Here is a 72,089-nt window from a genome sequence, read left to right as displayed (position 1 = left end):
AAAGTGCCAGCATTTATCGGCAATGATGGTTGAGTCACCACTTTCCGGCTCACATACCCCACTCTCCACCTCTAAGGTGTGATACTTCGTGAGTGGGGAGAACCATGTGGCCAAGTTTGTCCAGGACAGTTCTGATTTACATCTGAGGCCCTGGTATAAGTATCAACAGCACCTTCTTTCACTTCCAAAAGGGTCTCCTTTTGGATAATAAACTATATTTTTATACTACTTATGGAAGAATAGAGGTAGGCACTTAGGCAGGTGTTATGGATTGAATTCTGTTACATCCCCCTTCCACCAAATGACAGGTTAACGCTCTAATCTCCAATGCTGCAGAATGTAACCATATTTGGAAATAAGATATTTACAGAAGTTATCAAATTAAGATGCAGTCATTAGGGTGGGGTCCTTATAAAAAGGGGGAATTTGGACATAGAGACAGACCACACACAGGGAGAATAAAGCCATGGAAAGATGAAAACAAAGATGGGGTAGTGCATCTACAAGTCAAGCAACACCAGAAATGGCTAGCAAATCCCCCAGAAACTGGGGGAGGGGCCTGGCACAGAGTATCTCTCACAGCCCTCAGAAGGAACTCGCCTGTCAACACTTCTGGACTCCAGGCTGTGAAACTTTACGTTGCTTCACAGCCATGCAGTCTGTGGTCCTTGGTTATAGCTGTTCTAGGAAGCAAATACAACAGGAAATAGAAGTAGCCAATCTTGCCCTATGTCCCTTCTCAAAGGTCCAGTCTGCAGCTGGTGCAAACTGAAATAATTTTTTTTTTCAGTTTCTTAAGACTTGACATACTGGATCATGTGCAGTGACTTAAAGGGACAGCAGGATGTTTTTTGTTACATAAGAGTAACAGGATCAGGGGAACACCAGGCACATAGAACAACGGCATACCAAGGCCGACACTGGGTACTGCAGTAAAGGGGTGCATTGTTTCTAAAGAAGGTAAACACAGTAGTAAACAATAGTTTATCTGCTTTTTATTATCCCTGTGCTGGCAAAATTGAACAATGTTAGTGATAAAGCACTCCTTCTTCTGGGAGCTGGAGGACCACTCCCACCTCCCCGATATGCAGTTGCCTTGGGGTGGATTTAAAGGACAAGATAGCGAGAAATAGGGAAAATAAAACAATTTTTGAATTGTTGAATCCAGTGGTTTTCACCTGGAGGGAATTTTGCCCCCCAGGATATCTGGTATCCTGGATATCTCCTGGATATCCCAGAGGAGATAATTTTAGTTGTCACAACTAAATAATTTTAGTTGTGCACTACTGGCCCCTAGAGGATGGAGGCCAGGGATGACCCAAGATCCTACAGAGCTCAGGATGGCTGCGGCAAACAGAATTTGTGGGTCCCAAATGCCAGCAGTCCTAGAGGCTGAGAAACCCTGGTCTTAACACAGCGGCCACAAGCTGTCTGTGAGAACAGCCCAACAAGGACTCCCAGGGCATATTGTTACATAACATGAATTCTTGGAAGGAGGGGATTATGTCAGTCATTTTCTGGGTAGCATGTCTGGAACAGGAACACGCAGGAGGGAATTTCCACATGAGGCACTGGAATCTTGAACGTGAGAAGCAAGAATAGTGGCACCCAACCCCCGGAAAAAGGAGCAAGCTATTGTGAACTGTTACACCAATATTCTTAAGATTGGCAAATTTATGAATAGTCTTTATCATTTCTAGAAGCATATGTTTCTTTCTTTTTTAAAGATTTGTTTGAGAGAGAGAGACAGTGCATTGGGGAGGGAAAGAAGGAGAGAGAAACTCAAAACAACTCCGAGCTGAGCACAGAGCCCCACATGGAGCTCCATCTTTCAACCCTGGGATCAGAACCTAAGACAAAATGAAGAGTCAGACACTTAACTCAACTGTGCCACCCAGACGCCCCTGGAAGCATATGCTTCTTCATCGTACAGTTTTTTTTTTGTTTTGTTTTTTGTTTTTTTAAAGATTTTATTTATTTATTTGACAGACAGAGATCACAAGTAGGCAGAGAGACAGGCAGAGAGAGAGGAAGGGAAGCAGGCTCCCTGCCGAGCAGAGAGCCCGATGCGGGGCTCGATCCCAGGACCCCGGGATCATGACCCGAGCTGAAGGCAGAGGCTTCAACCCACTGAGCCACCCAGCGCCCCCCCCCTTTTTTTTTTTAAGATTTTATTTATTTATTTGACAGACAGAGATCACAAGTAGGCAGAGAGGCAAGCAGAGAGAGAGAGAGGAAGGGAAGCAGGCTCCCTGCTGAGCAGAGAGCCCAACATGGGGCTCGATCCCAGGACCCTGAGACCGTGACCTGAGCCGAAGGCAGAGGCTTAACCCACTGAGCCACCCAGGCGCCCCTTCATCGTACAGTCTTAACACATGGCCTGAGACACATTCACTAATAGAGTCAAATTTATCTTTAGTGTTTGTGTAATAAAAGTAGGTACATCTATGTTTAGTAATTCGTGTTTGATTTGGAAATGATCTAGATATTCAATGAATGTACGTCATTCAACTTAACTTAGCAAAGCTCAAAGGTTTCAAGTTACCAGAATGTAGAGGAGGCCACTTTTAGGCAATAGGCTTGAGCACTGAAAACTAGAGTAAGGAAGGTAAAAGGACCCGCGGTGGACACTGAGCTGAACGCAGGGTCAGTAAGTGACCTACTCAAAATAGCCATAGGCCCTCACTGACCAATTACAACTAGGCACCTTAGGTGGCTCTGAGATTCCTAAGATTACTGAAAAAGGGACAATTCCGTAGGTTCCTGAACAGGCTTACTGCCCTGTGACTGCGGCCCCTCACCACCACCTGGCAGCAGTCTCTCCTTTGCTGCCTGTAAGGGCCTATTTAGCCAGAGTGGCACCACCTCAGTTGAACAGCTTTGGTGTTTATGCAGTAAAACTTAAACTGACGCTGCCTACCCCCACCAGGGAAACTTACTTAAAAGCAAGTCCGGGAAACCAGTCCCAGGTAACAAAGCCCAAATACAAGGGTGGGTCAGGCCAGGTGGAGCTAACAGCCGGAATGCAGGGATGAGTCGGGTCAGGTGGAGACCTCCAATCAGTAAAGCGCGCATACTGTCTCCCTAGCTACCAAGGAGTGTGGGCCCCACCTTTTGGGTGCCAATTCTGACCAAGGTGATAGGCTAGTTCAAATGTCTACTATGGGGTTAATTGTAATTCATTTGGCCATCCGTGTGTGACCTAGCATGACTTCGCAGCTTTCTCTGTGTGTTGCAATCTCATTGGCCACCTGTGTGTGGCCAGGCTCAACCACATGGCCTTTGCTCTATAAAAGTTAGTCTGTGAGGAAGGGAGGGGTCATCCTCGCTGTAAGGGGTGGCCCTGACTGGTCTGTTTGACAGTCAGTTCGATTCTTGATGCTTGGCGCGAAATAAAGTTTTGCTTGACCTTCACCTTGTATCAGTCTCGCTCCTTTGACCATGGACCCATTATTGGGGGACCCAACACTGCCCACCTTGCTCCCTTGTGGTGTAATCAACAAACTTAAGTCTCCTTTGTTCTGCCTTGAATGAACTCTTTCACTGCCCATGCCATTGGCGTCTATTTTTAAGGTTAACAGACTTTTAGTAAGCCTACATAGAATAAAAGTACTCCATTTAATGCTAACTCTAAAAACATGCCTGTTTTGGGGTGCCTGGCTGGCTCAGTTGAAAAAGGTATGACTCTTGACCTCAGGATTGTGAGTTTGAGCCTCACATTAGGTATAGTGATTATTTAAATAAATATTTTTTATTTTTTATTTTCCTTTTTTCTAAAGAAGATTCTATTTATTTATTTATTTATGAGAGAGAGAGAGCACAAGCAGGGGGAGTGGCAAGGAGAGGGAGAAGCAGGCTCCCCACTGAGCAAGGAGCACAATGCAGGTGGACCTCAGGGCCCTAGAATCATGACCTGAGCCAAAGGCAGGTCAACTGAGCCACCTAAGTGTTCCTAAATAAATAAATATATTTTTTAAAAAGACATACCTGTTTTAATTAAACCAATAAAACAGAACTAGCTTTAATTTTGAATATTTTCCCAGATCACGTGAATCTGAAATTCATTAGGGTTAGTTTCTATCATATTTTTGACAATTCGATTTATATAAGCACTTAATTTTCTTTAAGCCAACTAAATGCAGCTCTTTTACAAATTAATTTTGACAATACCATCTGGAGGTAGAAAATACCATATATCTACAACACATTTATACGTAGATACCTACAAACAGATGTAAACAGAGGCCTTTTAGTTTCCATTGCAAAATTACTGCCTTGAATTAATTAATAATCCAAAACTCACTAGTTAAAAAAGAAGTTGTATCTAAGTTGTTTTTCTGGTAGATAGACTAGATTAAGTTTATCTGCTCAGATGATTAAAGCTTTTTGTATTAATACTTGCGGAGAAGACACTTTACATTTGTCCTCAACAAGTTCAGTTCCGAATGACCTTTCTCCCTTTTGTTTTTTTCTTTTAGTAAGAATAACTTCCAAGAAGTTTGGGTATCAGAGAGATGGTCTAGATAAGAGTTTTGCATAAGCTCCCAGGGAAACATTTACATCACAAAAGCACAGAAAAAAAAAAAGTTCCTACACAACTTTTGAGATAAGTAGGGGAGTTTAGGGGGTTGGTAAAAAAGGACTGATAAATTTTGAATTGTTTCTAGAGCTGCTATCTATGATCCTGTAAAGACTAGATTTGTAAAAACAAAAAACAAACAAACAAAAGACACCGGTATTTAATTCCTCAAAGAATTGTGTTGGCACAGGGCGCCTGGGTGGCTCTTTGGGTTTGGGCCTCTGCCTTTGGCTCAGGTCATGATCCCGGAGTCCTGGGGTTGAGCCCCACGTTGGGCTCTCTGCTCGGTGGGGAGCTGTTCCCCCAGCCCCCGCCTGCCTCTCTGCCTACTTGTGATCTCTGTCAAATAAATAAATAAAATCCTAAAAAAGAAAAAAAAAAAGAATTGTGTTGGCACCGAAGGGATATCAAGGACTAACATACCCACTTACCAATGTTAGAATGCTTTCCTTGCCTGCTGGATGCACTTAGGGGAGAAGGCCTTAAAAAATTCCTATCAGGTTCCGTTATTAGCTTCCAATTTGGCCACATTTGTGATCAAACAGTTATTAAATCCCTCCAAATATCATCTCAGTTTTCAGCCACCACAGTCAATATTTCTGGCAGCATTGCACAGCCATTAATTTTAGTTTTTTTCCCCTTGGCTGTTTAAGGAAATAAGGTATCAGACCAGAAAAATCCCTCAGAGTCCCATCAACTTTGGGATGCACCCTCCTTCCAGCATAGACATGTGGGTATTGAAGTGGATGTTCAAGAATTTGCATAGGACCTTTGAGATAATCTCTGTTCCAGTGCCCCAGCTGATTACAACTGAGATATTGATCCTTGAACCAGCATTTTGATGGACCCCTAGGAGGGTGCAATGAGGGAGGACCAGGTTTATTCTAAGTGCCTTGTGATGTTGGAAGCAACTGGAAGAAGAAAAGTTATTAAAGTTCCCTACTATCTACAGTCCATTGACAAGCCTTTGAAACAGGCAGAGTGACATTTTTCTAGGGACCCAACTGCCTCGATGTTAAACTTTGCTAAGAGCAAAAGGCAATCCTTACCCAACCCCTGTGATCCTGTGTAAGTCTACTTTAACATATAAAAGGTCTTTGGGAATCTTCTTTATCTCTACCCCACGAGACACAAGTTGGCAAGCATCCTCCCAAGCACGTGACCCACTGATATACATCTGAAGGGTCTCATGACTCTGGCTTTATGAGGCAGTAATAAATGACCTTTTCCCAACAGTAGCTAGCCCCCTCCAGGTCCTGGAAACCTTGCTTTCAAAATTCCTTAGAGACTTACGCTGTCCCTAACCCCCTCCCAACTTCAAAGTATATAAATGTCACTCCTCATGACCCTAGTGCGGTACTTTCTGCCCAAGGGTCCTGTACCTGTGCTTTAATAAAATGACTTTCTTTTTTTTTTTTTTTTTTTTTTTGCACCAAAGACATCTCAGGAATTCTTGCTTGGCCCTCGGCTTCGAACCCTAACGTCTTCACTATGTCAACTTGGAGGTGGCGTGGCTCTGAAGCAAATAGCTAGCAGACCTTTGTTTACATTGTTGTTCCAAAGTCCTCTCAAAGTATTCCACTGTGGCCATGAGTTGAGTCAGGCTGGTAGCCTCCCAACTCATTTTCTGCCCATTTACCGAACCACTAATCTCAGGAGATAATCCATTTACAAGTCGGGCAGCCAGAGCAGGTTGGGTGACCTCTTTGCTGTACGGAACCCAGAAGATTCATCTTTCTTTTGTCTGCAGGTGTAAATATTGGACCAATCAATGTAGTCAGGGAAGACCCTCTGAATGGCTTCTAAAAGATCAGTTGCTCTTTTGCCAGCTTTTGCAGGTCCATGAAGGAAACCTATTAAAGATCAAGGATCTCAAATATCATCCTGGAGGGTTTGCCATTCTTGCTTCCTCCACCCATTTTTGGGCTTCACCAGGTCCTATCAACATGTACAAGTGCTGATAAAGATCCGGCAGCCTGGAAGCATCCGCCATCTGTCCTGAAAATGACTCAAAATTTCTTCCAAAAACTTCTGGGATCCTCCCTGGGTTTAGAAAATGTTTTGTCTATAGCCCTAAGTTTCACCTTTGACCAAGGAGTGAAAGGTGCTAAGGAGGACCTCCTGCAACCTCGGGTGGTTTTATTTTAGAGGGTAACTTTAATAGCCTCTTGAGTGTGGAAAGGCAATTAAGAGGGAGGAGTAGGGGACTGGGAGCACTCTGGTAAAGGATAGAGGGTGTAGGAGGGGTCTCATGAGTCTCAGTCTTCTGTCTTAGGGATCTCATGTCTTTAATTTTTCATTAGCCTTTGTAATGACTCTTTCAACAAAGCAATTTTGAAATCTGGAAGCCTGTTAGATGTTAAAAACAGGTATTCCATTCGGTTTAAATCAGGAACTCTTCCTTTCAAGTGCACTTCTCAATCTTGTCCAATTGGCATGTTCCCCCATAATGGCCATTGTAATTCTAGGCTTTTAAAAAGATTTTGCCACTTTTTAAGGTATCTATAGCTTTCTGGGACTGTCATTTTTTGACATAAAATGAACAGGTATGCTGGAAGTAGTGTGCTTAACTATTTTATCTATCTATCTACCTATCTATCATCTGAAAGAGCACATATGTGAGCAGGCAGAGGAGCAGAGGGAAAGAGAGAGAGAGAGAAGCAGATTCCCCACCGAGCAGGGGAGCCTGATGCAGAGCTTGATACCAGGACTCTAGGATCATGACCTGAGCTGAAGGCTGACACTGAACTACCTGAACCACCCAGGTGTCCTGTGCTTAACTCTTTAGATTTAAAAAATCCCATTTCTTTTAGCTAAAACTTTCTGTGTCTCTTGAAGCCAGATTAATGCTTAAAATGTATGTGCCTTTGGGTCAGGGATTGTGTGGTGTTTCTTTCTTTTCTTTTTTTTCTTTTTTTTTTTAAGATTTTATTTATTTATTCGACAGACAGAGATCACAAGTAGGCAGAGGAGGCAGGCGGGGGGGGCAGGCTCCCTGCTGAGCAGAGAGCCCGATGTGGGGCTCGATCCCAGAACCCTGGAACCATGACCTGAGCCGAAGGCAGAGGCTTTAACCCACTGAGCCACCCAGGCACCCCTGTGTGGTGTTTCAGTGTACCTTACTGCACAGAAATTTTCTGGAGGTTGGCGGGTAACCTAGTATCAATCTAACCCATTCTATGACCAACTTATCATAACACAGGACTGTTTGGGTTAGGTAGCCAGCACTCATGACCACCATTTTGTGGCTATTTTGGCTTCTGAGATTCCCATTAGCAGTAGCCTATACTCACTGGACCCAGCACAAGTCAGACTCAGTCTGATCCCAAACCCAGTCTGGCTCTGGTACCCATGTTGGACTTAGTCCATCTTCAGCTACTAACCACCAAATTCTCCATGTGGAATCTGGGGGCTGGGAAAAGAACTTAACCAGCAGACTCCAAAGAATGAAGACTGTAGTCTGACTTAAACAACAACAACAACAACAGAAACAAATGCGGAACCACAGAGGCCACCAGCAGTATCTGATGTGAAATCTGGGAACCTGGGGACAAAAGCAAGGGCTGGAATTTCCAACCAAATAGGGAACAGTGGAAAGCCAATGAGACAGGGAGCAGAGCTGAGAACCGAGAGAACTTACCCTGAGAAACTGTGAGACAGAGAACTACGGTATTCCTCTGGGGCTATGCCTGTGTTTCTTGTTGTTTCCAAACACCATCAGAAGTCGACGTTAGGGGGCACCTGTGGTGGCTCAGTGGGTTAAATAAAGCCTCTGCCTTCTGCTCAGGTCATGATCCCAGGGTCCTGGGATCGAGCCCCGCATTGGGCTCTCTGCTCAGCGGGGAGCCTGCTTCCTCCTCTCTGCCTGCCTCTCTGCCTACTTGTGATCTCTGTCAAATAAATAAATAAAATCTAAAAAAAAAAAAAAAAAAAAAGAAGTCGACGTTAGATCCTACTGCTGCCACCAAATGTGCTAACACCAAAACCCAACTAAGTACATTTAAAGATCTATTTGGCTTTATTCAAGAACTTATGAATCTGGAAGTTTCCCCATTTAGCAAGTAGAAAGGAGCTTTGAGGAGCTATGCAAAATGGAAGACTTTTATAGGCAGAAATAGGGGCAGGACAAGGAAGTTATCAGTGAAAGCAAAGAAAAGATTGTTCCAAGTAAGGTCACCTTCCTCTGGGCCAGGCCCAAGGTCTATGTCACTAGTGCTGATCAAGAAATTCCACATTGACCAGTTAAAGGTCTCATTCCTGCAGTTAAGTCTTGGTTTGCCAAAATGGAGGCAAGGGATTTTGTTTTAGGCCTATTGTCTCCCTCACCCCCGCCTTTTAAAAACAATCTTAATTACTCTATGGACTTGATAAAGTTTCAATATTTGTTCATCAATTGTTAACTACTGTAATAAATTTTACAAATGCAATTGGTGAAGGTATGAAGGGGGAAGAGGGTGAAGGGAACTCTTCATCTATTTGCTCAATTCTCTGTAAGCCAAAAACTTTTTCCTGCCAGAAGTAAAAGTTTTTTAAAAAAAGAAAGAAAGAAAGAATTATTTCCTCTTTCATGTAGAATCCCTTCCTAAACATTTCAATTAGGCTGCTTTGAAATAGTAAGATTTTAGAGGTTAGAGGTTCTTAAGTTTTATCTTACCCCAAACCTTCACTTCATACATAAGGAAGCTGAAGCCCAGAAAGGAGAGGTGACTGGCCTGAGATCACACAGTTATTTATATTTAAAGCCAAAATAAGAAGTTTTTATTCAACATAAGCATTTTTCTTCCTAGTAGAGAGCTCTTTGCACCATCCCACAGCACATTAAGTATGTTTTTTACGTATGGAATTCTCATATAATTGGATTTTCTTAAACTGGGGTTGACTAGCTCAGTTTTAGAATAATGAAGAATGTTCCTTTTGTAAGGATGAGGGCAGACTACCCCAAGATGCACCACTATCGCATGGTGATTGTTCTGAACTGAAGACAACTGTGATCCCACAGGCTCAAGAGAAACTTTTGCCCCTCCTTTACCTACCTAGAAGAAACTAAATTGGGGGTCTTTCCCAGAATAAGGATTATTAGCAGAGATATATTTTTTTGAGTGACCCATCTGTATCACAGGGCTAATATCTAATTACCAAGCTTCTAGGACGCCTGATTGGCTCAGTAGGTGTTGGTCTTGGAGTTGTGAGTTTGAGCCCCAAGTTGGGTGTAGAGATTAGTTTAAAAAAATGAAATCTTTGAAAAAAAAATTAACAAACATCTGCTCTTCGTATCACCCTGTGAAGTGCATTCCTTTACTCTGAAGTCCCAGACCCCTGTCCCCTTCTCCTTAGTTCAGGATGACATAAACACCTCACTCTGCCTGTCTTTGGAATTTCCATGTCTGTGTGGATTCCCTGTATGTGCGCTATTAAATTTTCTTTTTCTCCTGTGAATCTGTCTCATGTCAATTTATTTCTGACTACAGCTAGAAGGACTTGTGAAAGAATCGGAATTCTTCTTCCCTGACACCCCTAAAGAGAACTCCCCGTTTCTTTCTTCCCTTTACCTGAGGTCAACAGTCTCCTTTGAAAAGGCAGAGCTGACCTTCTGCCCCTTGCAGATTCGGGGGGCTATCTATATGACCTGAGGTGATATCCACGGGTAATGAAAAATCCTGGCTCCTTGACAGACTTGGCCGACATGCAGAAATGTCCTGTGGAGGAGGCCCAGCTGCCGTCATTTTAAGATGATCTGAGTCTGATAATGAGGCCAGTGGGAACATATGGAATGTGTCACACCCATTTTATTCTTTGGCCAAAACTATTATCCTGTTAGACAAGTGTGAAGCTAATATAACAGATGCCTAAGTGACTGCCTCATTTGCTCAGAATGAATTTATTGATTTAAATAGAAATGGTTCCCTGTCCTTAAGATGATTACAGTTTAAAATTCTGTCCCTAACTGTGATATTACCTCATCTGTGCCTCAGTTTTCTGATAGCTAAAACAAGAATGGTCTTCAAGGATGCACCCCTAGTCTGTTGGCATAGAATTTTATGTTTCTTATTACAACAGCCATGAGGTAAACATATCAGTCCATCTTCCCTCTTAGCCCACACCATCCACACTCACAGGACACTGGGATTCCTGACCTTTGCACATGCCTTTTAAATGTGTCTGAACACGTGATCCTGCATTCCAATTCTTTTACTTAATTGGAGACAAAGTTCAAAGGCAAGAGTGGACCCATGGGATTTAGTACAATACTAGACTGAGTTCAGCAGAAAATGCCTCTTCAATTAAAACCACAAATAAGGGTGGTATCTTTATCCCTATTTTACAGATAAGAAAACTATCCCCTGAATTGTTAACAAAATGTCCCAAGATACCATGTCCTAGAAATAATAACTACCATTGAGTGAATGTTAATAAATAGAGGCACAGAGAGGTTAAACAGCTTTGACAGTTTACACAGATGATGGGTAGAGGAGCTGATAATCACAATCAGCCACTCTAACTACGTAGGCTATGTATAATAAGTACACCATCTTGCCTTTTACAACCTTACTTAGTTTAACTTTATATTATTTTAATCCTCACTCTAATGCTATGATTTAGGTATCATTAACAGTGTGCTGGTAAACATCTAACAACTGGTTTTGTTAGGAAAGGTGGAATCCTGATTTATCGTGTTTCCTAATTTTCATGGTGTGACTATTTCTACTATGGCTAATTTCAAGCTATCACTATAACATGAATGAACTGAGAATTGAAAAGACATGTGTTTAGTAACTTTCTACTATATGATATTTCAATTTATGGATAGAATACCTGTAAATAGCTTCAGGAAATAGATAATAGTGGGGTACCTCTGTGCCTACTTGTGATCTCTCTCTCTGTCAAATAAATAAAATCTTAAATAAATAAATAAATAAATAAAATAAAAATAAGAACCTCTTAAATCTATCTTTAAAAAAAACTGGAGGGGCATCTGGGTGGCTCAGTGGGTTAAAGCACCTGCCATTGGCTCAGGTCATGATCCCAGGGTCCTGGGATTGAGCCCCACATCAGGCTTTCTGCTCAGCGGGGAGCCTGCTTCCCCTCTCTCTGCCTGCCTCTCTGCCTACTTGTGATCTCTGTCTGTCAAATAAATAAATAAAATCTTAAAAAAAGAAGAAATAGATAATAGTAAACCATAGTAAAACACTAGGAAACATTTGTTTTGAGTATTTATTGCCTTTATTTTTAATAAAATGCACTTAACTGTAAGTGAACAGAAGAAGCTATAGAGTAACATCTACATGTTTCCATTTTTGTATATAAGAGAAAACTATCACACATATGTGTATATGTGTTTATTTGATAAAAAGGGTAAACTGTTAAAATGGGTTACTTCAAAGATGAGGGAATTGAGGATGTCAAGATAGATTAACTTTTTCTTGTCATATATCTGTGTTAGATATTTTACAACCATAATATTGTGCTTATATGACAAAAAATATTCCAGTTTTTTAAAAGGTTTTATTTATTTATTTGACAGAGATCACTAGTAGGCAGAGAGGCAGGTAGAGAGAGAGATGGGGAAGCAGGCTCCCCATTGAGCAGAGAGCCCAACACGGGGCTCGATTTCAGGACCCTGAGATCATGACCTGAGCCAAAGGCAGAGGCTTAACCCACTGAGCCACCCAGGTGCCCCTCCAGTTTTTTTTTTTTTTTTTTTAAAGATAGACTTAAGAGGTTCTTATTTTTAATTTTTATTTATTTATTTATTTTTTAAGATTTTAGTTATTTGACAGAGAGAGAGAGAGAGAGAGATCACAAGTAGGCAGAGAGGCAGGGGGAGCTGAGCAGAGAGCCCAATGCAGGACTTGATCCCAGGACCCTGAGAGGATGACCTGAGCAGAAGGCAGAAGCTTAACCCACTGAGCTACCCAGGCACCCAATTATCCAGTTTTTTTTTTTTTTAAAGGGAAACTAGAATTAGAGGGTTAGAATGACTTTTTCATTGACTAGTATTAGAGGTGAAGAGAATTACAATAATTGTAAAGGTTGAAAAATGTTCAATTTCTCATTTTAAAATTAGTGTTTATTGGTTCATTGTCCTTTCCACCAGAATGAAAGCTCTGTGATGGCCAGCACGTAAGTACCTACTACAACGTCATGGTTCCAGCCACCATCATCGCTCCCTTAAACTAATAGAAGAGCTTCCGAACCATCACACTGCTTCTATTCTTTCTCTCTGCATTAGCTTGCTAGGGCTGCCTTAAGAACGAAGCACACACTGAATGGCTAAAAATCACAGTTTGTCTCACAGTTCTGGAGGCTACAAGTCCAAGACCAAGATGTTGGCCAGGTTGGTTCTTTCCAAAGCTGTAAGAGAGACTCTGTCCTGTGCCTCTCCCCTTGTGATGTGGTTTCAGAATATAGGTGAGGTTTGGTGCGGTGAGGTCTGGAACCCACCACCAAGAAAGAAGTGAGACATCTTTGGTGCAAAATGATGGTTTTATTAAAGCACAGGACAGAATCCCTCAGCAGAAAGAAGGACTGCCCCAGGGGCCTTGAGAAGTGGCTGATTATATACTCTGGACTTGGGGGAAGTAGGGAAAAGGGAGGTTTCAAAAGTAGTTTCATAGAGGGAAATTGGAAGGGGAGGTGAACCATGAGAGACTATGGACTCTGAAAAACAATCTGAGGGGTTTGAAGGGGCAAGGGGTGGGAGGTTGGGGAAACCAGGTTGTGGGTATTAGAGAGAGCACAGATTGCATGGAGCACTGGGTGTGGTGCAAAAACAAGGAATACTGTTCTGCTGAAGAGAAATTTAAAAAAATTAAAAAAAAAGTAGTTTCATATGCTAAAGGAGCCCAACTTGCAAGATACCTACAAGATACCAGAGGTCTTGCCATTGTCAAGTTAAGGTTGTAGTCCCCTCTAGCAAGGTATATTAGCATTTAATTGGGAGGTTCCTGGAAGAATATCATACAAGTCCCACCCAGGAGTGGGCGGGCGGGGGAAGGTGTTAGCTTGTGCTTTGCCTTCTGCTCCCTCATCACTAGCTTTTGGTGCCTTGCTGGCTAGTCCTTGGTGTTCTGTGGCTTGCAGCTGCACACTTTAGTGTCTGCCTCTATCATCACATGGTCTTCTCTCCTGTGACTGTGTATCTTCTGCTATTCTTATAAGGACACCAGTTGTTTTGGCTCCAGTATGACCATCTTCACTGATTATGTCTGCAATGGCCTTATTTCCAAACAAGGTCACATTTGGAGGTATTGGGGGCTAGGATTCCAACATATCTTCTGGAGAGACACAATTCAACCCATAATGCCTTTCCATAGCTAATTTTCCATGGAACTACGAAAGTTCACTTAAAAAAAAAACTTTTTAAAAAATATTTATTTATTTGTGGGGTGCCTGGGTAGCTCAGTGGGTTAAAGCCTCTGCCTTTGGCTCAGGTTATGATCCTGGGGTCCTGGGATTGAGCCCGGCATTGGGCTCTCTGCTCAGCGGGGGGGCCCGCTTCCCTTCCTCTCTCTATGCCTGCCTCTCTGTCTACTTGTGATCTCTGTTTGTCAAATAAATAAATAAAATCTTTAAAGGGGCGCCTGGGTGGCTCAGTGGGTTAAAGCCTCTGCCTTCGGCTCAGGTCCTGATCCCAGGGTCCTGGGATAGAGCCCCGCCTTGGGCTCTCCGCTCAGCAGGGAGCCTGCTTCCCCCTCTCTCTGCCTGACTCTCTGCCTACTTGTGATCTCTCTGTCAAATAAATAAATAAAATCTTAAAAAAAAATCTTGAAAAACAAACAAACAAACAAACAAACAAACAAACAAAAAGATACCTAGAGAAGTCTTATTCCCATTCCTGTCTCTGACCATTCAGTTTCTTCTAGCTCATAAGAAACTGTTTTTATTGGTCTTCTAGGATTTCTTTTTGCAAATACAATACATACTTGTATATATGTACATAGCATTTATAGTCCTTGAAAACATTTCCAGGACATCATTTCATTCAGTTCATAGAGAATTTCCTTATTTGTTTTTATAGCTGCATAATATTCCCTTTGGGGGCCACACTGATTTTTTAAATCCGTTTCTGCTTGATAAACATTTGTGGCTCTCCTGCTTTTGCTAATCCCAAAAATGTAGGAAGGGATCTTTATTCCATGCTCAATCTCCCAGAGTATTGAAGATTTTCCGCATAGAGCCGACTGTCAATAAACAACTGTAGAAAGAACGATGAGCTAGCTAATCAACGTTAATGAGCAAGGGAAGGGTGGTAGGGAGCCCAAGGGCAGCTCCCCGGCGCGGGTGCTGCAGGGAGGCTCCAGCAGGTGGCGCTGCAGGCGGCAGACGCACCTGGCCGGATAGGCCACGTCGCTCTTGCCGTGTGTGCCGGTGGTGGCGCGCGGACAAGCGTGTGGGGTAGGGCGAGTCATATGACCTGCTCGGCTTCCTGGCTTCGGCCGACGCCGCCCGCCTGTGTCCGCCCGTGGTACGCCGCGGCCCCGAGGAGCCGTTGGGGGGTCGGGGCTGAGGCCCGCTCGTGTGGGTGCCGTCGCTGCTGCCGTCCTCCCGCCCGCCCGTTCCTTCTCCCTCCTGGCCGCCATCATGTTGGCGCTCATCTCCCGCCTGCTGGACTGGTTTCGCTCGCTCTTCTGGAAGGAGGAGATGGAGCTGACGCTGGTGGGGCTGCAGTACTCCGGCAAGACCACCTTCGTCAATGTCATCGCGGTGAGTGCCGTCAGCTCACCCGCCCGGGGCGCCGCAGCCCGCGAGTCCTGCCCGCCCGGCTCTTGCCCGAAGGCCCGGGCCGGAGCTGCCCTCAGCGCGGTGGGGCTAATGAGAGTGGGATGAGGGGAGGAGGCAAGCCGTTCCTGTCACCCCCGCGGGGGCCGAGGTTTGGAGTTGCCGCGTGTTGATGACCGAGGGGTAGCGCTGGATCGGCAGTCGAAGGGTTAATTCTATTTAGTCACCTTCTACCGAAAGCTAGGTTCTCAGCGCGGCCGGAGCTTGGGAGGGGTAAAATCGGCCTTGTCGCGTTTTTAAGGATTGAGTTTCCTTCGGATTTGGTCTCTGGGGGTACCTGCAGGGTTAACGCCTGTCAGTTCCCCGAAGGGTGGGATTTGGCAAGCTGTCCTTCGGTCCCGTGAGGACGCGTGAGACTCCAGAGCGTCCCTCAAGTAGCCACTCCGGACGGAGAGCCCCATCGTGAGGAAAGCAGGAGACCCGTGTGGGCTCCTTCCCGGATTCCGTGGGCAGTATGTTCCCTGTAATTTAGTTACTAGGTTTCAGTCGTGCCCCTGTGGGGGGCGGGGAATCAAGTTTATTGCTGCTGGTCTCGCTGGTAGAAACTGGGGAGAAACCCTTCCAGCCAGTCCAGTTCGCTGTAGCGCTCAGCATTTATTTAGCCAGGCAGTTAGGGGTTTCTGCTTTTTCAGAGCCAAGAGTCGGAAAAGATGGATCTGTAGTCACTCAGCTTGAAAAAGCAAGGACTTCCTTTTCCACTTCCTTGGAAAAGAAAGAAGGGTTGATCTTTTATGAGGGTGATTTTTCCTTGAAAGGGAGGGTGGGCAAGAGACTGGGCAGGAGCATAGTCTGTTCCAGGCCCAGGAAATGGGTTTCTAGCGGGGAAATTGCCCTGGGAACCTGTATACGATGTGGTGTTTATTCCCCAGTGATTGAGTGTGGAAGGATGATTATTAAATTTTGCTTGGGTGGTTAGCTGGGGAAGGAATAAGAGAGGAAAAGATTCTCCTCAATCTTAATTTAGAGGCAGGGAGTTGATGTGACTCACTTTTAGCTGATAGGTGCTTGTACTTGTCAGGGATAAGCTTCAGAACTATTCTAGGAGAGATGGCAGCAGTTCTTCCATCTTTGAGGTAATGGTTGGAATCCTTATTTAATAGAGGAGTTGCCCAACTGGTTTGGTTACAGGAATGATTCAAACACAGCTCCTTTGTGGGAGAAAATAGGTAACGTGTGACTCTTAGTCCTGCAGTAATGGAGCAGCAGAGTGATTAAGACTTGAAGAAAAAGATAGCAGAGATCCAGACTTCCTTTGAGGAACATTGCATATAAGTGTAAAAGAAAATTTATCTACTTGTTTGGCTCCTTTTGTGATATGTTTTTGGCTCGAGATAACTATCTTTGCAACAGGTTGAGTGGAAAGTATATGATAGCACTAAAACTAATTTAAAAGATTTTAGCTAATACCCATGCTAGAGCTTTTATTTATTTTAAATATTTATTTGAGAGCATGTGAGAGAGAGCGAGTGCAAGCAGGGGATGGAGGTAGAGGTAGGGGGAGAAGGAGAAGCAGACTCTGGATGAGCAGGGAGCCTGATGCGGGACTCAACCCCAAGACCCTTGGATCATGACCTGAGCCTAAGGCAGATGCTTAACTGTCTGAGCCACCCAGGTGCCCCTGTACTAGAGTTTTTATACCATACAGAAAAGATAAGATCTCAGTTAATTGTAGATTTTCTGGTTTTCCTTTCAGATAAGTATTGAAGTCTCCTGGGGCAACTGGGTGGCTCTGTGGGTTAAAGCCTCTGCCTTCAGCTCAGGTCATGATCCCAGGGTCCTGGGATTGAGCCCCACATCTGGCTCTCTGCTCTGCAGGGAGCCTGCTTCCCTTCCTCTCTCTGTGCCTGCCATTCTGCCTGCTTGTGCTCTCTCTCTCTGTCAAATAAATAAAAAAAATCTTAAAAAAAAAAAAAAGAATTGGAGTCTCCTTAGAACCCTATCCTTTTGACAAGACTCAATTAGTATACAGTGTACATGTAGGTGTATTACTCAATTAATTGTTGTATTTGTTGCAGAGTAGTTATGCTTGGGAAACCTGAAAAAGTTCAGTAAATCTTTGAAGAGCTTGTAAAGACATAAGCCTGAAAATCATGCTTACTGTATTTTTCATAGATGGTTTAGCTTAATGTGAACAAGAACTTTCAAGTCAAGGAACTGTGGGTTTGCATTCTGGCTCTGCCACTTAGCAGCTTTGTATCTATCCTCTTTCAGTCCTTGCTTTTCTCATCTATTAAATAGAGATGATAATAGGTTTGTTAAAGAGTTGTTTTGGGCAGTAAATGAAATGACGGATGTTAAGTGACTAGCACCATGCTCCCCATTGAAGGGGCTAGGTAAGTGGTGCTGTTATTTGTAGCAGATACACTTCTTTAATGCAGACACAGTGTTTTGAACAATATTCAGAAGGTCATTAGCTGGGGTCATTTCCTTCCTTGAAACTGATTTATCTAAATGTGGCTTCCAGTAGTGGATTTGTGGATTGTAGCAAATAATCACATCATGCACACCCCCCCAATTAAAAAATATTGTATTAGATTATTTTAACAGCAGAGCTTCTGGAAACCTTTTGACTTCAAAGTGAACTAACTGGTGGTTCCATTATTTTTTTTCAATTAAACAGTTCATTTTGAATTATGATGTGGGTAGGTTTGGCTTAGAAAAAAATCTGGACTGTAGTTGGTTGTAGCATTTAAGATGCTGAGAAAAAAGATACCTCTGTGAATTTTATACCTTTTTTTAAAAAGTATTTTATTTCTTTATTTGACAGGCAGAGATCACAAGTAGGCAGAGAGGCAGGCAGAGAGAGGAGGAAGCAGGCTTCCTGCTAAGCAGAGAGCCCCGATATGGAGCTTGATTCCAGGACACACTGGGATCGAGACCTGAGCCGAAGGCAGAGGCTTTAACCCACTGAGCCACCCAGGCGCCCCGATTTCATACCTTTAAAAAAAAAAACAAAACAAAACTTAGACTCTAACTTAAATCTGTGATTAATAAGAAAATATGGGACAAGGAAAAGGTTAGTAATTTTAACAGACTTTTAGATAAAAACAATATTTCCAAAATAGTAAATTTAGCCTTATATTTGAAAAAATTAACTGAACTATTCTTCGTATTTTGTATAAAATATTTGATTTGTAGACTCAAACACTGATGGTTTGAGTACTTTGTGTCACTTGAGAAAGTAGCTTGCCCAGTATGAAAAGCCTCATGAATGCCAGTTTTCTTTTGGTAAAAGTGGACTTTTTGCATAAAATGTGGCTTTCTTTATCTTCTGCTTTAAAAGTTAAGAAAAATTTCAGAAATGTCATTTAACTCACTTAAAAGGTTTGGGAAGCTGCATTATTTTGTACGGTTTGTTTGGCTCATTCTGAAATTAGGCATTTTATTAACAGAGAGGTTCATTCCTAAAATTCATATTCTTGTTTCAAAAATGGAATGATACTTGATTTTATCTAATATTTTTACATAGACACCCTGAACATACAGAGTGTTGTCTTTGTTTTGAACATTAAAAAACTCTAGTCTTTAATTTTGTCATTAACGTTAGGGAATGAAATATTATTGCTTATTGCTAAGTATTATGGCAGTTATTGCGTAATAAATCATGTGTCCTATATGTGTAATGTATGTTGAGTAATCTTTAGCAGAGACTCTTACATGGGTTACAGTAATTCCTAAGAAATGTTTAATAGGATTTACCAAAGTGTTATAGGCTAACTTTTATAAATATAGTGTGTTTTAGAAATGAATAGTGTAAAAGTTTACATTTTTGTGAAGTATTGATACAAAATTGGTTAATCCAAGGAAAAGTTTATTACTGCTGAGAATTAGGAAAAGGAAGTATTTGGAACAATTATAGAAATTTGAACCTAGAATCTTTTTTTTTTTTTTTAAGACTTTATTTTAGGGAGAGGGAGGGAGAGAGAGGGAGAGAGCACAGGCTCTTTAGCATGTGTGCGGGGGAGGGGCAAAAGAAGAGAATTTAAAACCGACTCCCTGCTGAGCATGAAGCTCCCCTGGGGCTGGGTCCCAGGACCCTGAGATTATGACTTTGGGCAAAACCGAGAGTCAGATGTTCAAACGATTGAGCCACCTAGGTGCCCCAGTATCAGTTTTTCAGAGTTTGTAGAAACTTTAATTAAAGTGGTCTAATTTTACTCCCTTTTAATAGGTGTAGCTGGAGAATCCCGAAAAGTAAGTGAAATTTGTAAGACAGCTAACTAGTAGCAGAGATGAAATTAGAACTTGGGCTAGTTCACTTTCTAATTTTCTGGTCTACCTCTGTGAAGTCTAGCTGAGATTAGGATCATAGAGCTGTAGATTAGGAGATTTTAATCTTTTAAAAAAACTTTTTAAAAAATATGTTTGTTCATAAATATACTCTTGTTATGAATCTAGATAACATTTTAAGAAGTGTTTTTTTTTTTAAGATTTTTATTTTTATTTATTTATTTGACAGAGAGAAATCACAAGTAGATGGAGAGGCAGGCAGAGAGAGAGAGGGAAGCAGGCTCCCTGCTGAGCAGAGAGCCCAATGCGGGACTCGATCCCAGGACCCTGAGATCATGACCTGAGCCGAAGGCAGCGGCCCAACCCACTGAGCCACCCAGGCGCCCCTAGATAACATTTTAAACACAGGCATCATAAGCATGTTGATTAACATTTGAGGACTTTGTGTCTGTGTGTTTGTGTGTATATATCTTTCTATGTATATATGAGGACATGAATTAAGGGGAAAGGATGATTATATAAAGTATAAAGTATGTGTATATAAATTATACTGTGTTTGGACATTTAAATAACTGGCTAACAGGCATTGTTGAGTTATTCAGTTATGTTTATTTTCTTTATTTTTTTATTTTATTATTTTTTAAAGATTTTATTTATTTATTTGTCAGAGACAGAGGGAGAGAAAGCGAGCAAGCACAGGCAGACAAAGAGGCAGGCAGAGGCAGAGGGAGAAGCAGGCTCCCTGCCGAGCAAGGAGCCCGATGTGGGACTCGATCCCAGGACCCTGGGATCATGACCTGAGCCGAAGGCAGCTGCTTAACCAACTGAGCCACCCAGGCGTCCCTGTTTATTTTCTTTAAAAAGCAGAAATAATTTGGGTTTGATCAGAATGTTTATTACTTAATTACTCTGGAGTAAGAATGGGGAAAATAGTTTTTAAAGAAACCGTAAAGTGGCTCAAGTCTACAGGTTAGTACATTTGTAATTTTATTGTAGAAAGTAGCCTTCCAGTGAGGTGGTCTTCAAATTCACGTTTGGAATTACAGCACATGAGGCATCTTGCCAAGGAGCTTCTCTTCCAAGTTCTTTACCCTCTTCCCTATTCCCGTTATTTTTTCCATGCAGACCTAGAATATCAAAAGTCAAATATTCTCATTAAGAAGTTGTTATAGTGTAATAATCCATTTTAAATTACTGACTTAGCTATCTCACAACTTAAAGGTCTTTTTAACCTTCTCAAAGATAAAGTGGATTATCACTGAACATGGATACAAAATGCATTGCTCCTATAAAAACTAGTTACTTAAATATTATTTTTAGACTTTTTTCCTGATTATCAAAATAAGACAGGGTCATTAGTAGAAATTTGAAAAGGATAGTATAAAGTAGAGAAAACTTTCTATTTTAAAAGATTTTATTTATTTGATAGAGAGAGACACAGTGAGAGAGGGAACACAAGCAGGGGGAGTGAGCGAGGGAGAAGCAGGCTTCCTGCCAAGCAGGGAGCTGGATGCGGGGCTCATCCCAGGATCATGGGATCATGCCCTGAGCTGAAGGTAGATGTTTAATGACTGAGCCACCCAGGCATCCCTAAAGTAGAAGAAACCTGTCTTCACCATCCAGCGTTACCTATTGTCAATATTTCAAAGTATTTCCTTTTTGTCTTTATTATTATTTAAAAAAATTCTTTATTTATATATTTATTTTGAGAGAGAGCAGGAGTGGGGGAGCGGGGAGAAGCAGAGGCCAAGGGAGAAGCATACAGGAGGCTCCAGCCCAGGATCCTGATATCATGAGCTGAGCCAAAGGCAGACACTTAACCAACTGAGCCACCCAAGGTGCTTGCCTTTTTATCTATCTATCTATCTATTTATTTATTCTTCTTCTTCTTTTTTTAATGGATATATCCAAACACCTTTTTAAAAGTTTTGACATGATACCTAGTTTGTTTTAATTATGATGTATATATTTTTCTGTGTGTAAAACCATTTTAATGCCTTTATAATTTATTGTTATGGCATATCTTGTGGCTGTACCATAATATTTTTGATCATTTCCTCATTATTGGACTTTTGAGTAATTTTGTGTTTTGCTATTGTACATCAGTGTGTTCTGTATTTCCTAAGTTCCAGAATTATATCACTAGGTCAGAAGATAGGAACATACTGCATGTCAAACAGCCAAACTGCTTTTCAGAAAGTGAAGTATGCACTCTTTTTTTTTTTTTTAAAAGATCTTATTTATTTATTTGACAGATAGAGATCACAAGTAGGCAGAGAGGCAGGCAGAGAGAGAGAGGAGGAAGCAGGCTCCCTGCCGAGCAGAGAGCCCGATGCGGGACTCGATCCCAGGACCCTGAGATCATGACCTGAGCCGAAGGCAGCGGCTTAACCCACTGAGCCACCCAGGCGCCCAGAAAGTGAAGTATGCACTCTTACTTGTAAGAGAATGTCCTCTTATTAGCACCACGCTCTAACCAACTGAGCTAACCGGCCGCCTTGAGAATGTCCTCTTAACAGATTTCATATTTAGGGTTGGACATCAGCTAAGCACTTGCCCCTTGTTATTTTTTTTTTTTTTTAAAGATTTTATTTATTTATTTGAGAGAGAGACAGTGAGAGAGAGCATGAGCGAGGAGAAGGTCAGAGGGAGAAGCAGACTCCCCATGGAGCTGGGAGCCTGATGCGGGACTCGATCCCGGGACTCGGATCATGACCTGAGCCGAAGGCAGTTGTCCAACCAACTGAGCCACCCAGGCGTCCCAACCCCTTGTTATTTTTAGGGCAAAACATACTTAGTTTTGTTGATAAGTAAACCAGCAGTATTTTAAAACTGTTCTATTAGGTAATTGCTCTGCCTCTGTTTAATGTTTAAAGACGTATCTATGTTTCAGCAACTACTAAGACTGGGACTATAGAGAACATAATGCCTTTCTCAATTGTCTTTTTTATTGGATTTTGCTGGCAAGTCATATAAATGCAGCTTATCCTCTTGAGCTATCTGGGTCTGATTTGTTTTAAACTTAATGGTGGATTGCATTAAGATTTGTATTCCAGGAATCTGGCACATTTCCATGCAGTCCTTACCTAATAGTGTGATGCTGCTTTTCTTCCAGAGGTGGGGGTGGTGTATTAGAAAATATTCTTTTCTATATCAGAATCTCAGAAAGTTTGCCAAGTAAGGATGCTTGGGTAGCTCAGTTGGTTAAATATCCGACTTTTGATTTTGACTCAGGTCATGATCTCAGGGTCATGAGATCCAGTCCTTATTGGCTCTATGCTGGGTTTGGAGCCTGTTTAAGATTTTCTCTATCTCCCCATCTCTGCCCTTCCATTCTACCAACTGTTTCTCTCTTAAAAAAAAAAAAAAAAAGAATGTTTGCCAAGTAGACCATTTTTGAGGCTATAGCATATGAATTTTTTAAATTAATAATTTGAATATCATTTATAATTATAAAAGTTGATTCTTGTCTTTTGTGCTCATATAGGAAAAAACTAAGAAAAAATTATTAACCTATTTGCTGAATGTTCAAAATTGAATGATAATTTAAGGCATTTAGTTTTTCTGGGATGTGACAAACCAAAATTGGAATCTCTAATGGGATAATTTGAGTTAATTTCTTTCTTCAAAGTCAAAACCACAAGGCTTACATTCTGTTGTGCTATTTTTTTTTTTTTAAAGGTTACACTGTTTCTTAAATTAGACATTGGGTCTTGTATTTGGATCCGATTTCAGTTTGTCTAGTTTCTTAAGTAGAATAATATTCTTATTTCATATTCCAAAAGGAAATTTCTTTTATATTTAAAAAAATCACAGCTTTAGGGTTCATTTTAAAATCATCTTTAAGAATACTGTATTTTTTAAAAAATTGTAATACTGACAAAATAATTTTAGGTTTCAGGTATCTAAGTAGTGACATTTCTACTTGAAAATTGAAGCTTTTCCATCTAAGCGGAGTTAGAAAAAGAATCATTTGTTATTAAAAAAAAAAAAACTTGGATGATGATTGGCAAAATGATCCTAAAAATGTCTTTTTACAAATATACTTGATAATAATTACTTTAGCTCTACCTAAGTAGTATTACTCTAAGAATGTATTTTGAGCTTTAATTTGTTGGCATATGAACATGGTATGAATGAGTTTATTTGGAATATGTTTAAGTGGCTACATGAGGTAAATGGCATAGAGGTTAGGAACTGAGAGCCAGACTATTGAGGTTCAAATGTGGACTCTTCTTCTTTGACTTGTCTTATTTTTGGCAAGTTTTTAAACTCCTTAGTGTCTGTTTCCTTACATGTAAAATGGGAATAATAATAGTTTCTACCTCAAAGAGTTGTTTTGAGTTAATACTGGTAAAACATTCTGAACAGTATTCAAAACAAGGCAAGTAATATGGAAGTGCTTCATAAATGGTAGCTGATAGATAGATTACTGTAGTGTGCTCTTCTTGAGGGCAAGGTTTTTTGTTGCTTTGTTCACTGATACATTCCAATACCCTGAAACAGTGCTTGACACATACTAGGTGCTCAAATATATTTTCGAATAGACTTATTTTCACAATATAACATTAAGAAAAATGTTTTTATGAACCCACATACCCGTTTTCATATTTCAGTATGCAAAGCGTACATAGTGTTAAGAATGAGAGTTAAGAATGTCACTTCACAGTAAAAGGTAGAAAGACTGATCCCTACAAGAAGAAAAGAGTGGCCCTTGGCAGCACTACCTGCCCTCTAGAATTTACATGACCTGTACACGTGTATGCTTAGATTGTAATTTTAAATTTGGATAAGACCAAACTTTTGGTGTTCATTTTCCTGTTTGTTTTAGTTTTTAAACCAAGATTTAAGATTAGAGGAGGTTTAATCACTGTTGACAGCCATAAATTTGCAAGCCCCAACAGACAGTAAGTATACTGTGTGTGTAGTAGCCCATCCTCTCTGAGATGAGACGTGTACTGTATGCAGTATTTGAGTACACTTGAGACTGTATGCAGGCTAGACCAGAAAGAGCTTTTGTCAGAGTTTCCTCTGTGAAGGTGGGTTGAGGTCTGGTTTAGATATTGATCACTAGACCTACTTTTTCTTGCCAGCACGTTTTTCTATGGAGAAAGTTTGAATACAAGTATATGGACTTCATTATTTTTAAATAGTTCTTATCAGAGGAAAAACTAGGAAATGGAAGAAACCCAATTTTTCTGCCTCCAAAATCTAGCTGTTTTCACTCCTGGCTTTGGTTTCTTTATTTTGATCTTACTATTTTCTTCATTCAGAGGCTGATTTTAAAAACTTAAAACATTTGTTTCTTAAAAAGAATAAGATAATCCATATTGTTTTAAAAAAGTATATCCCCCCTGCCTGCCTCTCTGCCTACTTGTGATCTCTGTCAAATAAAAAAAATATAGATATGCAGACAAAAATCATTTTTAATACCATTTGTATTTAATGACTATTAATATTAAGTTGTATATCCTTCCTATTTTCTCTCTGTCATTTTAAATATACAAAAATATATGCTTTTTTGTTATTGAGATAAATTAACGTATGATAATAATTTTACGTATATAACATAATGACTGCATATTTGTATATATTGCAAAATGATCCTCGCAGTCTACTTAACATCCATCACCATGCATAGTTATAATTTTTTTTAAACTCATGATGAGAACTATTAAGATTTACTTCTTAGCAACTTTGAAATATACAGTGTAGTATTATTACCTAAAGTCACCATGCTGTACATTACCTCTTATTTATTTTGTAATTGGAAGGTTGTACCTTTTGGAACCCTTTACCTATTTCTTCGGTCACCATCCTTTACATCCTGCCTCTGGCAGCTATCAGTCTGTTCTCTGAATACTACTTTTTTTTTGTTTTTTTGTTTTTTGTTTTGTTTTGTTTTTTTGTTTTTCTTTTTCCAATTTATTTATTTTCAGAAAAACAGTATTCATTATTTTTTCACCACACCCAGTGCTCCATGCAAGCCGTGCCCTCTATAATACCCACCACTTGGTAACCCAACCTCCCACCCCCCCGCCACTTCAAACCCCTCATTGTTTTTCAGAGTCCATAGTCTCTCATGGTTCACCTCCCCTTCCAATTTACTCAAAAGCACATACCCTCCCCAATGTCCATAACCCTATTTTTTTTTGTTTTTTTAAAGATTTCACATGAAAGTGTTTTTCTCTTTCTGACTTTTTTCACTTAGCATAATGAACAGTATATGCAATCGTGACAGGATCATGTTGTACCTTCTGAGTGATTTCATGTAGTCTCTTTGACTTACCTACTTTGATGGCTGAAAGGCAACTCAAGTTCAGTAAGTTCAAGGTGGAACTTTTATTTACTTTTTAAATTTTATTTATTAAGATTTTATTCATCTGAGAGAGAGAGTGAGCATGGGCTGAGAGCAGGGAGGAGCAGAGAAGCAGACTCTCTGCTGCGGATATGGGGCTTCAATCCCAGGACCCTGGGATTGTGACTCAAGCTGAAGGCAGATGCTTAACCTACCGAGCCATCCAGGAGCCCCAAGATGAAACTTTTGATCCCCTTCTTCTCAATCCAGGGACCCAACCTCTATCCTTTTCCAAAAAAAGTTAAATGAAATGGATGTTAGTAGGCTTTAATTAATCAGCCTATGTATATTTTGGTTGCAGGCATTATTTTCCATTACTGAGTGATTAAAATGTTTGTGCCCCAAACTTTGTTTTTGTAATTTTCTTCAGTGTGTCTGAATGTGGGCCAGTTTGACCAGTTTTGACCTTTACATACTTCTTTCATCTTGTCTCTTGCATGTGTCTTCCCAAGTTAGGATTGATCATATCACCTCCACTGTAATTTTCATCGTACTTGCTACCTTAAGAAATTCGCTTTTTATTACCTTTGTCTTTATTATGAATATAAGTTCCATAGGGGCAGAGCTTTGTCCTTTTTTCAGTACTGTATTTTAGTGCAAAGCACTATGCCCCCCATGTAATAAGCTCTGTAAATATTGAGTGAATGAATGAATATAACAGCAAAGTGTATTTATGTATACTTAAACTCTGTACAAGCTTTTGTGATAGATGGTTCCTAAATGTACCAGACAAAGTTGTTTGTCGTAGAATATGTGCTTCATATTAGCCATATATGTATAGGATACAAATACTAAGTGCCTTAAGATTGGCACAAAATGCTACCCTCACTTGACTAAGACATTGCAGGTATTTTAGAAAGGCGGTTTAGTGGGACCTTGGTGGGAGTGGCCACTAAAGTGAACTGCCTTTTTTTTTTTTTTTTTAAAGATTTTATTTATTTGAGAGAGAAAGAGAAAGCACAAAGAGAAAGTGAGAGGGAGAAACAGACTCCCTGCTGAGCAAAGACCCTATGCGCTTGATCCCAGGAACCTGAGATCATGACCTGAGCCAAAGGCAGATGGCTTAACCAACTGAGCCACCCAGGTGCCCTTAAGTGAACTTTGAGAGTAGAGTGGTTTTCCTTTATTCAGTGAGTATTTGATATAGTGTTCTAGATGGCATAGATATAGTGAGGAACAAAACAGACATGGTTCCTTCCCTTGTGCAGCTTCCAGTATTATGGAGGGAAGAAAAGATGTTCAAGAAGGAACAGTGGGAGTAGGAAGGACACAATTGAGGGAAAGAAATTTGTTGTATTACATGTAACTTGGATGAGGGAGAAAACAAAAGACTACAAAAGTAAATCAGTATGCATGGGGAGCCATTGAAGATTTTTGTTTGAGGGAATGAAGTAAGACCTGTTTTTCAGAGGATGAATTTAGTTATCAATAAAGAGACCAGTGAAAAGGTGCTTGGTCACAAGGCTATTGCAAAGATCTGATTGAGAGATACTGAGTTAAGGAGTAAGGAAAAGACAGCTTTATTATGGAAGTAGAATGGGTGCAATTTAAAAAAAATTTTTAAGGGCGCCTGGGTGGCTCAGTGGGTTAAGCTGCTGCCTTTGGCTCAGGTCATGATCTCACAGTTCTGGGATCGAGTCCCGCATCGCGCTCTCTGCTCAGCAGGGAGCCTGCTTCCTCCTCTCTCTCTCTGCCTGCCTCTCTGCCTACTTGTGATCTCTCTCTGTCAAATAAATAAATAAAATCTTTAAAAAAAATTTTAAGATTTTATTTATTTGTTTGGTAGAGGGAGACACAGCGAGAGAGGGAGCACAAGCAGGGGGAGTGGGAGAGGGAGAAGTAAGCTTCCCACCGAGCGGGGAGCCCAATGCAGGGCTTCATCCCTCAACCCTGGACTGTGACCCGAGCTCAAGGCAGACACTTAACTACTGAGCCACCCAGGGGCTGCCAGTGGGTGCAGTTCAGTGGTTGAACCAGATGTGTAGGGCAAAGGGGGATTTGTTGTCAGAGACCTTTTTAAGGAGTTCAGTGAATGTTGGGAAATATGGTTGTTTGATCAAGTAGTGAGTATGGGGTGGAGAAGGGGAAATGAGTTTAGAAGAGATAGGTTTGAGTTGAGTATAAAATGTATTATATGATTATGATATAAAGGGAATTTATACATGGGAAGTGCATTCATGCTATTATTTTTAGATATGGTGAGACTAAAACTGAGAATTAACACTTCAATTTGTATCTTTATCTTTGTAGTAGGAAACTTAGAAAGTAGTTGAGTTTCTCTTCAAAATAATCTTGTAGAGTACTTTTTCCTGTGATTTGTGTCAGTTATCCTACCCTGCTGATTACTTACTTTGCAAACGTTAAAAAATGTTCTCCACTCCTCCAGAACTGCATTTGGGGTATCTTGATTTGTTTATGGTGCCTGTGTACATGAGTCTGTGCCCAGATTGCAGGCTGTCCAGAATTCTGAGGGCCTAATCCACAGGCCCTCCAAGCAGCTGAATGAAGGCTATATATTCAAAGTGGCTCAGGCTCTTGTAGGCTTGGAAGCCTTCACTATTTAATTTGGAGGGAATGTTTTCTATCCCTGGAAAATATGGTTTAGTTTTACATACTGTCTTTCTACTGAAGAGAAAAGTTGATATGTGTAATTTTTTGTGCTTTAAACATAAAGGATATCTGATCTCTTGGGATTTAAGTTGTGATTTTTCTTAGGTACTGGGTAAACATGTGGATAGTATTAGAGTATTTTTCTCCCTTACTGGTTTCCATTACTGATTATTTTACTGTGTAATTGAAAAGAAATTGTGATCCCCAATCTCCTTATCCCACTTAGGTTGTTTGATGTTTGCTAAGAGATTCATTTAGGAGCAGAGGGAAAGGGACAAGCTGACTCCATGCCAAGTGCGTAGTCTGACATGGGCCTTGATCTCACAACACTGAGATCATAACGCAAGCTGAAATCAGCAGTCAGATGCTTAACCGACTGAACCATCCAGGAGCCTCTATACTATGTTATACTTAAGGATAGTTATTATAATGTTGCTATACATCCTACTATTTCTTTTTTTTTTTTTTAAGATTTATTTATTCATTTGACAGAGATCACAAGGAGGCAGAGAGGCAGGCAGAGAGGGGGAAGCAGGCTCCCCGCTGAGCAGAGAGCCCAATGTGGGGCTCCATCCCAGGACATCCCAGGAGACCATGACCTGAGCTGAAGGCAGAGACTTTAACCCACTAAGCCACCCAGGTGACCCCATCCTACTATTTCTTAGTCATCCTTTTCTACTATCTCTAACACACAAGGGGTGTTCAGTGAAAATCTTTTCATTTATTTTTTTTAGTGGAACAGTTGACTATTTTATGAAGTGCATTCATACACAAAGCATTATATGATTCTTTTAGCTCCCTTGTTAAGTAGATACTCACTGGCTTATAGAAGGAAAAAAGAGGTTATGTGACACAGTTTTGAGATAGGTCTGGGATACAACTATAACTCGGCCTGAATGTTCTATTCCATTAAAAAGTGAGCTATGATGAATCCTTGTTTACAGACAAATCCTTTAGGACCGTGTTTTGCCACTTGATACAGTACAGCTCTTCCAAATCTTGTGACTGAGACTAGTTTGGAAATGGGACATCACCTCTTGTGGTGTTCCTTAGCCATTTTTAAAAAGCTTTCTTTAGCAATTTATTGCCAAATACTTTAAGTCTCTTTTACTGAGTATTTTAATATTTTTCTATATTATTCTTCCTAGGAACATTTGGAAATTTTAGCGTATGTGTGTGTGTATAGGTTTTTCTTTTTTTTTTTGGCAGGCTTTGGAGTTGGGCTTAAGTTTGCCAGTGAAAATTAGCAAGATGGTTATGGGGAGAAGGAGAAATCAGGCTGTGAAATAAATGTTAGATAGATTGTTAATGATGGAAAATAAGACACCCAAGATACCAAGCCATTTTTCTTTTGTCTACAATACATTATCTCCTGGTGCTCCTTTTTCGTAGATGGCACTGCCTTACATATTGTTTAGATCTCAGATCTGTGGAGTCTTCTTTTTTTAAAAAATTTTTTAAAAAAGATTTTTATTTATTTATTTGACAGGTCACAAGTAGGCAGAGAGACAGACGGGGGTGGGAGGGGGAGCAGGCTCCCTACTGAGCAGAGAGCCTGATGCGGGGCTCGATCCCAGGATCCCGAGATCATGACCTGAGCCGAAGGCAGAGGCTTAACCCCACTGAGACACCCAGGCGCCCCAGATCTGTGGAGTCTTGCCTTAACTCTTCTCTAAGGCAAAGTTAATTGCTCTCTGTTCTCTTTTCATAGCACTTTGTTCAAAATTGTATATATTTATATGGGTCTGTTATCATCTTATCTGTCTTCACTTTCAGACTGCAAACTTTCTTATTTGTATCCCTTAAGCATAACTCTATGCATGACTCAGGAGGTGCTCGTAATTATTGACTTAATAGAGTGAAGCAGTGTAGGGTAATGTTTAAGTATATTGGGTCAGACTTGCCTAAATTTGAATTCTAGACCTGTTGAGCTTTGTGCCCCCCTCAAAGTTTCAGTTTCTTCATTGGTGATTCGGGAGTGAGAATAGTTGTCCCAGGGCTCATGGTGTGAGGTAAGATAAATCAGCAAAATAGTGCCTGGCATAAATGCTCCATAGTTGATAATTACCAGTGTGATTGATGTAATATTTGGGGATTAGGGCAGGAGTATGTGTACCAGTTAGATGACAGATGAAATGGATCTTCTCTCAGCCCTCAAGTAAGTACTGAGTAGGGATTCAGTTTCAGAGGGGGTTGAAAGGTTTCTGAGTTCAGGATGGAGTTACGCTGGCCATTAGGGACCAATTTCTTATTCTTGATGAGAGTTCTGTCATTGTGAGAGAGAAGCTGAAATTCTAGACTATCCTTTGCCATAATCCGTTATAGATGTGCTAGGATGTTTGGGGCAAATACTGAAAATTTTGCTGGTCTATTTGGTTTAAGTCTTCCTTTTGGTAACTTTGGTTGTAGTTACTAGTTTTGGTTTGGTGGAAGAGATTGTGATTGGCCTAAATTGGTATTTTACTATGTATACTTAGTATAGTATCAATTTATAATCTTTCAGTTGATGATTGAGTTTGTATTTTGTTGTCCCTGTGGTTGAGCAACCTAACATAGACTTCAAGCGTCTATACGAGTAATGGCCTTGGTTTATTTTTTGACAGATAACTTTCAAATGCCTGAAGAATTATGCTCAAGTAGAAAGTAACATTAGGGTTTTGAAATTCAGACCTGGGTTCAAATCCCAGTTTTGCTGCTCTGTGTGTGACCTTGTGATCTTGATATCAAGTTTTCTTTTCTGTAAAATGAGGCAGGTAAGGTGAATGGTATCATGTTGCTATTATCATAATTACTGTTGTTATTAATGGTGTTAAGTCAGTGACATATGGCTTAACTAAAAACAATGATGTATTCTTTTTTTTTTTTTAAAGGTTTTATTTATTTATTTGACAGAGAGAGATCACAAGTAGGCAGAGAGCAGGCAGAGAGAGAGAGGAGGAAGCAGGCTCCCCGCTGAGCAGAGAGCCTGATGCAGGACTCGATCCCAGAACCCTGAGATCATGACCTGAGCCGAAGGCAGTGGCTTAACCCACTGAGCCACCCAGGCGCCCCCAATGATGTATTCTTGATGCAGGAACCACATTATAGCTGGAAAACATCCTTGTCACTCCAGCCTCTTCCTGTATTTCTAACTCCTTGCCAAGCTCCCCACCTGATGGTAGTAAGTGGGTTTGTAGACAGCTACTGAATAAAAAATGATGGTAGCATTTAGAAGACACATCAGTTTGGAACCTGAGCACTGTACAGTGATTCAGTATTTCATGACTGCCCATCATTTAAGAGCTGTGTTTCAGTATGAAGCAGTGCTGGTAACATTGACTGGGCTAATGGAGTAGCTTTACAATGTTTGGTGTTTCTTCAGGGACACCCAGAGAGAGCAAGGGGGTGAAAAACAGCTTCTGAAAGAGAAAATGTATTCAAACTATGCTGTACTGCCAAACTGATAACTGTAGAAGCAGAGATGTCTCTATTGATACATAAGTAAACAGATAGCTAAAAGACTTGATGCATTCTGGTTTAAAATGTTTTTAGGGAATTAGTAACTTTAATATTTTAAAACATAAGCAGTGTTACTGAAGGTTTTACAGTGGGGAAAAGCACTAAGCAATCCACATGATGTATTAGTGGAGGAGATAAGGTTGCAGATAAACAAGAGGCAGGAAAAGGTTTCAAGTTGGAGATAAAGGACGAAGAAATTAAAATCCAGATTTTAGTGTATTCTAATAATAGGTGCCAAAGTTAGTTTACTGCAGAGTCTGATGTCAGAATTGTATTTATAAACATTTTCTTGCTTCCACTACTTTTTTCAGGGATGCGTAGTCTTTTTTTTAAAAGATAAGGAAGAGAGTATTGCTGTTTTATGATAGACCTGTGGAGCAAGGTTTCAAGAACTTCATTTATCTTCTAGTTGGGAAAGAGATCTGATAAGAGGTCATGAATACACAGTAGTCTGGCATGATATGCTGTAATCCTTGGATATTACATTATTACATTTGGAGGCTGTTTCATTCTAATATTTAAAAGTTCTTAGTAGCAGTAGAAGTTATGGGTTAAATTCTAAACTAGGAGACACTTTCCTGGTAACTTCTCAGTAATGTCTCTGACATTTATTTAATTGGAGATCTAAATAGCCACTAATGGATCTTACAGTTTCAATGAGCAATGAAGTTTATTGTCTCGGAAGTAGAATGAAGTAGACTCAGAAAATTATATAAAATGTTCATCACCCGTTAGATTTCTTAATAGCCCAGAAAAACCTCTGTATAAATTCTTTTAAAGAAATGGAGCTGAACGGGAAGCAAAAGTAGTTAATGGATGATGTTGGACCTGGGAATTCTGAATGAGTCAATTTAATTCCTGCAGGGTGTCCTGTGTCTCAAAGAAATTAGGGCAATATGTGATACAAAGCTTGCAGGGCTCCCAGTGGACCTCCTAGTTGTATTTTTTCAGAGGTAGCAGTGGTCATGGCATCTTCCCATACAATATGTGATTAGCTTGTTTTCTTCACTTTAGGGACTAGGCACAATAGTTTTAAAAATAATGTTCTCTGGTTGGTTCATCAGGAAGGAACTAAGAGTCATGGCTAAATTCCAACACAGACTGATCTTCTAATCTTGTCCTTAATTCTCTATTTAGTGAGTGTTAGAGCAGGTTTCCGGACTTCTTCTTTTTTTTTTTTTTTAATTTTTAAAGATTTTATTTATTTATTTGACAGAGAGAAATCACAAGTAGACGGAGAGGCAGGCAGAGAGAGAGAGAGGGAAGCAGGCTCCCTGCTGAGCAGAGAGCCCAGAGCCCGATGCGGGACTCGATCCCAGGACCCTGAGATCATGACCCGAGCCGAAGGCAGCGGCTTAACCCACTGAGCCACCCAGGCGCCCCCCGGACTTCTTAAAACTAATCCAAGGGTACAGTAAGAAAAGACAGAGTGAGGGATGCAGCTGGATGTGTGGAACTGTGGTTCGTTGTATTCTGAAAATTTTAGGTTTGAATAAATGTTTCCTTGTTATGAGAGAACATTGGTGGGTTTACCACCAGTAATCTCCTGATGGGGGTGTGGGTTAGTATTCCGCCACTCCCCTACCTTCTACACACCAGCATTTGGTTGAACAAAATTGATGAGCTAGATCATTCAGCAAATGATAGATCTCCCTTAGTCAAGGGTTATTGTCCCCAAATCACAAACAAATCCAAGAGTTTATAGAACTTCATGTAGATTGGTCTGTATTTTCTAGCTATCCATACTCTTGCTACCTGTTACTGTCCTATGTCATTATACTTGTTTAGGAGTGTATCCATATTTTTGAATATTGTAAACTACTTTTTGGTATCAGGATAATACTAGACTCATAAAGTTGGTTGGGAAATATTCTTGCCTCTTCTCTTGTAATTTTGGGGAAGAGATTATGTAGAACTGGTATTATTTTTTATTTAAATATTTGGTAGGGGACACCTGGGTGGTTCAGTGGGTTAAATCATCTGCCTTTGGCTCAGGACCAAGTTTTGCATTGGGCTCCTTGCTCATCAGGGATCCTGCTTCTCCCCGTCTTTCACTTTCCCTGCTTGTGCATGCTCTCTCTCCCTCTCTGTCTCTCTCACAAATAAAATCTTTAAAAATAAAATGTTGGTAGAATTCACCAGTGACACCATCTGCGTCTGGAGACTTTTATTAAAGATTTATTTACTTACTTGTCGGAGAGAGAGATCACAAGTAGACAGAGAGGCAGGTGTGTGGGGTGGGGAACACAGGCTACCTGCTGAGCAGGGAGCCCTATGCGGCGCTTAATCCTGGGACCCTGAGATCAGGACTTTGAGCCGAAGGCAGAGGCTTAACCCACTGAGCCACCCAGGCACCCCTGGGTCTGGAGATTGTTTAAAGAGATACTAAAATCATGGTGCCTGACTGGCTCAGTTGGTGGAGCATGTGACTATTGATCTCAGGGTTGTGAGTGTGAGTCCCACATTGACAGTAGTTATTACATAAAAAATTAAAAAAAAAACAACCCCCCCCAAAAAGGGAATTTAGAATCCCTAATTACATTTCTTTAATTGACAGAGGACTGTTCAGTTTTTTTCTTCCTGCTTAGTTTTGATAGGTTGTGACTTTCAAAAAATTGGTCCATTTCAGTGGGGCTGTTGAGTTTATGTGCATAGAGTTTATAACGTTTCCTACAATACTTTTAATATCTGTAGAGTTTAGTGATATCCCTTCCTTCATTATTGATACTGGTAATTTTGTATCCCCTGTTTTTTTCTGTCCGTTTATCAGTTTTAGTTGTCTTTTGAGAATCCGCTCTTGGTTCCATTGATTTACTTCTGTAGATTTCGTGTTCGATATTAATGATTACTACTCTTACTATTTGCTTCTATTTGTTTTGGATTTATTTTGTTCTCCCCCACCCAGTTTTATTGATGTAAAATTGAAATATGGCACTGTGTAGTTTAAGGAACATCACATAATGGCTTGACTTTCATATATTGTGAAATGATTATCACAATAAGTTTAGTCAATGTCTATCATCTACAGATACCAAGAAAAATTCCTGATGGAACTCTTAAGATTTATTTTTTTTAACAGCTTTCAAAATAGCATATAACAGTGTTAATTATAGTAATACTGTTGTATATATTTGCTCTTTTGTAATTCTTTTACGTTTTTGAGAATTTTCTTTCCTAAGGTACACATTTGAGTGTCTTAGCCACCCCTCACCCCTTAGCCACACACATTTGAGTGTCTTAGCCACCCCTCACAAATTTAATGTGTTTTTCATTTAGTTTAAAATAATACCTAATTTTCCTTAAGACTTCTCTTTTTGGCCCATAGATTAGTATATAACCAATTATTTGGTTATTTTCAGATAGTATGTATTATTTCTAGCTTAATTCCCTTATAGTCAGAAAACATATTTGTATGACTCAGATCTTTATAAATTTCTTAAGCTTCGTTTTATGGTCAGGATATGGTTTATCTTGAATGACTGTTCCATGTTCACTTGAAGAAAATGTGTGTTCTCTTTTTGAATGAAGCGTTTTTAAAAATTTCTACAAATGTCAATTAGATCCTCTTGATTGTTAGTGAGTTATTAAATTCTGTATGTTTGCTGGTTTTCTTGCTATTTTGTAAACATGAGAGGAATGCTGAGTCTGACTGGGTTTACTTCTCATTTCAACTTCATCAGTTTTAATTTTATGTATTTTGAAGCTCTGTTGTTAGGACCGTATACATTTAGGATGTTATATGCTCTTGGGAAATTGGTTCTGTCATTTTGTAGAGTACTTCTTTAGACTTGGAAATTTTTTTTGCTCTCAAGTCTAGTTTGTTTGATAGTAATATAGCTACTCCATCTTTCTTTCAGTTAGTTACTCTTTGCATCCTTTTAACTTTTAATCTTTCTTTGTCATTATACTTAAAGTAGGTGTCTTATAGATAGCATGTAGTTGGGTCTTTTTATTAAAAATTTCTCACAATCTTTTAATTGGTGTTTATATAGCATTTACTTTTGCTATAATTGACATGTTTGGATTTAGTGCCACCATTTATTTGTTTTCTGTTTGTGACCTTTGTTTTTTATTCCTTTGTTTCTTCCTTTTTGCTTTCTTTTCTTTTTTTTTTTTAAATGTGAAAGCATTTTTTTAAAAAGATATTAATTTATTTGACAGAGATCACAAGTAGGCAGAGAGGCAGGCAGAGAGAGAGGGAGGTAAGCAGGCTCCCTGCTGAGCAGAGAGCCCAATGTGGGGCTCGATCCCAGGACCCTGGGATAATGACCAGAGCCAAAGGCAGAAGCTTTAACCACTGAGCCACACAGGTACCCTTTTCAGTTGGACTGTTTTTCACTAATTGATTGCAGTTTTGACTATTCTCTTTGTATGGCTTCTTTAGTGGTTCTGAGGATTACAGTATACATACTTAGAATTAATATGTTATCACTTTATGGGGACTGTAGAAACCTTGCTACCATATAGGTCCCTTTACCTTCTTCCCTATGTGGTGCTATTGTCATATATCTACATACATTGAAAACAGTACCAACTAAGATACAGTTTTTGCCTTTAACCATAAAACATTTTAAGTATTCAAGAGGGAGACAATAGTTACTTTACATTTACCCAAATGTTACCATTTTTATGGCTTTTCCTTAATTCCTGAAGTTCTAGGTTTCCCTGTTTGTTTCCCTTATGCCTGCAGAACTTCTTTTAGCTTCCTTTTAGAGTATATCTGCTAGTACAAATTATTTTAGTTTTCCTTCATTCAAGATGTCTTTATCATCTTCATTCTTTTTTTTTTTTTTTAAAAAAGATTTTATTTATTTATTTGACAGAGAGAGATCACAAGTAGACAGAGAGGCAGGCAGAGAGAGAGAGGAGGAAGCAGGCTCCCTGCTGAGCAGAGAGCCCGATGCGGGACTCGATCCCAGGACCCTGAGATCATGACCTGAGCCGAAGGCAGTGGCTTAACCCACTGAGCCACCCAGGCGCCCATCATCTTCATTCTTAAAGAATGTTTGCTGGATGTAGAATTCTTTTAAAAAGATTTAAAAGTTGATCATCCTTCCTCCATCCCCCCAGCACTTTTGTAAAGGCTTTTATTGTTTTTGATGAGAAATTCATAGTCATTCAAGTTGTTATTCTTACAGGTCTTAAATTGTTTCTGGCTGCTTTCAAGATTTTTTTGTTTTTGTTTTCAGCAATTTAATAATGATGTACCCAGGTGTGGATTTCTTTGAGTTTATACTGCTTGGGTTTATTTCTTGAATCTAAGTTTGTCTTTCACTAAATTTTGGACATTATGTTATTCTGTTTTTTTTTATGTTATTTTGTTTTTAAATTGAAGTATAATTCTCATATAACAGTTTCAGGTGTACAATCTAATGTATGTATGATATTTGTATAATGTATGACATTTGCATATATTATGAAATAATTACCACAATAAATCTAGTTAACATCTGTCACATGAGTACATAGTTTTTTTTTTTTTAATATTTTATTTATTTATTTGTCAGAGAGAGAGGGAGAGCGAGCGAGCACAGGCAGACAGAGAGGCAGGCAGAGGCAGAGGGAGAAGCAGGCTCCCTGCCGAGCAAGGAGCCCGATGTGGGACTCGATCCCAGGACGCTGGGATCATGACCTGAGCCGAAGGCAGCTGCTTAACCAGCTGAGCCACCCAGGCGTCCCACATGAGTACATAGTTAACAAAAAAATGTCTTCTTCTTGTAATGAGGTTTACTCCCTTAGCTTTCACTGATGAAATACAGTATTATTAGCTATAGTCACCATGCAGCACATTATATCCAATGGCTTATTTTAAAACTGAAAATTTGTACCTTTTGACTCCCTTTACCTATTTCTCTTAATTACCCTCCCACCAAATCCCCTGCCTCTGGAACCCCTAGTCTGTTTTCTCTATGAGCTTGTTGTTTTTGTTTTGTTTCGTTTTTAGATTTCACATGTGAAAGCATATGATTGTCTTTCTCTGACTTATTTTACTTAGTGTAATGCTGTTGAGGTCCATCCATATTGTCACAAATGGCAAGATTTTATTATCTTTTAAAGATTTTACTTATATATTTGTCTGAGAGAGTGAGCGCACACAAGTAGGGGGATTGGCAGGCAGAGGGAGAAGCAGGCTCCCCACCGAGCAAAGAGCTCAACGCAGGGCTGGATCCCAGGACCAGATCATGACCTGAGCCAAAGGCAGAAGCATATCTGACTGAATCACCAAGGTGTCCCAATTTCATTACTTTTTATTGGTTGAATAATACATATATGAATGAATAGACATGTGAACTGATCTGAATATACATATAGATCACATTTTTAAAAAAAATATTATTTATTTATTTATTTGACAGAGAGGGAGATCACAAATAGGCAGAGAGGCAGGCAGAGAGAGAGAGGAGGAAGCAGGCTCCCTGCTGAGCAGGGAGCCCTATGCGGGACTCGATCCCAGGACCCTGAGATCACGACCTGAGCCGAAGGCAGCGGCTTAACCCACTGAGCCACCGAGGCGCCCTATAGATCACATTTTTAAAAATTCATCCATTTTTGGTCACTTAGGTGTTTTCTTACCTTGACTATTGTAAATAATGTTACAATGAAAGTGGGATGTGTATATTTTTTAATATTTTCAGTTTCTTCAGGTATACCCAGAAGTGGAATTGCTGGATCATTATAGTAGTTGTGTCTTTAATTCTGAAGAACTTCCATACTGTTTTCTGTAGAGGCCAGTAGTACCAATTTATATTCCAATCAATAAGGAAGAGTTCCCTTTTCTCTGTATCTTTGCCCACATTTATTATGTCTTATCTTTTTGATAATAGCCATTCCAGCAAGTGTGAGGTTTTGCTTTACACTTGGTTTTGCTTTACATTTCCCTAATGATTAGTGATGTTGAACTCCTTTTCATGTTTCTGATGGCCATCTGCATATCTTCTTTGGAAAAATATCTTTTCAGGTCTTTGGCCTTTTCTAAAAGAAGTAGATTGTTATTGCATAAGTTCTTCATATTTTGGATACCAGCCCTTTATTGCATATATGATTTGCAAATATTTTCTTCCATTCAGTAAGTTGTCTTTTCATTTTGATGTTGGTTTCCTCTGCTGTGCAGACGCTTTTTAGTTTCATGTACTCTCAATTTTTATTTTTGATTTTGTGTCAAGATTCAAAAAAAATTCTCAAGACCTGTATCAAGGAGCTTACCACCTGTATATTTTCTTCTAGGAGTTTTATGGTGATGGGTCTTAGTTCAAGTCTTTATTTTGAGTTAATTTTATATGTGGTGTAAGATAGTGGCAATTTCCCCATCATTTATTGAAACTGTCATTTCCCCCTTGTGCATTCTAGGGTCCTTTATCATAAATTAATTGACCACATATGCATGGGTTTATTTCTGGTCGCTCTTCTGTTTCATTGATTGGTGGGTCTTTTTTATGCCAGTATCATACTGGTTGGACTATAGTTTGTACTAGAATTTGAAGGCAGGAAGTGTAAAGCCTTTTTCCTCAAGATTGCTTTGACTTTTCCGATATTTTGTGATTTCATTCTCTTTCTCTTATTCTGGGATTTCAGTGACATGAATATTAAACCTTTTTTTTTTTTTAAGCTTTATTTATTTATTTATTCATTTGACAGACAGATCACAAATAGGCAGAGAGGCAGGCAGAGAGAGAGGGGAAAGGAGGCTCCTGGCCAAGCAGAGAGACCAATGCGGGGCTCATGACCTGAGCCAGGGGCAGAAGCTTTAACCCACTGAGCCACCCAGATGCTCCATGAACCTTTTAAAATTGTCTTACAAATCCTTGAGGCTTGGCTCTTTCTTTTTCCTATCTTTTTTGTCTCCCTTTATTTCAGGTTGGATAATTCTTATTTCTTTATCTTGAGGTTCATTGACTTTTTCCTCTGTCATCTCCATTCTTCTGTTGAGTCCATCTAATGAGGTTTGTTTTGTTACTGTATTTTTTATTTTTTTTATTTATTTTATTTTATTTTTTTAAAAAGATTTTATTTATTTATTTGACAGAGAGAAATCACAAGTAGATGGAGAGGCAGGCAGAGAGAGAGAGAGGGAAGCAGGCTCCCCGCCGAGCAGAGAGCCTGATGCGGGGCTCGATCCCAGGACCCTGAGATCATGACCTGAGCCGAAGGCAGCGGCTTAACCCACTGAGCCACCCAGGCGCCCCTGTTACTGTATTTTTTAGATCTAAGATTTTCATTTGGTTCTATTTTATACCTTTTATTTACATTCTGAAACTTCCTATTACATTCATTTCATCCTTGGAGCATGATGATAGTCTTTGTCTCATATTTCTAACATTGGGGTCATCTTGATGTTGGCATCTATTCAGTGACTTTTTCCTTTGGTAGTTGTTGAATTTTCTTGATTATTCATATGTTCAGTTATTTTGGACACTTTGACTATTACGAGCCTCTGGGTTTTGTTTACATCCTATGTAAAATGACTTGTTTTGTTTTAGTGTGCATTGGACCCAGTTAGGTTCCCAAAAGATCCAGCCTGCCTTCTTCTGTGGGCTTTGTTTCTAATGTCATTCTGGTTTTCAGAACCTCAGTAGTACTGTTTGGATCATTCCTGGCTACATACTTTGTAGGTCGTTAACGAGAAACCTGGCAAGTTATCTACTTCGTAGCTTAGTTCTCAAGGCCTTTGATGTAGTCTTTAGGATCAGATCCACATATCACAGTTTAGGGATGAGTCCAGGATTCCCATACAACTTTGTGGGGTCTGTTTTTCTAGATATTTCCTTTGCAAATTTCCCTCTACTGTCGCTCACAGCCCTTTTCCCACTTTGCTGATCCTCTGTCTACAAACCTGGGGCTTTATTATCCCTCTTTTGCTGTGTCCTTTCCTCAACTGAATCTATCTCAGAGGCCTGGAGAATAGACAAAAAAATAATCAACAGAGATTCCTCTCTCTATCCGTGGCCCTCCCACCCCCACCAAGCATTTTTGGACCATGGTTGCTACGGTCAGAGAGGATCCTGCCTGCTCATAGGTGCCATAGATGCTCATAGCTTGCAGGCTTGGTTTTGCCTGGAGGCTGTGGCAGGAGAAAGGGGAAAAACCCCGGGGACTTTTCCTACTCTCTTGTCTTTTCCTCCTGCCATTGTCCCCTTGCCCTCCCCCCCCCAACATACACACACACACACACACACACACACTCCTCAGACTCAAAGGAGAAGGTGCTTCTTTTGGAGGCTTTTCTGTTCATGCTTGGTATATATTTCTGGCAATTGGGTTGCCTTTCATCCAGCTAGGGAGATTGGGAGGAAAGAAAACAACCAGGAAATAGCACCAGATTGCTTGTGCTTTGAGTTCTGATTTCCTTTTTTTTTTTTTTTTAATTTTTATTAAAAGATTTTATTTATTTATTTGACAGAGAGATAGAGATTACAAGTAAGCAGAATTTAGAGGGAGAGGGAGAAGCAGGCTTCCTGCTGAGCAAGGAGCCCGGATGCGGGGCTTGATCCCAGGACCCTGGACCATGACCTGAGCCGAAGATAGACGTTTAACGACTGAGCCACCCAGGCGCCCCTGATTTCCTTTTCTAATCTACCTGCTTCAACTTAACTTTTTAGAGCCCCAGCTGCTGCGTGCATGCTGTCCAGGGCTGTTTTTTTTTGTTTTTTTTTTTTTTAAGATTTTATTTTTTTATTTGAGGAGGAGCATGAGAAAGGGAGGGTCAGAGGGAGAAGCACACTCCCTGCTGAGCAGAGAGCCCGATGCGGGTCTCAGTCCCAGGACTCCAGGATCATGACCTGAGCCGAAGCCAGTCACCAGTCAACTGAGGCACCCATGAGCCCTTGTCCAGGGTTTTTGGCTACATTCAGTGGATAGGGTAGAGTGTGCGTACCTAATCTTACCCAGAACCCTGTGCATTGGTTTTCAGCATTATATCACATTTAATGGACTCTCTGTAATGATGATGGTAGCAGAGACTAAATGCTTTCCCTGTACCTGTTTCTAAAGAAGGCATTTTTGTAAATGCTGTATGTGTTTTAATTGATTTAATTTTTAAAATTGATAGAATTTTTAAACAGCTCTGTGAGATAGAAACTGTTATCTCCATCTTATATTTGGGAAAAGTGAGTTATTGCAGAATTAAGGAATGTGTGAGGGGGATATACAGCTAAGCAAGTGGTAAGACGAGAGTTAAAACCTAGTGTAACTGTCTCCAGAGTCTCGTCATAACAACCAGACTAACACTACTTCTATTTCATTGTGTTTTGACATCCGTTATATGAGAAAATGAATGGGACCTCTTATAATAACTCGACTGAACTGTACTGAAATGATTATTAACCATTTTACTTCTGTAGGATGGGCTTTATTAATTACATTAAAATTTTAATTTTTCTTCTGATTCTGGCTTTAATAGATTTTGATAAAGGGTTGGCCTGTTACTTTGTTTTAAAGAGTATGAAATTCACTGTTTGCAGGTTAAAATTTTGTTGCGTATGATGAAGCCTTTCCCTAAAGCAGTTTTTCTTATGACTAAAGGACTTTTGTTACACATACAACGTTGATTTATAGCATTTGGTTAGTTCTAGGAATCCCCCTTTTAATTTAGTCATAGAAGCCTGTTTTGGGATTCGAAGGAAACTTCTTGTAATTTCTTTTTAAAAAAGCTAACCATGCACACAAAGCAGGGCACATGAGTTCTTCTCATTCTATTTCATAAATACCCAATTTTTCCCAGAAGGAGGTAAAGAAACTTTTAAATATAGAAAATCACTTTCTTTATGAAAAAGTTTTTGAGAGAAAAGTAAAAATAAAAAAAAAGTAGTTGAAGTGCCTAAAGACCAATCAGTAGAATAGTATTAGGGCCTGAAAATGTGACAGTATACTAATTTTTCCTGCTTTAGCTCATATGTGAAGATTAGTATTCGTTTTTTTATATGAAGACACAGATTTTTATTCAACATTTATGGTGGACCCTTGATGCTTATGGGAAATACATCCAGGCATATTAGTGACTTGACAAGTTAACAAAACTATATTTGCTAAAGGTCTGTAGCACTGACTTCTTTTGGGCTCCATCTTCACATTATTACTGCATTGTTATGATGTCTGTGTATCTTTGTGAAAATGCATTATGATGTGGTCTCTGAGTTGTCTCTGTGTTTGATTAGAGATGTTCACTAGCAAATTGTTTTATAGACAAGCAAGTTGAGTTTTCCTTCAGCAGTTCTTTGGATATAAAAAAAGATTTAGTAAATCTTTTAAATGATTTAGTAAAACCATTATTAAAGTACTGTTAATGAAAAGGTATATTGAACATAGGAAATAGTCATTAGAGACCTTTTGAAATGAATTTTTTTCAGGAATAGAGGTTAGCAGAGATGAGAATTTTCAGACTCCTAATTGAAACTGTGGTTTTGAGAACATTTGAATCCTCAAGAGTTATCTTTGTGAAGGAGATTGCCTCAAAGTAGCCCTATTGGTATTAGCAAGAAGTAAGGATTAGTTTTTTAAAATGAGTTGAAATGGTATGACAGGCATTTAATTAGTAGTTAGTTCCCTTTGCCATTATGCTTTTAAAAAGTTCTTATTTGGAGAATTTTTCTCTGTTATATTTAGTTTTCAAACCCTGGTTCAAAGAAACATATCTTCCGCTCAGTTTTATTGTTGCCACCCAAAAAGAGCTATTTTAAAATCCATGTTGCTACTGTTTGGGATGTTATATATATATATATATATATATATATATAGATATATATATATCTCCTAACAATGCAAAAACCTACCAGTAAATAAGCTATTCACCTCCAGTCCTCCCAAGGCAAACTTGATTGCTTGCCAAATTACCATAAATTTAACAACATTAATAAAGGACAAAAGAAAACAAACCAGATACTGGCAATTTTAACAGGAAAACCTAGAGACTTGCCTTTCTGGACCCTTAGGTTCAGGTGTTGTTCCTTGGTGGAGAAGTCTATCAAGAGCGCCTCTGTGGACAGAGAGGCAATGCTTGAGTGGTTTGTGAGGACCAGGACAGCAGTTAGGAGTTAAATATTATTACATCTTATGGGTCTGTTTGCCTCAGAGATGAAAGGAATGCCCTTGTTATTAAAGGCCTGCTATTTGGCAGCAGAAACTATCTACAGTAGTTTTTGAGACTCAGGAAAGAAGAAAGGCAAAGAGAAGGGAGTAGTTGGCACTTGAGGAAATGGAGGAAGTGAAGCAGCTATATATACACCCTTAGGAGAAGCAGCTATAAGGAGAGAGGAGGTAGAACCTTTGCATTCTGAGCAAGTCTTGTTCAAAGTTGTATGTATCTGTATGCATTCAAAAGTGGCATAGCTGGCACTGAAATTTCGATTTCCTTACTGATACTCAAGAAGCACAGCAGGTAGGTTATCTGCAGAAGCTGGCCTATTATTCTGTGTAGATTTTAAATTATCTTTGGATGCTTAAAAGTCACTGCTTCACACAGGTCTTCCTGGATACCCAATCATCCCATATTATCTCCTTTGTTTTAAATGACATATGTTTATTGTGGGATATTTTTATATTTGTTTCCTAGTTTCTTTTCATCTGTTGTTTGAATAAGTGAATGAATAAATAAATGAATGAGTAAAAGCGGAGGCAAAGTAGCTTTGTGGGTTTATGACCATAGAGGAAAGCGTGAACAGTATAGGTGTTTGTGAATCGGTATAATACACATTCATTGTTGATGTATGCTGGCGATGATTGGGTCATGTGTGAAACAGGCTTTTATAATTGCCTTGCCTACTCCAGAACCTCTAGGCCAGAGTTCATAAATGCCAAGCCCGAGAGCTGTAACCACTTTTCCCTCATCTGCGTAGATAGCACAGATGGAAGAGCACATCCTCACTGAGCCCAGGTGGAAACCCCTGCCAGTTGATCTGAATTGCTAGAGCAGATGAAAAACATTGACATCCAGACCACTATCTACACAGGGGGCCTGTCTATGCAAGAGCCTAGTGTTTAGCTAGTGTTTCTTGAAGAGTTAAGTTTTTTTGGAGTCAGTATTGAAAGTTGCATCATTTTTTTGAAGGATAATCTTGAAGTTTTATGATTTTGTGGAAAGTTACTATTTACTTCAGAAAAATAATTTCTAAGGTTTATTTAGAACAGTGGTCCATTTTGAGAATTTGGGCCATTTGAAGAAAAGAGGCCTTACTCGATTATGTCCCTGAGGTACCTGAAATTTAAAATTTTTGGATGGTTCTTAATTCTCTGTGGTAAGTACTAAAGAGACTCTCTCCTTCCCCGAACAAACCAACCCACAGACAAGCCCACTGGAATTTTGAGAGAAGTTCTTTGCTTAATAAGATTTAATTGCCCAAACAATTTTTTAAAAGATTTATTTATTTATTTGTGAGAGAGAGAGAGAATGGGCAGGAGGAGTAGAGGGAAAGAGAGAGAAGCAGACTTCCTGTCAAGCAGGGAGCCCAATGTGGGACTCCATTTCAGGACCTGGAGATCATGACCTGAGCTGAAGGCAGTTGTCTAACTGAGCCAACAAATTTTTTTTTTTTTTTCCAATTTATTTATTTTCAGAAAAACAGTATTCATTATTTTTTCACCACACCCAGTGCTCCATGCAAGCTGTGCCCTCTATAATACCCACCACCTGGTACCCCAACCTCCCCCCCCCCCCCCCGCCACTTCAAACCCCTCAGATTGTTTTTCAGAGTCCATAGTCTCTCATGGTTCATCTCCCCTTCCAATTGACCCAAAAGCACATACCCTCCCCAATGTTCATAACCCTACCTCCCTTCTCCCAACCCCCCTCCCCCCAGCAACCCACAGTTTGTTTCGTGAGATTAAGAGTCACTTATGGTTTGTCTCCCTCCCTATCCCATTTTGTTTCATGGATTCTTCTCCTACCCACTTAAGCCCCCATGTTGCATTACCACTCCCTCATATCAGGGAGATCATATGATAGTTGTCTTTCTCCGCTGAGCCAACAAATTTTTTAACGTCTGCTTTCAAACTGACTGTCTTTGGGAACGAGTTATGTCTGTAGTTGGAAGTAAATCCAGATTTGCACATAAAACTGAGAACAGATTGTTGTCTTTTGAGAAATTATTAAAGATACTGTCCAGAGTTCTAAAATTGGGAGAAAACGGAACATTATATTCCGAATTCTTGAAGTACTACTATAGTGAATGATAATCTTTTGTAGCCCCTTAAAAAGAGATTGCCTCAGATATAATGTTTGTCTTCACAGTGGTAATTCTGAAGTGATTAGAAAGAAAAGGAAAATATGTTTGGTTCTAAAAACTAAGAGAAGCCTAGATGTAGAACACAGTATCTTAATTCATTTCCCAGGTTGTAAATAAATATTGAAACATTGGAGTAGATTTTAAAATGCCAGTTTCAAAGCGCAGAGGATTTTATTTTATACCAAAACTATGAAATATAAAACATGGATTTTTCTATTAGAAGACATCTGTAAATGAGTGTCCTTTTAGAATATTAAGGGATAGAACAAGGTTACCAATGACTTGTTCCTGAACTTGTTGGAATTCCTTATGATTGAGTGTATTCATGAGTTTTACTGTTGGAGTAAATAGGTAATAGTGGCATGGCTGATTTATCTTCTAATTCCAGTTGTCATTGCTGTAATGTAGGAGATGGTGATATTTGATTATCCCAATTTAAAAATTGCCTTTTTAAAAATGTATTGTTTGAAAATAATTTCAGATTTACAAAAAAGTTGTAGGAATAAAAGCATTTCAAAGAACATTGTGTACCCTTTATACTGAGATCAGACTATTAACATTTTACTTCATTTGCTTTATGATGTGTGTATTCTGTGTGTTGCTTTACATAGGTAAGCTGTATGTACCATGGCCCTTTATTTCCAAATGTGTATTATTCAAGATTGGGAATATTTTCTTACATGACTATTTTTGTTACCAATTTTATGACATTAAAAAAATGATTTTTATCTACTGCTGCTTAGTTGGCCCAATAATGTTGTTCTTAGCATATTTACCCACTAGGGTAGGATCCAGTCTAGGGTCAGGATTTGCCTTTAGTTAGGTCTCTTGAGCCCTCTCTAGTCTGAAACATTTTCACAGGCTTTCTTTATCTTTTATAATATTGACATTTGTCAGAATTATTCCCTCTCCCATTTAATAGAATGTCTCTCATTTTGGCTTTGTCTGATGGTTCCTCAAGATTAGATTTAGTTTATGCATTCTCAACTGAAATAGTACTATATGGGGGATATTGTTTCCTTTTCATGGTATTACTTCTGTAGGCACATGATGTCATCTGAGCTTCATCTGTTGATTTTGATCACTCAGTCAAGATGTTGTCTAATTTCTCAATTGTGTCATTACTAGTTTTTTTCCTCGAAGGGCAGTTTGTGGTGATATGCTTTAAGCTTGCTCCGCATCAAGATTTCCCCAAAATCTACCTTTCATTTTAAATACTTCACCAGCAAAAAATAGGTTATCATTGTTTTTTTTTACTAATGTAAATTGAAATAAAAGAGCAATATTATTACCAATAATTCCACTTAGTAGTGAAATACATAATGATGCTATTAACTGGAAAAATTAGTATTGGTAACAATAATTTTATGTTAAAGGTTTTTGGAGAGAAAAATGACTAACTTGTATATTTATTGGACATATATTTTCAATATATAGCAAATGTGTGAATTTTGGCATTTACACAGTCGAGTTGTAGTGTGTGTTGTTTAAAAAAACAAGAGACTTGTCTGTTTAGCAGGTAAAAGTAGTCTTTTCTCGGCAAGAAAAGAAATTTATTTGAGGCATTTGTCATGCTCCTTACTGCATTCTGTCTTTCCAGAGTAGCTTGATAACCAGGTCTTCTGTTTGAGAATACTCTGAGATATTTGTCAAAGCTGGTATTTTTCCATTTGTCTTCTCAAGTATATTAGACTGGATTGGATTGCTACTGTAGATGGACAGATGAAGCAAAGAGAAGCTTATTTCTTCACGGGGTAGTACTTGCTTTCTGCATATCTGTGCATTTAAAGGAGCAACTGTAAAATCTAACCTAATTAATTTAGAATCCCTGCTTTAAAGCACTGTAGTGTATGAGTATTTTCACTGTATTCTCCCCAATTCTACATGTGAGTTAGCCCTAAAGGAAAATTTTCTGGGACAGGGTTTGCTTTAGCCTTTCATATACCAAGGCATTTTGGGAAGTGAGGGCCACATTATTCTACTGTTGTAGGCATTTATCTCTTGCTTAACTATATTTTAAATGAGAGGCCTGTGAATAATACATAAAACCCTAAATGGTAGAGCTGGAAGTGACTTTAGACATACTCCAATTCCTTCCTCTTCTAGATAAGGTAGCTTCATTCCAAAGGTAAAATGATTTGCAGGTAGTTAGTAAGTGGCAAAACTGGTAGTAAGATTCTCAGACTGAAAGGATAGTCTTCTTTTTACCACCTGTTTTGCTTCAGATTTATTTTGCCCAACTAAACAAATTCTGGGAATATTGCCTTGAAACTTTGGTTGTGTGTGTATGACTACAGTTCTGTCCATCGTCACAAAATCACTGAGTGCTAAGACCAATGTTTGGTGTTATTTAAGTGTTATATTTGTTTAAGAGGATACACAATTAAGTAGTAGTTTTTCAAGTATCTGTTTGCTTCCTAAGTTGCTTGTCTCAGTGTAGCAGCATTTTGACAGCGTAGAAATAAATTCTGAGTTATCTAAAGAACAATTGTCAACTTAGTGGTTTAATCATTCAGCACAGGCTATGAAAAGTGAAGATTAAGATTTGACACTAGGGAGAAGAAGTAGAAATACTTTCAGGTCTATAAAGTAGTTACACCACAAAATCCATGCATCACAGTTAAATATTTATTAAACGTATTTCTGTACTCAAGATGTTTTTGGATTAAAAACCCAAGGACTGGGGCGCCTACGTGGCTCAGTGGGTTAAGCCTCTGCCTTCGGCTAAGGTCATGATCTCAGGGTCCTGGGATCAAGCCCCGCATCTGGCTCTCTGCTCAGTAGGGAGCCTGCTTCCCCCTCCTCTCTGCCTGCCTCTCTGCCTATTTGTGATCTCTGTCTATCAAATAAATAAAATCTTTATACACACACACACACACACACACACACACCCCAAGGACTTGATTACCTAATTTCCAGGCGTTGCAGATGAGCACTAGCAACAATTAGAGAAAGTTATAGCTAGCTTCTGCCACCAGTAAGAAGTATCGGTAAAGGAGATGAAGGAATATCTAAGTTGAGGAAATGCAGGCCCCTACTTATTTTATCATGGGATGGCACTGTAATTGATGTTTACAATCATTAAATTTTATTGCCAGAAGGGTCCTTAAGAATTATCTTCATTTTCTTGTTTTACAATCGATGAAGTAACTTGAAATACCAAGAACATTGAATTATGTCCCATAAATTATGTGTGAGAAGTTAGCTAATAAGTATGTATTGCATTTTACTATTTTTAAATTTATTTTAATGATTGTATTTATTTGAGAAAGAGAGAGCCACCCAGATGCCCTAAGTATGTAATGCATTTTAGAAAGCTTCCTGTGGAAGCTAGTTGAAAAGTTTTGCCATTTAAAAAAGCTTAGCAACCATTTTGTAAAACACCTATTTCCTAATGATACCAAACAAATAAGGCATATCTCACATGGACCTCACTTCAGAAATAATTAAAACTTAACTATAATAATACAATTACAGAGGAAAATTTTTTTTAGATTTTATTTATTTATTTATTTATTTATTTATTTATTTATTTATTTGTCAGAGAGAGAGAGAGAGAGAGCGAGCGAGAGCGTGCGCATCCGCAGGTGAGCGCTCAAGCAGGCAAGAGTGGCAGGCAGAGGCAGAAAGAGAAGCAGGTTCCCTGTCAAGCAAGGGGCCCGATGCATGACTCGATCCCAGGATCGTGGGATCATGACCTGAGCCGAAGGCAGCGGCTTAACTGCCTGAGCCACCCAGGTGTCCCTACAGTGGAAATCTTTAAGAAAAACAGAATCAGTCACTATTGAGCTATGTGACTTTGGGAATTTATTTCCTGTTCTGTAAATGATAGTAATAATCACCTCTTCTTATAGCATATTAGTCTTTAAATTTGTGCTAGAGAACACAAAACATAAAATTCAACATCTTATTTTAATTTTTAATTTTTATTCATTTTTAATGATTTCATTCATTTATTTGACAGAGAGATAGAAAGTGCAAGTAGGCAGAGTGGCAGGGAGAGGGAGAAGCAGGCTCCCCGCCAAACAGGGAGCTTAACACGAGACTCAGTACTAGGACCCTGGGATTATGACCAGAGCTGAAGGCAGATGTCCAACCAGCTGAGACACCCAGTGCCCCAACTTTTTTTTAATTAATTAATTTTTATTTAAATTCAGTTAACATATATTATAATATTGGTTTCATGATAGAGGTCAGTGATTCATCAATCTTTTTTAAAGATTTTATTTATTTATTTGACAGATCACAAGTAGGCAGAGAGGCAGGCAGAGAGAGAGGGAAGCAGGTTCTCTGCTGAGGAGCTTGAGATCATGACCTTAGCCAAAGGCAGAGTTTTTTTTTTTTTTTTTTTTTAAAGATTTTATTTATTTATTTGACAGAGATCACAAGCAGATGGAAAGGCAGGCAGAGAGGGAGATAGAGGGAAGCAGGCTCCCTGCTGAGCAGAGAGCCCGACATGGGACTCGATCCCAGGACCCTGAGATCATGACCTGAGCCGAAGGCAGCGGCCTAACCCACTGAGCCACCCAGGCACCCCCATCAGTCTTATATAATACCCAGTGCTCAGACATCCTGTGCCCTCCTTAATGTCCATGACCCGGTTATCCCATCCCCCATCCCTCTACCTTCCAGCAGTCATTGGTTTGTTTCCTGTGCTTAAGAGTCTCTCATGGTTTATCCTCATCTCTGATTTCAACTTGTTTTATTTTTTCCTCTCTTCCTCCATGATCCGCTGTTTTGTTTCTTAAATTCCACATATCAGCAAGATCATACAATAATTCTCTTTCTCGGGGCGCCTGGGTGGCTCAGTGGGTTAAGCCGCTGCCTTCGGCTCAGGTCATGATCTCAGGGTCCTGGGATCGAGTCCCGCATCGGGCTCTCTTCTCAGCGGGGAGCCTGCTTCCCTCTCTCTCTCTCTCTCTGCCTGCCTCTCTGCCTACTTGTGATTTCTCTCTGTCAAATAAATAAATAAAATCTTTAAAAAAAATAATTGTCTTTCTCTGATTGATTGACTACTTAGCATAACACCCTCCAGTTCCATCCACTTTGCTGCATATGGCAAGATTTTTTTTGATGGCTGATTAGTATTCCACACATTAACTGTTCTTAAGTGTACAATTAGCTCAGTAGTATTAAGTACATCACCACCATACATCTATAGAGCTTTTTTTTTTTTAAGATTTTATTCATTCATTTAGAAAGAGAGTGAGCGAGCAGGAGGATGAACAGAGGGAGAAGGAGAGAATCTCAAGCAGACTCTACAGCAAGCACAGCACAGAGCCGGACACAGTGCTGCATCCCACAAACCTGAGATCATAACCTGAGCCAAAACCAAAAGTTGAAGGCTTAACTGACAGCTACCCAGGTGCCCCTAGAACTTGTAATCATTTCAGACAGATTCCATACCCACAAGCAGTTATTCCCTATTTCCCCCTTATCCCTAGTCTTTGGCAAACACCATTCTATTTCTGTCTTTACGAATTTAACTATTTTATTTTAGGTTTCTCATGTGAGTAGAATTATATAGTATTTTTGTATCTAGCTTATTTATATTATTATAGTATAATGCCTTCAAAAGGTTCATCTGTGTTTTAGCATAAGTAAGTTGTTTTTTTTTTTTTAAAGGCTGAATAGTATTACATTGCAGGAATAAACCACATCTTGTTTATCCATTCATCTGCCAGTTGCCTTTGGGTGTCTTCCACCTTTTGGCTGTTATGGATAAGGCTGCTGTGAACGTGATATACAGGTATCTCTTTGAGTCTTGTTTTCAATGCTTTTGGGTTTATAATGGGATGTAGAATTGCTGGGTCATGTGGTAATTCTGTTTTTAACTTTTTCAGGAACTTCTATACTGTTTCCTTAGCAGCTGCACCATTTGACATTCCTGCAGCAGTGCACCAGGGTTACAATTTCTCCATATCCTCACTATAACTTGTTACTTTTGGCTTTTTTGTTTTGTTTTGTTTTTGATAGTAGCCATCCTAATGGGTATGAGGATAATATCTTTCGTAGTTTTGATTTTGTAGCATTTCCCTAATGATTAGTGATGTTGAGCATCTTTTCATGTTCTTATTAGCTATTTGTTTATTTCCTTTGGAGAAAGGTCTTTTCAAGTTCTTTGCCCATTTAAAAAAAAGTTATTGTTAAGATTTTTCTTTTAGAGCAGGGCACCTGGGTGGCTGAGTTGCTTAATCAGCTGCCTTCGGCTCAGGTCATGATCCCAGTGTCCTGGGATTAAGCCTCACATTAGGCTCCCTGTTCATTGGGGAGCCTGCTTCTCTCTCTCTCTCTTTTTTTAAAAGAGCAGTTTTAGGTTCACAACATAATCAAGGAGGGGAAGGTACAAAGTTTACCAAATACCTCCTGACCCTACATTCACAGGTTCCTCCATTATCAGCATCCCACACCAGAGTGATACATTTGTTACAATCGATGAACGTAATGATATATATCCATCATTATGGTATCATACAGATTTTTTTTTTTTTAGTGCATAAAAATCTTCTGTGTTCTGCCTGTTAATTTCCTCTCTACCCCTTCAAGTCCTATTGACCACTGATTTTCTTAACTGTTTCCTAGTTTTGCCTTTGTCAGACTATTGCTGGAGTCATGTTTTCAGTCATTTTGTTGGAATCACAGAGTATGTAGTCCTTTCAGATTGAGTTTTTCATTTAGATATATTTTTAAGATTCCTTCATGGATTTTTGTGGTTTGGTAGCTTCATTTCTTTCTGGTATTGAATAATATTCCATTTCCTTGATAGGACAGTCTATGTATTTACTTAGGTTTTGGTTGCTTCCAAGTTTTAGCAGTTATGCAGAAAGATGCTATAAGCATTAATGTGCAGTTTTTTGTGTGGACTTAAGTTTTCAACATCTTTGGGTAAATGAAGGAGCATGATTGCTGGATTGAATAGTAAGAGTATATTTGGTTTCGTAAGAAACCACCAAACTGTCTCTGATAGTGGCTATACTGTTTTGCATTCCCACCAGTAATGAGTGAGAATTGCTGTTGTTCCACATCCTTAACGAGCATTTGGTATTATTGGTGTACCAGATTTTGGCTACTCTAATGTACCAGTGGTATCTCATTTTAATTTACATTTTCCTGATGACATATAATGTGCAGTATCTTTTCGTATGCTTATTTGCCATCTCTGTATCTTCTTTGGTGAAGTATCAGTTGAGGTCTGTGGCTCATTTTTTAATTAGGTTTTTTTTTTTTTTCATATTGTTGAGGTTTTAAGAGTTCTTTGTATATTTTGGATAATAGTCCTTTATTGGATGTATATTTTTAGAAATATTTTCTCTTACTCTGTGCCTCTTTTCTAACTCTAACTCTTCTGAATCTTGTTCATATAGCAGTTTTTAATTTTAAGGAAGTCCACCTTATTGTTGCTTTCATGGATAGTGCCTTTGGTTGTTGCCTTTGCTTCCCTTTTAATCAGGTTATATATTTTTTGTATCATTACTAGTTTTGATATATGTAGTTTTGATGTCATGACTAGATTTTCACATATAAATTATATGTGAAAGTTCTGAGAATGATAGTGTTTAATATATAAGTGAAAATAGTGATTGTGGTTAACATCTTTTTTTCTGAAATCAGCCTGAATTCCACTGAATGCGGCGGGGTTGGGGAATGTAGAACTTTGGAGTTATTTAGAGGAAATTAATTTGTAAAATTGGAATTCATTGTGCTCAGGACTTGTAGACAGTTTTAGAATCATGTGTGGCTAGCATAAGGTCACAGCAAACAATCAGCCAGTGTTAGGGCCTTGAAAATAGTCCTGTTTGTTTAACCATTCCTTTGTTGAGAGATTTCCAAATCCTGGGCTGTTTACCTAAAAAGCAAGAGTTAGGTCAACTGAGAAATTAATATTTGGTAAATAAAATTTATAAATACATAAAAGTATAAAGTCAGTATTAGCTGTGATTCATTAGATGTAGTTTGTAATTGTAGTCAAAATTAAGAATATGAGGGACATCTGGGTGACTCAGCAGGTTGGGGATCTGGCTGAGGTTTCTGCTCAGGTCATGATCTCAGGGTGATGAGATTGAGCCCTGCACTGGATTCTGTGCTCAGTGTGGAGTCTTCTTGAGATTCTCACCCGCCCCCCACTGGTCTCTCCCATGCCTTCTACTTGTGCTCTCTTTCTCTCAAATAAATAAAATCTTTTTAAAAATAAGAAATGTGAAAGCTATTATGAGAATTATGATACTTTATAGTGAAGGATATAAAAGATTTGAATGTTTAAATGAACAAACCATGTGCCTGGATGGAGAAACTTGATCCTGGTTAAATATCAAGTATCGATATAGGGCAATCCTCAGATTAATAGTTAATGTACTTCTAGTCAATATTTTAACTGAAATATGAATTTCTAAAGTTTATTTGAAACGTGAGTGATGAACCAAGACAGTTTTGAAAGCATTCCAAATTTTTTATCTTCTATATAGAATCAGAAATTGTGTAAGATGCAGTAATTCATTTAATCCTAATTTAGGAATAAACAGACTAATGGAAAAGTATTGACTCAGATATAGAAGTATCTCTGTATGACATTTGGCGTATCACTTCAAATTAGGAGTGTGGATTTTTAAATGAGGAGTGAGATGATTGAAAAAAGGAACTTTCTCCAGATGGATGGACATTTTAAATTTTAAAAGGGCATTTAAATACTATTAGAAAATATTTTAATCTTATGATAAGGTCATAAGCCAAAAAGAGAACAGAATTGATTACATAAAAGGAAAACCTATACAATGACAAAATATTTTATAAACCTTGTTTAAAAGACAGACTTGGAAAAACTAGTTAGCAGTGAGTTGTAAATTGTCAAAATAATTTAAGTGCTAAAAATGAAGAACTTTGACATTTTACTTCTGATTTCCTACTTTGTTAACACTTATATATAGGTGGGAAATGAATAAATTTTCATTTATAGTTGTAATATGTAATATTTCTTTTTTAAACTTAAGGAAATATGTAAGAAGTTTTAATCTTATTAAAAGTATCTTTTTTTTAAAGGGATTATGCGTTTGTATGAATGAAATAATGTATCTCTTCAAAAATTGTGGTTAAAAGGAATGTTTTATTTCTTTCTTTTAAAGGAGAGTGGGTAGGAGCAAGGGGAGAGGGAGAGAGAGAATCTTTAAGCAGGCTCCACGCCCACTGAAGAGGGGCTTGATCTCACAACCCTGAGATCATCACCTGAGCTGAAATCAGGAGTTGGACACTTAACTGAGCCACCCAGGCATATGTATAAAGAATGTTTTCTTAAGACAATTTGTTAACCACCAGTAAAAAATCAGTTGTATACTGAAATGGTTATAGAAGCATTGTTGATTCCTGAAGCTTATGCCATGTTATAGGTCTTAATAAATGTTGATTAACTTCAGATGTTTTCTTTTGTTCAGTCAGGTCAATTCAGTGAAGATATGATACCCACAGTGGGCTTTAACATGAGGAAAGTAACTAAAGGTAACGTCACAATAAAGGTATGTGACCTTCTTTCCATACTTGATTTTAAATTGTCAGCATACACAGCTACAGATTTTTCTCTTCCTTTGTTTTTTACATGCTTATTCGTAATTCTTAACTCATGAATGGGTACATTCCAAACAAATGTAAATCAGTTGTTTTTTTCTTTCATATATCAGAATGTGTATGTTGAAATGTTAAGTGCCATAAAAAAACTTAACATATGGCTTGGCAGAATTATATTTGGGGTGTAGATGTTCCTAAGAAATAAAAATCCCATGTTTGAGATCCTGTATTTGGAATTACATTTGTATTGGTATTATATTATTTCATGGACAGTATTTTATATTGAAAGATAATTTATTATTTATAATATTGGTAATTTAATATTATATTTGTGGTACATATATGGTAACCCAGCTTTCTCTTTCTTTGCTACTAAGTGCTGAAATTAAAACTGTGAAATAAGAAAGCTAACTAGGTAAACATAATTTTGTTTTGAGAATGAGTTTGACAGGTTTAATTAAATCCTGGACTGTTGGATTGTTTACCAGGGGATATATTTTAGTTTTTTTGGGTGTGTTCTATAGTTCATGGGAGTCTACTTGTAACTGTCTGAGCCCTTATAATCCTTTCACCTAATTCCTATGGCTCACAGAAGCTGCTTACTAATAAATTCTTTCTGGAGCTCATCTAATGAAGCTTCTCATTTTTCATGTATAGGTTTTTTTATGCATATTACAGGTGTCTGTACCTAAAGTGGAAGCCTCTTGAAGACAAATATCATGACTTAAGACGTTTAGATAGCTCAGTGTCCAGAATAATACCTACAGAGTAGGCATAACTGTGGAATTATTGTGGGTAGTAGCTTTCGTATAGATACAGTAAATTTGTAAATGATTAGGCATTAATGCATACCCAGTCAAACAATTAAATCTTAATAGATTGTGGATGATGCCTGGTTCAGTACATGCTGAAAGTGTTCTCTTAAAGATATATTTTCAATACAGAAATTTATTGGTTAGCAAGCAAAGAAGGTATTGCACAAAATTTTCTTTGGTAGAACTTATTAGATCCCGTGTAAACATAGGAAATATGAACTTCAAATGTAGAGGTGGACCCAAGAGCTTCTAGATTAAGAACTTGTTTCAGCTTAAGTTTTTCAGGAGTAATTTGGCTCTGACATTGTGGAAATGGGCGTATCTGCCTGATTTTATTCTCCTGCTACTTTTTTTTTTCAAAGTATTACTTAAAATATCTTTATTAAAAATTCTCTCTTGATTTAAAGATTTGGGACATAGGAGGACAGCCCCGATTCCGAAGTATGTGGGAACGGTACTGCAGAGGAGTCAATGCCATTGTGTAAGCGCTTCTTAAAAAGGTCAATTTAGGTGTCCGGGAAAAAACTTGTTTTCAGTACTTGCAAAGATTCAATTTTTATTTCATGCAGTAATAGTCTTTATTAGTGTAATCCCATTAATACAAAACTTTAACAAATTTAATCATAAATGAGAGTTTTAGGGGTTTTTTTTTGGTTTATGCTGCTAAGAACTAAGGGTTATAAATGTTTTACTGTCATATATTAGCATCTAAATATAGTCTGTTTAAAAGTTTTTTTTTTTAAACATATATATTTATTTATTTCACAGACAGAGATCACAAGTAGACAGAGATGCAGGCAGAGAGAGAGGGAGGAAGCAGGCTCCCCGCTGAGCAGATAGCCTGATGTGGGGCTCTATCCCAGGACCCTGGGATCATGACCTGAGCTGAAGGCAGAGGCTTTAACCCACTGAGCCAACCAGGAGCCCCTGTTTAAAACTATTTTTGAGTACTGAGCTTTTCTTTATCTGGGTCTTTATTAGTAACAATTTCAGTGATGTAAATCTTTTTTTAAAGTAAGTTTGTTTGTTTGTTTATTTATTTATTTATTTACGTAATCTCTACACCCTATATGGGGCCCAAACTCACAATCCCAATATAAAAAGTCGCATGCTATTCTGACTGAGCCAGCCAGGTGCCCCTTAGTAGTGTAAATTTGAAAATTAAAAATCTTCATCCCTAATTGTGACCATCAGAGAATTTGGAGACAAGAGATACTGAACTCGCTTTTTCTTTTAAGTTATATGATAGATGCTGCTGATCGTGAAAAGATAGAAGCCTCTCGAAATGAACTACATAATCTTCTAGATAAGCCACAGTTACAAGGAATTCCAGTAAGTATGGGGTTCTTGTTATTTTATATGATTATAAGAGTTATTATTTTTAAAATTATAATTTATTATGTTAAATGTTTTAAGATCTTAAAAGACTTTTTAACTGAATATTAGCCATATACTGGGTACTGTGCTTTTTATTAATTTCTTAACCAGCTAGTTATTAAACTATATACAATAGGAGCAGTGCTCAGTCCTGGGGATACAGTGATGAATAGAAGTGAACAGAAGCATGCTTCCTGTCATCATGGAGCTTATGGTGTAGTAGGAAAGGTACATGCCATGAAGTCACTTGAATAATACAGCTCTGATAAGTGCTATGAGGGAGAGGTACCTGGGGCCTTGAGAATTATAAATTAGAGGGGATATTTGATCTAGATTGGGGGAAGAAAGAAGGATTCTCTGAGGAATTGATGCTTGAGCTGAATGGTGAGGATATGTAGACATGTGAGGAAAAGAGAGTTGTAGCCAAAGCCTTTTGGTAGGAGGAAGCAAGGCACTGAGAAGAGGCCAGTCTCCCTAGAGCAAAAGCAGAGTGAGAGGGTGGGGAGAGTGTGGTAAGCCATGTGGCAGCTAGGGCACTAAAGGGAGGCGGGGCTGGACTATGTGGGAAACTGTTGCTAGTTTTAAAGCTTTTTTCTGAAGTGTTTCTTTTTTCTTTCCTTTTTTTTTTTTTTTTTAAAGATTTAATTTATTAAGAGAGCATGTGTGGGTGGAGGGAGGGGGAGGAGCAGAGGGGAAAGGAGAAGTAGACTGCCCTGAGTACAGAGCTGGTGAGAGGGTGTCCGACCCCATGACCCTGAGCCAAAAATCAGGAATCAGACGCTCAGCTGCTCCACTGACCAGCCGACCGAGCCACCCAGGCACTCACTGTTGTAGTATTTTAAATGTCAGATTTATTACTTAAGTCATCGTGATTTCATTTTAAGAATGGGTTAAAGTGGCAAGGGGGACTATAAGGAGGGCAGTTTTGGGAAGCTGTTGAAGTTGTCTTGGCAAATTACAGTACCATGGGTTAGGGTGGTAGTAGACAAGATGATAAGGATACAGATTTTAGGGATATTTAGGAATGCTGTCTACCCGACTTCATAATGGATTGGAAGAAGAGATAGAAAGAATAATTCCTAGTTGTTTCTGGTTCATGAAGTTAGATGGAAGGTGGTGCCATTTGTTGAGCTGAAGAATGTTGGCAAAGGACCATGCGTTAGCCTCATGACAAGTTCATGAATGTCAAATACTTGAGGTATATTATCTCAGGTAATCCTAACAACGTAATGAAGTTTTTGGTTATCCCTCCTTTAGAACAGTTGTTCTTCACAGTTACATGGCAACATTACCTGTTGTGCAACAGGTTTCGAATCCATGTCTATCTGACTTCAAAGCCTATTCTATTTTTTAAGTGCTAAAACTTAGTTCTGTATACCTACCAGAAGTAAAAATCAGTCTTCCCTTAAGGTCACCATAAGCTTTCTTAGTTGCAAGCAGTAAAAAGGAATTCATTGAAGGGATATTGAGTAGCTCACAGAGTCTCTGAGAAGGCTACACATTAGCAGGTTCAGGAAATAAGCTGGAACAAGGAAGCTAATCAGTTGCTAGAATCACATCCAAACTCACACCACAGAGTAAGTCTGTTGACCACATGCAGTTTTTGAACACTAGACACAATTGTTCTGATTGGAAAGTCATTTAGCTGTTTCCCTTTCCCTAGCTTCGGAATGGTTCTCTATCCTGCTTTCTTGCATCACTGCCTCTGCATGGAAAGGTTTGGTTCATCCTAGATTATGCATCTATGCTCTAGTAGAGAGGAACTGGGGGAAAAATTATCCATAGAAGCAAGTAGCTTTATCAGGAGGCAGGTTCATAAGGTAGGAGGAGAGTTCTTAAATGTAGTAAGAGGGCCAAAATGCCAGGTAACCCCGAAACTGACAGCTGATCACAAATGGCCTTGATAATATTTTTAGAAATTCAGTCAGGTCTAGCCTGAGAACCTGGTGTGACTTAAATAAGAGTATGGAGAGGGGTGAAAGTTGGGGAAGGGGAGACAGGCTGTAGTTTAACATTGTCCTGTGAGCTCCCAGTTTCCCCAACTCTCTCTGCCTTTGTCCTTGTCTCTTTGTCCTTTGTGCAGAGTAAGTATCTTGGTTCTATGAGTAGAAATGGTCAAAGTGTATGGAGTAGGGTGGGGATAGGGGTGTATTAAGTGAAAGAAATAGTTATGGTAAGGTAGACATGGCATGTATATTGTTGGGATGGGTCAAAGATTACATGTTCTTAGAGAATACTGATTTAGAGTATGGATATTCTCAAATATGTTATATGTACTCACATTCTTTTTCTTCTCTAAGGCAGAAAGGACTTATCTGAGACAGAGTGGTGGTTGGGAAGCCTCTCTGCTTTCCTTTCTTTTCAAAGCACATCTAGCAACCAGATGATACCATTTATTCATAGAGCTTATGACTGCTATATTTATCCTAATTTCCAGACTTAACCATTGTCTTAGAATATTTATACATGATATTCTGTAGGATGAATTGGGAATTTTAAGCATACTTATGTGTTCATATGATTGATGGCTAACAAAAATGGTTAAAAAATTGTTCCCCCATTCTTGGTTGTGTTAAGATCATATTCACATTATGGTAGAGATTTATGTAGAAATTGGAGAATTCATACCATAGAATTGTAACATTTTAGTAGAAGTTGGCAGCCATGTATTGAATTCGGGGCATTGATGCAGTAGAAGTTGAAATGAATACTAATTTGAATAACTAAGTAAGTGAGATAGGCCACCAGTTAAACAAATATGCCTCAATATTATGGTAGCGTTCCAATTTTAATGTCTGCAGATATGACTATCATATGTTTCTGTGACCTTTTCTTACATAAAAGTTTATTGTTAATATCTTTTCTTTTTAAAGGTGCTAGTACTTGGAAACAAGAGAGATCTTCCTAATGCCTTGGATGAGAAACAGCTAATTGAAAAAATGTATGTTTTAAGAATGAATGATGGTGCTTTTTAAAAAAAAAGGGTTCTAAATTACACTGTTTTGCCTAATACTTTGTTTAGCATCATTATATTATTAGTATTTTTAAAAGATTTTATTTATTTATTTATTTATTTTTAAAAAGATTTTATTTATTTATTTGATAGACAGAGATCACAGCAGGTAGAGAGACAGGCAGAGAGAGAGAGAGGAGGAAGCAGGCTCCCTGCTGAGCAGAGAGCCCGATGTGGGACTCGATCCCAGGACCCTGAGATCATGACCTGAGCCGAAGGCAGAGGCTTAACCCTCTGAGCCACCCAGGCGCCCTAAAGATTTTATTTTTAAGTAATTTCTACATACAACATGGAGCTTGAACTTAAAACCCTGAGATCAAGAGTCATTCATATGCTCTTCTGAGCCAGCCAGGCCCTCCTGTTATTTAGTAGTTACAGCCATGTTTTTGGGCAAACATGGTAAATTTGGCCTACTAGACAAGTGAATTTCTAAAATTTTCATAGTAATAAAGTACATTTCTTCAGTATAAAAAGATAAGAAAATTGAACAAAGAATGATAGGTATGATAGTTATTTTAAGTACAGACTTATTGTCTTAATTCTGCTTCTTATAGGAACCTGTCTGCTATTCAGGATAGAGAAATTTGCTGCTATTCAATTTCTTGCAAAGAAAAGGATAATATAGGTAAGAAATGACTGTGAAAGAAATGGCTATCACGGGAAGGGATGTCTTAATGCTCCTTACTCTTTATTATTCCCAGTTCTGTTGAAGTGACTTCTTTTATAGAGGACTATTGTTTTTACCTAAGGAAAAGCAATAGACATTATATCTTTTGACAGCAAATACAACATCCTGAATGTGCCCTATGCTATTTAAAGAAGTAAATGAAATAGACATGAAGTTAAACATTATGTGTTATCAATTTATTGTATTAATTTTGGCAGAGTTAGTATCCAGCTATGCTTTGTAACAAAATGTTTTTGAAATATGACTATAAAAATTGGTCCTTAGGCACTAAAACAATTGTTCATTTATTGAACCAGTATATTACTGTAATGTTAGTACTCAGTTGGAAATATAAGCCAAAAGTACTCTTTATGTATTTAATGTTTGTATTAATTTCCTAGGACTATTATAGCAAAGTACCACAAACTGGGTGGTTTAAAACAGCAGAAATTTATTTTCTCAAGTTCAAGTTGGTTAGGTGTCCAAAATCAAGGTGTCAGCAGGGTCATGAAGGCTGTTGGAGAATGTCCTTCCTTGCTTTTCTTAGCTTGTGGTTGCCTGCCGCCTTTAACATTCTTTGATATATTGATGCTTCCCTCCATTTTCTGCCTCTAGCTTCATATAGCCTTCTTCTTTGTGCATGTGTGTGTATTTCCTCTTCTTACAAAGATAGATACCATTGGATTAAGGCCTACCTTCATTCAGTATGATCTCATGTATCTGTAAAGACAATTTTTGAATAAATTCTGAGGTTCTAGGTAAGTGTGAATTTTTAGGGGAACAGTATTCAGTCCAATAAAGGATCCTTAACGAATTTAAGTATCTGGTTGAAGTTCAGTTTCTTAACTGATTTGTGAGAGGTTATTTAATAAACGTGGATTGGAATGGGTGAGAAGGATCAAAAGGTAAAGAGGAAAGATGAAAGATTTGACAAGATGAATGGCTATTCCAACTCTTAGCTATTTGAGTGAAAAGACCTATAACGGTGCAATAAAATATCCTCACAGGAAAGTGTACCTTCGTGACAAAAAGCTAACTAAGGCTAAGTCACACAGTTCTTGTCTGGCATGACAGGTTCAACCAAAGTGTGAGAGGAGAGTTCAGTGCATGTACCGTGAAGCAGCTGGGTAGGAGCCTAGAGATTTTCATGGCACCTTTACCTCTCCCAGTTTGGTGGTCACTAGTGAAAAAAATTGCTTTGTGGGCCACTACAGAAAAATGAGGCTGTCCATCATTGCCACATAATTGGCTTAACAAACAGCATGGGCTTTGGAGTCCTGCAGCCTCAGGCCAGAACACTTGGTCCTAAGTTACTTTCTGACTGGTTTTGGATAAAGCACTTAACCTCCCTGATCCCCAGTCTTTACTCATCTATAAAATGGTGATAATGGCAGCAATTTAAAAATTCTTTAGTGAGAGGGAGTGTGAAAATGCATGGCAGCATTTGACATATGGTGGATGTCATGTGGGTGTATTAGTTTTCTATTGCTACTGTCAGTTAGAAGCCCGTCATAGTTCTCACGGAGCTAGAAATCAAGGACTGAAATGACAGGTTGTGTACTTTTTGGAGACTCTAGGAGAGACTCCATTTCCTCCTTATCTTTTCCAGCTTTTAAATACTGCCTGCATTCTTGGCTCATGGCTCCTTCCTCCAACTTCAAAGTCAAAAATATGGTGTCTCTGACCATTCTACCATAGTCACACTTCCAATTTAAAAAAAAAAAAAAACAGCAATATCTTGTATTGGAGTAGAATGTAATACGTAGTGCCAACACATATGTTTAGAAGAACGTATTGTTATTTTTTTCCCTTTAGCCTCATTCAGTATGTATTGGTTCTCATCATAGTTAACTTTTCCCCCATTCAGTTCTAGTCTTATCAACTCTTTCCTCACCCCTCCTCAGACATGCTCTGATAAGCTCAAAGTGTTGATAGTTTTCTGGCTAATTCTGGGCTTCCTTTATTTTTTATTTTTACGTTTTTTTATGATTTTATTTTTAAGTAGCTGTACACCCAGTGTGGGTGGGTGACTCCTGAGATCAGGAGTCACATGCTCTGCCCACTGAACCAGCCAGGTACCCATGGGCTTCCTTTAAAGAGCACCCAAAAGGAATCTGAACCTAATACTTTGCTGAAGGACACAAGCTGTTCTCTATTAAATGGGTAGAATAAGGGACTTGCTATATTGTGAGCATTTAGTTAATTTGAGTAAAGACTCTTCAAGCACTTAGGGTTACTTAGAGTTATTAGTTAAAAAAAAAAAAAATCCTCCCCCTCCTTACGTGTTAGGAGGAATTCTTGTTAAGTTTTAAGTTGTGTCCCTAAGAGAGCATTTACTTATATACATTGGTTCTCACTGAAGGATTTTCCCCCAGGATACATTTGGCAATGTTTGGAGATACATGGTTGTCATAAATGAAAGTGTGATGCTGGTACTTAGTGGGTAGAGACCAGGGATGTTATAAAGATGCTACAGTCCCCACAGCTAATTGTCCAGTGTAAAAGGTCAGTATTGGTGAGGTTGGAAAACCCTGTTCTGCATACGCTAACCATAATCTTGGGGCGTTGTGCTATTCTGTAAATCCATTTTACTCCTTTATACTCTCTCTAATATTTCATAAAATAGGGGGAAAAAGTTATTGAAAAGAGAAAAAAAAGTCCTTTGTTTTACTACCTTGACAAACCAGCCAGATACTTTCCTGAAAAAATCTTGTGAGCTTATTTAGGAAGTAAATCAAAGAGAGTTGGTGAGAACTACTTTTGTTATTTGAGGCTGACTTCATAGTCTGTCATAGAGCTCCGTAGTCACTAGTTTGTGATTGTAGAACTCCTGCTTCACTTAGTAGTATCCAAGCCCAGGGAAATGGATCCACTCTTACTGGATTCAGAACAAGTAGATTGTAAATCAGAATGCCTGTTTTATTTGGAGCAAGAAATATAATGGCCAAGTGGATTAGACTTTTTGGATAGTCAAATCAGAACATCCTCCCTATTTTCACCTTTTACAACGTATTTCAGAACCAAATTTATGAATTTATTAAATTTTTCCCGAAGTATCTCAGTGCACACAGGTGGCACAGGTGATATATTTTCCTTCCAGCTTCCCAGTGTGGTGTATGAAATACTTCAGTAATGTGTCCTTAAACATAGAACAGATTACTTCTGTGAACATGATCTTTGCAAAGATGACTCCTTCATCTGAGTATCATCTTTCTTTTGTTCTTTTTTTTTTTTAAAATTTTGTTTGTTTATTAGAGAGCATGAGAAGGGGGGAGGGTCAAAGGGAGAAGCAGACTCTCTACTGAGCAAGGAACCCCATGTGGGACTCGATTATGGGACTTCGGGATCATGACCTGAATGGAAAGTAGTTGCTTAACCAACTGAGCCACCCTGGCACCCTAAGTATTGTCTTTATTTTCTGCTTTTTTAATCTAGTCTTAAGGATCCATTTGTCTTTAGGATATAATTTCGACTGATGTCCACAAGCTTTGTTTTAAGTGACTTTCTTAAATATTTAAACCTAGGCATTTCACCGTCAGATTTACTTTTCTCCCCATTCAATTCTAATGAATGTGGCCTTGCTCTTGACTACATACTGCAGTCCTCCTTTTTTTTTTTTTTAAGATTTTATTTATTTATTTGACAGACAGAGATCACAAGTAGGCAGAGAGGCAGGCAGAGAGAGAGGAAGGGAAGCAGGCTCCCTGCCGAGCAGAGAGCCCGATGTGGGACTCGATCCCAGGACCCTGAGATCATGACCTGAGCCGAAGGCAGTGGCTTAACCCACTCAGCCACCCAGGCGCCCTGCAGTCCTCCTTTTAAAGTGCACATGATCTGGTTCAATAATCAGGTTAAATCATTGTTTCCACAGCTCTGAAGAGGTTGCATTTGTTCAGATCTCAGCTCTAGGGTATTCTTTACATATGTGTGGCTTACAGTTTCTATAACATGTTATTAGCTTGGAAACTGAATTTGCATTCATCTTTCAGGTTTGGAGAATTGAGTGCTGCATCTGATAGATTCTCACATACCCTTTTTATGGATGACATTTTTAAAGAATTCAAGGACAGTAACTCACTGTTTTGACTTAGCTGCCTTCTCTTGTCAGTCTAAGTGCTTTTTTGGGGGGCTAATCTCAGTTGTGATAGCTGCAGCTGCCACCTCTGGACACCTCTTACCAGTTCCCAGCTCTTTCTGAGATCAGTAAAACTATCTGCTGGACATCTCCATGCCTGTTACCTTCTACACGTGAAATCTGATGTGCTATGTTGCTAACTTATCTTTTATTTTTCTCAAGTCTGTTCTTTAACCACTGTGTTTGTCAACAGCTTTATGACAAACACAACTCACTGAAGCTGGAAGATTCTTTCTGTGTTTGTATGTTGGTCAGCTCCACATTTTCCTTCTTCCATTCCTACAACACTTGTTTGCTTCAGGCGGTTTTAGTCACTACTCCTGTTGTGATAGTCACTGTCTATACTGACAACTCCAAGTTGTCCTCTTTTGCCATTGATCATTCTAAAATAAGCAAATATAATTTCCTTGCTTAAAATTCCCCAGTAATTTCCAGTTGACTTGAGAATAAAACCCAAACTTGGTAGCATCTTAGAGTGGTATACAAGGTTATCTAGCTCCCTCTAGCCCGTGGTTCTCAGTTGAGGGCAGAAGACATTTTTGCTCCTTGGGGGACATTTGGCAATCCCTGGAGATATTATTGATTGTCACAATTGCAGGTGTGTAGGGAGGTAGATAATGGCATCTAGAGGTAGAGGTCATGGATGCTGCAAAATAGTCTGCCATGCACTGGGAAGGCCTTCTTCCCATCCCAGCGAAGAATTACCCAAGTCCAAAAGGTCAAAAAGGTGAAGTTGAGACCCCAGCTGTAGCCTTAGTGTTGAGTGGCAGCCTCTTCCCCTGTACTATGCTTCATCCACATCTTATCACATATAATCCATCTAGATCTCCACCCTGTTAATGCTTTTGTTTATTCTTTTGCTTTTATTGTTTCCTTTGCCTGGAATTCTGTGGGGCAGTCCTTCTCCTAGTCCCAAATGAGTTTGTCTGTGTTTACCAACTTTGATACGTAAAGCTCCTTGAGGGGAGAGAGGGGTTCTCCCATATCTTTGCATTCTTGGCACTTCATATACAGTACTTACCTTAACAGGCAGTCAGTAAATTTTTGAATGAATAAAAGATGGCACAGGCTGTCCTGAGCATAATTTAACTTTTAAATCAGAGACTGCTGAGTCTCTCATAATTCCTTAGAATGTCCTCTTGAAGTTTAGGTAATGGAGAATAGTATAGATGAAAAAGCAGGACAGGGCCAGCATGTACTTTGAATTAGCTGCATTTTAAATACTGTCTCTCATGTTTAGTGTCTTAACTTTGATCTTAACACCTTCAATTTTTTTCCCCTCCATCTTTAGATATCACACTTCAGTGGCTTATTCAACATTCAAAATCTAGAAGAAGCTGAAGCATCTCCTGAAGTCTTCCAGTCCTTCCTGGCTATAATCCTAGAATTACTGTCCGTTCCTCTGAAGTACTTCCCAGAATACGGTCCTTCCTAAACCCAAGAAATTGCCTTTTTCAGAGTTTATTTCTCTTGTGCACTGCTGAAGATGTGTATCCCTAATCCTTCATAAAGAATCAGCTAGAGTTGTCATGATAAAGTCAGCACACACAGAAAAGCTTCTTATACATACTTGTCTTAAACAGTGTGTAGAGCCTTTTTTTTTTTTTTTTTTTTTTTTAAAAGAACTAAAACAAAAACACTTGACCATCTTAAATCAAGAAAATTGCATATTTCTGTTCTGGTCTTTCTGGGCCAGATTTTTATATTGGTTTTCAGTGAATGTCTATGATATTTCATTGTAGAATTCATTTGCTTAATACTGATACTGATTTGATACAGCATGAAGTTTCTAGTGCCACACAGTATTTAGAAAACCTTTAGCTTGACTCATGTGGGATATAAACATAATGTTTACATATCTCACAAATGCATGTGAAATGTATAATTACACCTTAGGAATTTAAAAAAATGGTCTGCAAAGAGTGAGCTGAGGCACCAGATCAGTGTTGTTATGGTTTTTTACACTGGTGAGATCATATATGAATTTTTAAAACATCTGCTTTCTGAGAATTCTTCACAGATAGCAGTTGGGGTTATGAGAGGAACTAAGGCACGCTGTTGTATATCTGTCCAGATCATTACTTCTCTATTTTTTCTTCTTTTTCTTTTTCTCTTATTCGGGGTTGCGGGGGGCTCAACACACTTTTTTAAAGGGTTGGGAATTGAAGATTTTCTCAAAGGCTTTCATGGATTTAGAGCATTCCAGCCAATGTAATAAAATGTGTTAAGAATGTCAGACTTTGTTAACAAACACCTGTTTGTTCTTTCTATCTCTAGTCATTAAATCAGTGCTGCTGCATGACACTCTAACTCTCGACTTTTTATATCCAGTCATAGACTTTCAGCACAATAGATACTTAGAAACAAGTAAAAATTCTTATTTTTCTCTCTTATTGAGGTAAGGTTTGGCACTCTTTTGTCTGGTGCCATTAGACATCTTGATTATTGTGACAACTCTAGACCTGCCTGCTCTCTCTAATGTAATCATGCACAACGTCTACAGGTTGTTTAATAATCAGTCACACAGAGAACTGAGGAACTGATGCTGTGTATTGTTTGCTTCTACTATACGGAGATGTATAAAAACTTAAAATGAACATGTTTTGTAGTTTAGTGATGTCCATATACATAAAGGGACACATTAATACTGGTTCACTTGTAAATTGTTATTCACATAAACCACTGTAGTAGATAAAACTTTATGCTACACCCGCTTATGTGTTGCCTCACACTGTGTGTGATTTTGTTTCTTTTGTTAAGCAGCACTCATGTAGACAGTGCATTTCCATAATGTTGAGCACTCAAAAGTGCAGTCAACAGTTGTTTTAATGAATACCAGTTTTAATTTATAGACTGCCATGGCCTTAACAATATTCTGTACAAAATACTGCACTGTGTTGCACAGATACTACTTGTTTTTCTCCATTCACATTTTTATGAGTAGAATCTCAGCTTTTAAAATTCTGTTCTTATTCTTTGAAGCGCGTTGCATACTTCCCTGATGGGATGGATGGTTCTGTAAATGAAGGGATATTTAAACTTGCTACTGTAGCTCAACACCGTTAATGGTTACTGTGAACCATTACAAAGAATGTGGCAATTTGCTTGTGCCTGAAAGGAGGAATTGGAACTAAAGTGAGTGACTGTGTGGGGACCGCATAGGTTCGTTAATTGACCTATAGCTAAAACTTAATGTTTATGTGTCTGTTCATTGCTTTCAGCATTTCAAGACATCCAAACTCTACTACCAACATTTTCCTGTGCATTAACTTTTGCATGTGAAAACTTAACAGTTACTGAACTTTGTAAATACGTGAATTTTTTTATTTAGGTGATGCATTTTTTTGTCTGTTTACTGCTCTTCTCAGCTTTATTCAATAAACTTGCATTTTGAGGGTTGTATTGACAGTTTTAACTTAAAATGTGCATCGTAATGGAAGGTGCTGATTTTTTTGGAAGGGGTTGGGAAGAAAGTTACAATGAGCAAGCGCCATAGACAGTGTGCTAGAAAGAAATCAGTTCATTTCTCAAAGAATTGAGTCTGCGAGTTAGTTAAAATAGAAATAAACTTTTAAAATAACCACAGGGTTGATAGTGCGATTTTTTGGGGCGGACATGGTGGAGGAGATGCTGTTACTTATAAACCGTCCTGATAAACCAAACTTAGGACTTCTGGAAGTGGCAAGAGCTAGTTGTTTAGACATTTTATAATTTATTTGTTTCAGAAGTTATAATAAAAATCTAATAAACTGAAATTGCAAGGCAGGCCTACTTACTTCTGTTCCAGAATGAAAAGATGTTAAATATCAAAATGGTGGTTGTCCCACAGAAGCATATATTTTTTTAAAGATTTTATTTATTTATTTGACAGAGATCACAAGTAGGCAGGGAGGCAGGCAGAGAAGTGGGGGAAGCAGGCTCCCCGCCGAGCAGAGAGCCCGATGAGGGGCTTGATCCCAGGACCCTGAGATCATGACCTGAGCCAAAGGCAGAGGTTTTAACCCACTGAGCCACCCAGGCACCCCCAGAAGCATATTTTTAAGGTAAAGCCATTTGGCCTACTTCCCTAGTGTGGTGTATGTTTTGCATTATAAAAGTGAACATTTATCTCATCAAAGCTATTGCAGAAATGATCTTAGGTAGTTTTACTCAAGAAAAGTTAGCTTGGCTCTTCTCTATAGCCATACTGTTACTCTTTACAGCTAAACCTTGTTGGCCAGTTGGATGTGATTTAGCATGTCTGTACAGAAGTCCTTAGGATATCTGGTTTCATTTCTTGTATGGAATTGGTGGAGACATTTTCGTCAGCAGTTAACTTGGTCCTTTTCTCGTCACCCTCCTACCAAAGGGATTTTTTTTTAAAGATTTTATTTATTTGAGAGAGAGAGAGAGAGAGAGCGCGCGTGAGCATGAGAAGCGGGAGGATCAGAGGGAGAAGCAGACTCCCTGCTGAGTAGGGAGCCCTATTCTCGACTGAATACCTGGGACTCCAGGATCATGAGGGGAAGGTAGTTGCTTAACAAACTGAGCCACCCAGGCCCCCCAAAGTGAATGTGATGTGTGGGGAAGGAGTGGGAAGGATAGAAGGATAGAAGGTTAGTTTTATCCTTGATTTTAAGCTTTTAACTGCTTTCAAAAATTGAGACTTCTAAAATTGGTTCCTTTGATTCAGTCAAAGGAACAAAATTCTCTATGTGTTGGACTGTGGCTACTTTAGTATTCATTGTTTTGACTGAGGAACTAATTGCTTTGTTTAGTTCTAGACATACAGGATCCAGTTACACTGAAATCCTGTTGATTTGATAATTCTAGCCTCCTCATCTGGTAGATGGCAACTGGAGTGGAAGTCTGAATTTACTGTAGCCAGCATTATAAAGTAACATCCACTTGGCCAAATACTTTAAAAATGCCATCATGGGGGACGCCTGGGTGGCTCAGTTGGTTGGACGACTGCCTTCAGCTCAGGGCGTGATCCTGGAGTCCCGGGATCGAGTCCCACATCGGGCTCCCAGCTCCATGGGGAGTCTGCTTCGCTCTCTGACCTTCTCCTCGCTCATGCTCTCTCTCACTGTCTCTCTCTCTCAAATAAATAAATAAAATCTTTAAAAAAAAAAAAATGCCATCATGGGGAAACCACCATATTGAGTGATGGAAAAATTTTGTTCTCTTTCAAACTTTTAACTGTTGTGCCCTCAACAATGTATATGCCTGTGAAGATGATTGAAAAGAAAATAATGCAAACACTAGCCTTGCCAACTTCCTTAAGCTTGTAGTTCTACAATGTGTGGCCTGCTGCAGGTGTTTCCTGTTGATTAGTAAATAGCCTCTGCACAATTTCTGTTTAAAACTCAGCTATTACTAAAAATGGGTGCTTTTGTAATTGCTGCTTCTTAACTGTTCTTAGGGAAACAGAAGCAATTCATTGACATGCCAGATAGATTGCAGTGGGAAGTTTCTTAATCTAAGCAATCGCAGTAGTCATTCATTATTCCATTTCATTAACAAGCCCTCTCTTCAGTAAGGTAATTTCTATTTTAAAACTGCAAGGCAGCTGGTAACTTAGGTAATGCAGATTTCCTAGCAGGAATCAGAGGGGAGAAAATATACTTTAACTGCACTTTTTTGGGGCTTGCAGATCATGAATTTATAAGAGGAAAGGATGGGTAGGAAAATAATTTGTCAAGTTTAAAATGCTAATGTAGTTTGGCTCTGACAGGAGTGCTGGATTGACATCTGAGAAAATGGGTTCCTTTCTTTGTTATTAACTGATTTGTGTGGTGAGTTGCTGAATTGTCTCTGGCTCTGTAGTTTTCCCATCTGTAAAATGAGAGAGGATTTCTAGTATAATTTCTCCTAACAGGCTACCACTGTTTTAGCAGCCAAGAGATGTGGATGATAGTAAAACAGCAGAGTAGATCACAAGACCCACTTGGCCTAGTGAATATGTTAATTTTGCATTTTTTCATCTTGGAAATAATCCAAAAGTACAAATATTTATATTTTATCACTTTAACACAGTTAAGAGTGGAGATCACAGACATTTTACAGAATGAAACAATAACTTAGATTTTATTTGAAGGAAATGCTATAAAACATACAGGCTTATAACTTGAAGGCCATTTAAAAAAATTAAGTATTTCTCCCAGACTGGTATACAATGTGGAAAACACATACCTACTACCAATTTGGGGGCAAACTATTTTAGAGCTAATGTTTAACACTTTATAACTGCAGTGTTACTGGGTTCTGCTAGAATTGATTGG

General features: G+C 38.8%; 1 protein-coding gene across 1 annotated transcript; it reads left to right on the top strand.

The window, feature by feature from the left end:
* Positions 1–14,965: 14,965 nt before the first annotated feature.
* Positions 14,966–69,228, top strand: ARL8B (ADP ribosylation factor like GTPase 8B). Its single transcript, XM_044253113.1, is given in 8 exon segments — positions 14,966–15,150; positions 15,152–15,283; positions 55,690–55,770; positions 57,042–57,115; positions 57,873–57,966; positions 60,885–60,952; positions 61,579–61,649; positions 67,118–69,228. Coding segments are annotated over 8 exon segments (732 nt in total). The 5' UTR covers positions 14,966–14,988; the 3' UTR covers positions 67,168–69,228.
* Positions 69,229–72,089: the final 2,861 nt, after the last annotated feature.

The sequence above is a fragment of the Neovison vison genome, chromosome 6, assembly GCF_020171115.1.
Source record: "Neovison vison isolate M4711 chromosome 6, ASM_NN_V1, whole genome shotgun sequence".
Classification (NCBI taxonomy): Eukaryota; Metazoa; Chordata; class Mammalia; order Carnivora; family Mustelidae; genus Neogale; species Neogale vison.
The sequence above is the reverse complement of the archived record's forward strand: the minus strand, read 5'-3'. Positions and strand labels throughout refer to the sequence as shown.